The sequence below is a fragment of the Athene cunicularia genome, assembly GCF_003259725.1.
Source record: "Athene cunicularia isolate RWA chromosome 21 unlocalized genomic scaffold, athCun1 chr21_part1, whole genome shotgun sequence".
NCBI lineage: Eukaryota > Metazoa > Chordata > Aves > Strigiformes > Strigidae > Athene > Athene cunicularia.
In genome coordinates, this window is record NW_020799127.1 from 2,691,790 (window position 1) to 2,742,691 (window position 50,902).

Here is a 50,902-nt window from a genome sequence, read left to right on the forward strand (position 1 = left end):
GATGCCCGGCACTTGGCCCCCTTCCCGCCCCCGGGCCGCCGCGCCGCTGGAACCCCCCGGGGTATAAACCCCCGCCAGGGCTGCCTGCGGGGCAGAGGGGCCGGGAGCTAACTCCCAGCGAAGGCTGACACCGCCGATACATCTGTTTTGAAAACTCCCTCTGCCAAGGCAGAGGATGCTGACTCCAGGAGCTCTGGATCATTCGGGCCTCCATGAGTCAGCGGGGCTCTCTGTGGGAAGCGGGCTGGAAGAAAGGTTAGCGCCCGGCGAGGAAAACACACCGCGACCGAGATGGAAATACAGAACTGCCCGACGACAGCAACAGAAAACCCAGGGGGGAACATGTGAGTCACCGGCAGATAGCTCAAAACCCAGGTGGGGCCGGGTGCTGTTCCCAGCCCCCTTCTGCAGGCAGATGAGGGCAAAGTGACTTGCCCAGGGACACCTGGAGACATTTTAGCACCAGGGAATTACAGTCCCATCCCCTGGCCTATGCTGCAGGCAGCACAGCTCACCAGCAATACTGACCAGGGTGGGCACTCAGCCTGGGAGCAGTGTTGCCCCAAAATCCCAGCTTTATCCTTTTATTGTATCTACTCCCTCTCCTTGCTAGTCCTTGCTAGTCCCAAGAAACTGGTAGATTTAACACAGCTGCTAAACTGGTCCTGTACTGTGAAAGCTATCACCTCTCATGAGACCTTTCCTTCCTGTAAGGATTCCTGTAATGAATGTCTTCATCAGTGACATGGACAAGTTTGCAGGTGACACTGAGCTGGTGGTGCTGCCGACACGCTGGAGGGAAGGGATGTGCCATCCAGAGGGACCTGGACAGCCTGGAGAAGTGGGTCTGTGTGAACTTCATGAGGTTCAACAAGGCCAAGCGCAAGGTCCTGCCCATGGCTCAGGGCAACCCCCGATACCAATACAGGCTGGGGGAGGAAGGGACTGAGAGCAGCCCTGGGGAGAAGGACTTGAGGTGTTGGTGGATGAAAAGCTGGACATGAGCCACGTGTGCTCGCAGCCAGAAAGCCAACCTTGTCCTGGGCTGCACCCAGAGCAGGGTGGGCAGCAGGGTGAGGGGGGGATTCTCCCCCTCTGCTCCACTCTCGGGAGACCCCCCTTCAGGGCTGGGTCCAGCTCTGGGGGCACCAACAGCAGAAGGACACGGACCTGCTGGAGCGGGGCCAGAGGAGGCCACGAAGAAGCTCGGGGGACTGGAGCACCCCCTGTGAGGACAGGCTGAGAGAGTTGGGGGGTTCAACTGAAGAGAAGGCTGCGGGGAGACCTTAGAGCGGCGTCCCAGGGCTGAAAGGGGCTGCAGGAAAGGGGGGAAGGACACTTGATCAGGGGGTTTAGGGATAGGATGAGGGGTAATGGTTTTAAACTGAAAGAGGGGAGATTTAGACTAGATACAAGGAAGAGATTTTTCACAGTGATGGTGGTAAGACACTGGAGCAGGTTGCCCAGAGAGGTGATAGATGCCCCATCCTGTACCACCTTGTGCAACATGTATTTCTGATCATGTACCAGGAAACCCTCATGGAATTTCTCTGCAAAATCCACCACATGGCTGCATCTAGCTCTGAAATATTAAAGCATAATTTAAGAAAGAAAAAAAAAAAAAAAAAAAAAAGAGGCTACCTGAAAATCACTTTCCCCTATTTCCTTAAAACTTTTCTAGCTCTTCAAGATTTCAGGGGTTTTAGTGCTGCAGAGAAATTCACAACATATTTTTCCTTCTCTCCAGTTCCATTATGGATTAGGAAAGCGCCATTGAAGGTTCCTGAAAAGCAAAAAATAGCCCCACCCTAAAGTCTTGGAAAATCTGTATTCCGCAGTTGTAAAGGGCTCTCTCATTAGTAGGGTGGGTACCCTGGGTATAAGAAAGCTTCCCAAAGAAGAACTAGAAAAAGTGGAAAAGTGTTAAAGCCTGTTTGCTATTTGATTTCTGGAGCGTGCCTTGTAGCTACAGTGCTGGGGAGATGGGCAGCCCCCGCCGCCTGCTCTCTGCAGGGTTTGGTGGGTCTATATGGGGCACTGTGCAGCGCCGCAGCGGTTACGCAACACGCTGAGCGGCCACGCTTCATTTAACACCATTGTTCACAGCTTGCAGCCGTTAGATCAAGTCAGTACATGTCCCTAAAAGACAGAAAGTGAGAAAGCAAGCCCTCTTGTTTGGGCTGGTTTGGGAGCTGGGTACCTGCTCAGCATCGATCAGCATCTCACCCAGGGCGATGCCGGGAGCAGGTCAGCAGTGCAGTTGCACACCCGTGCCTGGTCTCTGAACAGGAGGCCAAGGGGTGCTCCAGTTTAGCTCAGTACATTTTCCTCCTAAGAAATTACCCTCTATGAAGTACAATTTTCCTATGACATTTACTTTACTGCAGCTCACCTGAATTTTACTCACGCAGCTGACAACTGCTTTGCTGTGCCCTGTCCTGTGCATGATCCAGTGTCAGATTTCCTCCTCTGGGCTTCTGTGCTTACCACAACAATCTGAGGTTTATTTAACAATCTATTTAACAATTGCAAGGTTCCTTAAGGTCCCCCCCATTCTGCAGGTGTCCATCAGCTACAGCAATTGACCCCACATAGAAAATAACTAGTAATAAAACAGACAACCAGACTCAAAGCTTATCTTTTTAGGTGAAAAGGGAAAATATTAGGATTAGGAATAACGTGCTCCTTGTTAAGACACTGGAGCTCAATTTAAGAGGTGCTGTGCTTGCATGCAGTGAATGAAACCTGCGCATGCACTGCCCTGGCAGTGCGGGACGAAGGTGAAAGGGAGAGGGAAGTCGATCCTATCCATTAGTAAGTAGGAGCTCACTCCTAACACAAGCTGGGTGCTCAACCAGGAAGTTTCAGCTTCCTTTAAGATTAATGAGACATAAAAACAATGGCAGCATTCTCAAATATGTATGAAAAGACTTCTGTCGGCAAAAAAAAATACCCAGAGCAGGTAACTTGATTACCTCTGCCAAGCCTTTCTCAACACACCAGGCATTTACGGTGCATTCTGCCAGAGCCTCAGGGCTTGCCAGACCCGAGTCATCGGCCTGGCAGCCTGGCTGATGGGAAACCTCACCCCCGGCAAAGAGCATCCCTTGCAGGGGTACAGCGCTCCCATAGCTGCCCCGTGACCACCAAAAGGCAACACAAACGATGGCCAGTGACTGTGACAACCTCAGACTGAGGTCGCATGGGCAGTTTTGCTCTGATGGACCTTCACTTTCTCCATGGGAGTTCTGTGCAGGCTTTTGGATGATCATTAGCTCTGAAAACCTGTGTTTCTGACAGCCGTCTCTAGAAAGGAAAATTCACTCTCTTTATCCAAGTTTGCTTCCTGTGAGCTTTGTCACAGGTAAAGCCTTAGCCGGCTAAGGGGCAGATTTGGTCTTGTGTGCCTTTGACTGCCAAGAAGAGAGATGTGATCTCAGCTGGGTGCTTGCTTCTTTTTTCAAAGGAAAAATTCAAGCAAATAACACTTCAGGAGACTTAAGTGGTTTAATCCCTTCATCTCAGATCTAACAGATTGCTGTGTGACATCCTGACATCCCTTCTTTGAAGAGCCCAGGTTGATGTCAGCTTCCCGGCCACAGACGATGTGGTTACAGCATCTCTGCTTCGCAGAGGAGTTCACTGATGGAGCCAAACAAATTTGTTCATCAGGAAATTTCCTCTGATGCAGTAACACAAGCAGCTTAATTACACCACAGTTGAGTTACCATCAAATCACCACGTGCAATAAAAAGTCCATCTAACGAACGCACCTTTATTAGCACTCGGTCTGGAACGATGAATGTCTTTGCTGATAAGTCTCCCCATGTCATTTTATGAGGACGTAGCAATTCATTTTCTCCACACTGCTGATCAGTCGATCTGACAGGGAGCTCAGAAGTCCTGAAATGCAAAGGGGGTGGCTTTGTGCACCTCCAGCACCCAGTCCCCAGTTCACATCAGGACAGAAAGGCCTTGGTAAATGCCAGCTGAATGGTATCTGCTTCTCTTCCACATCTAATTATCTCACTGAACAGACAACATTGTGTCATGTGAATATGTATGAAAGGGAAAGAAACTTGGTTAAACTCATTACATCAACAGAATAGGTGCTTCATTACAGGGACATTTAACATCCCTAGAAATACCCTGTGCAAGAAATGGGGGTTATTCACAACCATGTTCTTAGTAGCAAAGGATTCTGGAATGGAGGAGAACTCGGGAGAGAACATAGAAAAGCTGGTATTATTGTCAGTGAGTTGTCATCAGCAATGAATGCTAACAAGTGAGAACTCATTTCTTGCGTGTCAGAAGTCACTGTTTCACTGTTACAAGGCAGAGACTCTGAAAAAAACCCCCACCACAGGTGAGAAATTGTGCATTTGCTTCCAGCACAGCACTGGCACAAGGAGGGCTGGCAAGATCACTGCCTGGATGCATGGGGAAGTATGGATGCAATTATTTCTCCACAGACAACACTACTGAGATCAGTTCTGGAACATCTATCCAGTTCTGATGTCTGTGTCATGCAAGGAAAATTGAGTATTTTGTAGAACTCATAATGAATTTGAAGCAATGCACTTAAGGTTTGGCATCAGAGACAGCAATCATCTGTCATATTTCTCCTTTCCTTCAGATAACATCTTCATCAATTCTTGTCAGAAAAATAATTTTATTTGGTTGGGTTTTATTCTTTAAAAAAAATAAGAGTTTGAATGTCACAGAAGAAAATTATGTAAGTGGTACACAGAGAAAAAGGCCTACTCTCCAAGACTTCGAGAATTCTCCAGGTAGTTTTTCAAAAGTATGGCTTAATTAATGTATAAATATCCTTGTACAAAAGAAACACCAGCTATGAAAGGGCTCTAATCAGTTGGTGCCAGGCACCAAGAGAAGCTGGGCTCAGATACAGACATTATCTACTAGAACAGAGAACTAAAGGAAATAGTCTGGATACTTCTCAAGGTTAAATTAAGATACATTCCTAAATTGATACACCCTAGGTAAACCCTAATCACTGCACGAGTCTGTCAGTTCAGCTCTCCAGCTGCAGGAAGACTGAATGTGTAAGAGAGTAAATATATTGTGGAGATGATGGGATGTGAGTATAATAATGAGCAATATGGTTTGGAGTACAAATTTTCTGAAGTAATGCTGGTCCCCAAACAGTCTGTTCCACAAAGCTTCAGCTGGAGGGATGAGGTGGAGATGAGCCTGGAGATAAGACCCTCTTGCCTAGTTCTCTGTGCAGCCATTGACACTGGCAAAGCAAGGGGGAAAAAAATTAAAATGAAAAGCAAAGCACCCCTGCTAAGCTCTGCTACAGTAAAGGTGACCCAAAACTTAGCAGAGCAGCAAAGGGGGAGAAGAGGGGGGGGGGGCGTATTTGCATTAGCATCTCATATCTAAGATAATATTTCCAGAGCAGTCTAATCTTTAACAACTGCCTCTTCTTTCAAGGCAGCTGCAAAGCAAGTCGTAAAACAAATGCAGCACAGCTCGAAATTCTCTCCTACCCCCAAGCACCTGTCTCCCTCCCTCCTCTTCTTCACTGGAAAATAAATGATGATTGTTCATGATCAGTAGGCCAGAACGTGCTTTTCTGTCAAGTTCCCAGGCTAGCTCATCCCCAAATGGAGAGAAATGTCTCTTGCATCAAAAGGCACAGCGCTATTTCTGTATGTCCTCCGGTGCCCTAGTGAGACCGGGCTGGGAGCATCCGCTGTTCACCCGGGCTGCTCGTCTGCAGCCACAACAATTTCTGAGCAATGACCTTGGCTTGGTGCAAGCCAACAGCCACCAAGGTGAAAGGCACCATTCCTCATAGTCCAGGAAAATGTTACTCGGCAGTGCTTGATGTGCATTTCTATTTCTGCTGTTCTTCCATGGCTGACCCGTCTCACCTCTGAGGTGACAAGCTGTTGGGGATCTCGGGTGTGATGTACTTGTGTCCTTCATGTCCACTGAGGGTTTTTTTTTTTGTCTTGAGCACAGGCAATACCCTGTATGTCCTATAGCCTTGAAACAATTTACAGTTAGCATCAAAGACTAAGCCTAACTGGTTTTCCTGAGATTGTGAGATTCTGCCACCGGCGTGTTGTCTGCATCCTTCAGCCTCCTGGCAGCTGCAAGCAGTGTGACACATACAGTGCTACACTGAACAGTATCAAGGCAGTAGCTTCATTATGAGAAGGTTTGCCTCCTTACCTGTTCCTGAAGGTAGTCTTCTCCCAAAAAAGCCACAGCTCTTATGAAAAGGAATAATTAATGCTGCTTCAGGTGACAGCTCAGGCAGATGAAGTATGCTGCTGTTTAGTTAGAGAATATTTCAGGATATTCTCATGCAGGGAGAGAATAATAGTTCAGCAAAATCTGATCACTCAAAACTTAACTGAAACTGAATGCCATTTAATAAAAATCAGGCAGGCTGCAACACTGCAAGAGGAGGTTGGCTCGCTGTTTAGGCTGCTGCAGGCAAGGCAGTGATGTGCAATGGTGACAACTGATTTTTTTACTAACAGGAATCTTCAGATTTTCTGGGGTGAAAGAGCCATTTATAGCCTACATGAAATGAATACCTACACTTCAGCTGTTCCCAAACCTGTTTGTTGTATCTGCTACTGTTTTTAAAGAATGTGGCTGAATAATGCGCTAGTGATGAGTGGCTGCCCACTGACCCTCAGCAATTCCCCTACAAAAGTGATAAGTCCCATGGCCCTTGGACAAGGTATAAAACTGCCCACTCAAGGTGTTGTGATGGAGCATATCCTCTAACAGAGATGAATGAAACGGGGACCATTTCTAGAAAGCAAAAAATCCTCCCACTTTATGCCCTGCTCAGGCTTTCACCTTCTGATAGAGGACAGCAACCCTTGAAGTTCATTGCATTGTGTTGCTTCCGCATGACAAGAGCTTTGGCTTTGAACGGAGAGTCCAGACTACACAGGGCTTGTGTGCTGCTTCTCCCAGCTTGTAGACCCTGAGCCTGAAGCTGCCAGGAGTCCTCAGGCTGCAGTAATTCCTGTTCACATGCATGAAGCTTGATAGTCTAAGGTGACATTTCTACCTCATGCCACCCGTGTGCTGGGCTGCACCCAGAGCAGGGTGGGCAGCAGGGCAAGGGTGGGGATTCTCCCCCTCTGCTCCACTCTCGGGAGACCCCCCTGCAGGGCTGGGTCCAGCTCTGGGGGCACCAACAGCAGAAGGACACGGACCTGCTGGAGCGGGGCCAGAGGAGGCCATGGAGATGCTCAGGGGGCTGGAGCACCCCCTGTGAGGACAGGCTGAGAGAGTTGGGGGGTTCAGCTGGAGAAGAGAAGGCTCTGGGGAGACCTTAGAGCGGCCTCCCAGGGCTGAAAGGGGCTGCAGGAAAGGAGGGAGGGACTCATCATCAGGGGTGTGGGGATAAGGGGTAATGGTTTTAAACTGAAAGAGGGGAGATTTAGAGTAGATGCAAGGAAGAAATTCTTCCCCATGAAGATGGGGAGACACTGGCACAGGGTGCCCAGAGCAGCTGTGGCTGCCCCCTCCCTGGAAGGGTTCAAGGCCAGGTTGGACGGGGCTTTGAGCAACCTGGGCTGTGGCAGGGGGGTGGGACTGGATGATCTTTAAGGTCCCTTCCAACCCAAACCATCCTGTGAGTCTCTGACCTCCTCCCTCCTCTCCTGCCACCGACCAGGCAAACCCCAAACACTTCAGCCTTTTCAGAGGTAGAATACGTTGGATCTCCACTTTGAAGACTTCTGCTGAAATAACAATATTTCCATGATGCGGTTTGTCACATTAATTTATTGTTGTTCTTTTTCTTTACATGGCAGACAGACAACAGAGCTTTCAGTCTTGCAGAGCAATTATCAGAACCCAAGCACCAACCAGGTAATACCACATCGCCACACAGTTTATTTTTAATAAACTTCTCAGTATCAGCACTGTCATGAGAGCACTGCAGAGCTACCAGTGTCAGCCTTGCAAATTCCTACATGCAAAACCTGAGCTTTTTCCCCACCCTCTCCTTGAATTTTCACAAGAACTTGTGATATTAGTCAAGGGCAAAATTTCACGTTTCATCAGCAGGCACGGGGGAGGTTAAAAATTTGCTGCAAAACTGTGAAATTCTGCCTTGGAAAAAAAAAATGGCATACTTTCCTGAATTTACTGTGAATAAAATATCCTCATCGTTCCAGAGAATGACACCATTTTGCTTCTTTTTTCTGCAAGAAAAATCAACTCCCCCACCCTCCCAAAAAACCTGTGTTTGTTTTCTGAGGGAAAATGATGAAAAGTCTGGTGTTCAACCACGGGTTATTTCTTGTTGGCGGTGTGGATATTTTTCTGCCGCAGCTTAGACTGTAATGGGTCCTTCAAACAGACCAGTACAATATAAAGCTGTGTGCTGTGGTCTCTTGGTTGAGTAACACATGTTATAAAACTTTAAAAACGGAGCATTTACATCCAGGGACATAAAGACGTGCTTTTAAAATTGTAAATACATATTTACAGGCTTGTGTGATAAACCAGAATTTCTCTGGGAAAAACGTTCATATATCACAATTTACACACTTCTCTCCTTGAGTTTGTCCGTTATAATAGTTAATACCACTCTTAAAAAAGCAGCAAAAAATAAATTGCACAAAAGTGACCTCTAATAGCCTCATTGGTATGCCTTAAAGGCACTAAATTCAGCAGCATCCGTGCCAGAAACTCTGTATTTAATTTAACTTACTGTTGCTGGAAGCTGAGTGGGTCTCAGAAGAACTGATTGTTTAAAGCAGGGTTTGGGCTGCAAACGGCAAGAAAGCTCTTCCTCAGCAACAATCCTCAAGTGACCAGTGAAAATTTATACAGTAAGTGTGATCTCCGACAAAATGCCTCAAAAAGCTGCACTGGGAAAATCAAGGGTATATCATACTGGTGCTTTAAGACAGAGTACATTGGAGCTGGGTTTTATTAGCACTGTATATTCATTTTTCAAATGATTTAGATGCTGTCCAGACACACAGGAAGACAATTCCTGTTTGAACGAACAGGGTTTACCATACTAATACTAGATGATGAGAGGAAGGAGAAAATGTGGAGAGAAAAATAAAAGAAAGATAACGTGCGAAACTAAAGTGAGCCAAACTGATTAGAGAGCTGCATGTGCACGCCAGCTTCTTTGAGATATACGTAAGGCCAGGAAACTTAATTTCTGTGCTTTGACCAAGATTTACCAAGCTGCCTAGCAGATTTGGATACTCACTTCCGACTAGTTTTAATGAATAATGAGAATCTCAGTCTTCCAAGGCTGCTGTGAAAAATTTCAGCCTTTGTTTGGAATACATCACATATTTCAAGAGGAAATTATTGCTAGCAAAAAGCTCAAGAGGGGACAAATCCTAGAGCCTCTCCACTCTAGGAAAGCGGCAGAGCAGCCAGCAATGGCAGAAGCTCTCCCCACAGAGCCTGCATCAGAATGGTCTCACAGTCTTGAACTGGAAGCATCACTTCCAACATGGGAGGGATGTAGCTTTTTATGGCTCATCTAGTTCTCAGCATCTCAGCCTTCCCCAAAACCACAATTGCACTTAGAAAGCCTCCACAGGGGTTCATCCAAAAAATCTGGAGCTAGATAACACAAGGTCTGAAGACCTTCTCTTTCCAACTCTAACAACATGTAGCTAACACATTTTTACGGTGAACAAAACCAATGTTTCTTATTTAAAGCTTTTGTATTCATTTTGAACAATCTGATTTTCATCAAAACTATAAAAGTTTTCAGCAATTTCATACATATATATTAATATATGTTATATATATATATGAAGATATATATAAAATTGATCCTTCTTTTGACTTTTTCAGGGTGGTGGGAAGGAGTATCAACTGGGCACTTGTTTCTTCTTAACGTGTGCATACACAGATCTGTGCTTATCCGTGTGGAGTGCAAAGACAATAAATGGACTGAAATAAGGGGGAAATAGGGCAATCAACGCCCTTGGCCTCCTTGAAAAAATCTCAAACCCAGACACTACATTAGCAGGGATCCTGTAAAAACTTGTCTTGACAGAAGGAACCCTTCATCTTGGAGGTGAACTCTGCAGGGCCCAGAGAAGCACCCCTGCCAGATGATGCACCTGCATGTGATTGTCACTGTTTTGGAGCAAGAGGTAAGAGACCTTTTTGCACTGTGTTTTACCAACTGACCTGTATCTTTCTGCAGCTTGTCTCTGCTGGCTGCCAGCTACCTTCATGGATGCCCTTCCTACAGGACCACCGAAACTGAACATCTTATATCGAGGGGCACAAACACAAGCTCCGTATTTAAGGAAAAATGTTGCTCGATACTGCACACCAACACGTGTGTTTGATACTCTCACTAAATCAATCAATCCCGACTATAACAAGAGTACCAGGCTGGCAACAAATGTAATGGCAGCTTTGGAGAAATGGATGCTTGTCCCTTTATGAAACTGGGCTACCGGTGGATTTCACAGCGATCACTCAGCAGGTGGCCTTCCAAATAAATGTGGGTCCTGATGCACCGCAAAGGCAATGGCATCGTGCCCGTTAAAGCTAATGGTACAAAGTCAAGAGACTGGGGTACCCACAGACTTCAGTTGTGGAAACCTCAGCAAAACCTACCGCTCCCTTCAGTGGATTTTTGCGGGATGCCCAGTTCTTTACCCGTTAGGATGTAAAGTAGGAACTAAAATGATGTAACAGTCTTTTCAGAATTTAATTGCATAGTATGTTAAACCCCTCTGTGTTCTACCAGAAAGAGGAGACTCATCCAGACCCATCAACCCTCTGAACACAGTTAATCTGCCTGAAAATGTCTGAACATTTCTCCATGCTATTCCACTGGCTGCTGATGCACGGACTCCGCGCGGCAGGGGACCCCGAGATCACCCTCTCACCAGCATCCACAGTTCATCCCTCTCTGGAGAAGGCAGGAGCCCTGCTCTGCGCTCTCTCCCTCTCCCTCTGGAAGGAAGGACAATATAACAGAGGTGCGCCACTGCTTCCGGCAGAAGAAACCGCTGTCCCTGTTACCTACTGAGGAACCGGTCTCACCTCATCTGAGAAAAAGCAGGAGAGGATAATGCTTGAGGATTACTTCACCTCACCTTTTCCAGTCAACAGTTCCTAGTACCTGAAAACACAGAGAGTTGCATTTAATCAGAATCAGCTTTAAAATTAAGTAGTCAGAGTAACTGCCCCGTTATGTCGAGCTGGAAGCAGGAAAAGTCATTCAGTGAGAGCTGTGCAGGAAAGAGATACCCACGACTTAACTTCTGCTTGGGTTTCCCACAACTAAATGGTCTGTGCCTCAGTGAGGGATGTTAATGTTTCATTAGCAACCACTTCCATTATTTAGGAGGTAGTAAACTTCAGAATTTTACAAAATCTTTTCACCATGTGATATTTTTTTAAACGTATTTAACAAAGAAAAAAAATTCAGGCTGCAGCACCTTGATTTTGCTGGCACTCCTTCTCACCTTTAGCTTCACACATGCAAGTATAATGTTCCTTAGCTGCTACATCAGTATAAAGGAGGCGTTTATGTCACAGGCGGGGAAATCAAGGAGCAGGAGACAGCGTCTTGTTTAAAGTCAACCAACAGGAAATCAGTTCAGCTTCACAAATAACACCGGGCCAAGCCATTAATTTCTCCAAGCCCATATAGCCTCACTACACTAGTTTCTCTCACCACAACCTCAACTAATGTTTTTGTATGTTATCATGGCACTGCAGTTTGCACTGTAATACAGTCTTTGAGCTTCTGGCATTCAACCAAAGCAGCCAGCCACAATACACATTCCCAGCTGTATTTCTTTTGGTCAGAGTTAATATTTGTTCAGCATTTACCCATTCAGCCTAAAAGATCTCAAAGCGCTTTGCCCACGACTCTGATCAGATACAAATAGCACTCCTTCCAAGATGGGGACAAACCCTACCCTTACAAAAGCTACAACCATTTTCAAGCTCCCCACAGGAGGCAGAAGAGCAACACTTCAGGTTTTAAAAGCTCATATATGAAAGAAAACTCTCCTTATATCTTCCAAGAGGCTAAAGAGCAGACTCTGGCTTAACAGATCCATTTGATCCAGAGTATGTAAGTACACATCACTAGGGAGGACCTTGTCCCTTGAGCTTGGTTTAACCGAGAGGCCCTATTCTGACAGAGTTCTCCCCCTCCACGCCGGCTCTCTTATCAGTGACCAGTTACAACAAGAGCAATGACTCTGGGGGTTTTCTGAGGCTCGGATAATATCTTTAAAAAGCTTTGTACTCCTTGCCCACAGAAACCCAAGACAGGCAAGCCCTGTGCACCCTGCATCGCTGTACCTGGTTTGGTCGGACACCAAGAAGAGTCTATTCCTTGAAGAAGTGGGACGCGGCACAGCTGGGTTTCTTGCACTGCCTGGTGCTGGCGTTATGCGAAGAGGCGGAGGGACATCTAGAGGCCATGCGGAGTCTGTAACTGTACAGAGAGGCAGAAGAAACTCATACACATGCATCAGGGTATCAGGGGAAATAAAGCAGAGAGATGCTTTAGGGCACTACAGGAGCTCTAGTAAGCGATGAGAAAAAAAACCTACACTCCACCCGCGCTGCAAGGAGCGAGCCGCTTCGGAAGGCAAGAGGGGGTTTTGCCTTGTGCTGAACTTATCCTCTTAGTTTATTTAAATGGGAAACAATGTCACTGGAAGCAGCATCCAGCCTCCCACCTAATGACCCAGCCCCTCCAGCTGGGACAGACAGACAAATCCACAGTCATGTCAAGAACGGCTAAAAGAGTCACGGTCTATTTTCTCAGGACAGTCCATATCAGGTTTTAAAATACCTATTTATGGAAAAGGAATTTTACTTTACATAATAGCCACATCTAGTCGTTTTTCGAAGGTCAAAGCCTGCAGTACACTTCCACTGCTACAGCACTGACAGACTTCAAGATGACACATACAGGATGCTACCGTGAGCACTGCCACAGTGCCTTTATTGTAGGTGACACACTATTTCACTTTAAATTTTAAACTAATTCCAAAAATCCCCACATGAAAGTGAAAATCAGAGATTTTAACTCGCATCTCTGTATGTACGGTGATTTCAGGAAGAAAGCCTGAAAACATGATTCAGAACAAGGGAAGCAGAAAGGCTCATGCCCCATTCTAAATCTACAGTCTCAGTTCAAATGTTACCCCAAGCTAAACTTCCTGACACTAAAAGATAAAAAAAAAAATATCCCACTTTTTTTTAAAATTCAGCATCTTTTGCTATCTTGCACATACTTGGTGCATGCAGATGCACGTCTGCCCCCCCTCACACCTGTGCACCCCCCATACCTGCAGTAATTAGATACCTACCTTGTACGTACAAATTCTTCAAAAGTCTAACCAAAACCAACTACTTATGTTCTTCCAAGGGAACATCTTTTGAAATATTATTTTATTACACAACAACATCCCTAAGAAAAGTTAAAAATTAGGTTTTTCTCCAGGTTATATTCAGAGTCCAACATACAACCTTCAAAGGAGATTTCAGCTTGTTCTTACATACACATTTTGTAGTGCAAAACTATGTAACTGCACTGTAATGAAGCGCAAATTTTTCCATTACAACAGAAAAACAAAACCACAGAAATTTTGAAAAGCAAGCAATTCATTTCCAAATTAAAATTTGTGGTTAAAATCCCCTGCCAAAGTTTTGTTATTGTTAAATGTAAATCATACTCTCCAGCCTTTGTGACTTTAATACTGAAGGATTCATCTAGTGTGCAAGAATCAGAAAGTGGTAATGAAGTCAACAAAAGCCAGATTTTCTTGTCCCATATAAGGACTGTTACCAAGGGAAACAGCAGAATATCCAAAATCAGTTGAGTTTGTTTGGCTTCAGTTCTTTACTATAACTAGAAGAGAGAAATTTTAGTTTGATTTAGAACATTTCCATTTAAGTAATGCTTAATGTCAAAAAATTAGTTATGACTCGTAAAAGTCCTATAAACAATAACATCTGTGTGTGGTTGCATGCAACAAGCCAATGCCTAGATTCTGTGGGAAACCTGGGGAAAAAAAAAAAAAAAAGCCTCAAATCCGAAGAGACAGTATTTGAGAAAACCTGACCTGTGTTTTCAAACACCCCTCATCCTCCCCCAGAAACAATACGCTGAAGGATCTTTCAGCCCGTAATTTCATCTAGTTTTAAAGCTAATAGATCACTGGCTTATTATTCGGAAGTTGAGGATTAGAGGCACAAGATAAAAAGGGATTGTTTTTCTAGATAGAAACTGAAATTGAGTTCTTAATGGAGCTCTTGCTGCTGGCTCTCCATTCTGCTCTCAATTAGCCGTGCACTGAAACCCCGCGATAAAGCCCCGACAGAGCCGTGTTCGCGCCACCAAAGCAGTCGGGAAGTGGGTGCCCTCCTCTGCACCATATTAAACTGATGTGGATTGATAACTCTTTGTTTTTTAAAGAACCTGATTAAAATAAGACAGGGAAGTCTGGATGCTTTAAGAGGAACTCCCTGGGTGTGCAAGGCGAACGAATCTCAGGAGGGGGAAGGGAGCTGAAATCCCCCCATCTCATGTAGGAACAGCTACTGAGATGGTTATTTTTAGCACTGTCACTTTGCACCTGCTTTCACCATCACCCGCGCTGGGGTAACTGGAGACAGGCAGAAGAAAAGCAATTCTCAGAGGCCCTGAGCTGATGCAGCCGAGCAGTAGGGGCTTTCTTGGGAAGGGGCTCGGGGGCTGTACCCCAGCTCCATCCCACCACTGCGCAGAGTCCACAGCCCCAACAGAACAGCAGTGGGCAGACAGCACACCCCTGCTACATCCACCTCTGACAAGTCCACTGTCTAGGAACAGCCCTAGCTGGAAAAAGGGGAAAGGAAAAAAAAAAAAAAAAGACAAAAATAGGGGAGAAAAAAACAGAAAAAAAAAAAAAGAAAAAAAAAAAAAGGAAAAAAGAAAAAAGGGGGGGAGGAATAAAAGTGAAAAAAGGGGGAGAAGAAAAGAAAAAAAAACAGGTGGAAAAAGGGGAAAGAAAAAGGAAAAAAGTAAAAAGGAGATAAAAGGAATAGCATCAGAAAAGGGCACAGAATTCAAATGTTAGGCAGTGGGAAGGACTCATCTACACATAAAGTTTTCTCTGTCAACTAGGATTTTTAAATCAGGATAAACAGTTTTGGCAAATGTACTAGCTCTAGCAAAAATTAAAGCTAAACCAAAAGTTAAATGATGCTACTTTTCCACACATAGACATGGCCTAGATCTCTCTCTTAACTGAATGCACACCATAAATAAGGAGAGAGACAAACCACTACATTTGGTGAGACTCACTGCAATAAAAATACACAAACTCCCAGGCCGTACAGTCTTCCATCCTTGGATCTGAAAGTGTTTTGCAGTATGAGTCAGTACCATAATCCCCATTTTTCAGATGCAGAACTGAGTCAGAAGGGAAGTGATTTGCCAAGGTTGCCCAGAAAATCTGCAGTCAAAGCAGAGGCAGGAACAAAGGCACAGGTTCCCCCATCACACTGATTACTACTCCCCAGGTTAAATTGTCTCCTGAATACTTCAGTGTCACCTTATTTGTCTAAACTAAATTCCAGCCTCCATTTACCTTCCTAGGCCACTGAGCCTTGAAATGAGCAGCACACACAAACCAGGCAGCTAGAAAAAAATGCCAGATCCTGGCACACACCCTTCCCTCAGACATTCTCAAAATACATTTGGTATTTTTAATGCAAATTACCTTGTCTTCTACCACACTTGTGCAATTAACATTCTTCCAAGTTGCTACTTTAGTTCACTAGAAACATCCCAGAAAAATAAGCCATGATCCTTGTGGGAATGAAGGCTGGAGTGACCCGATGTGGTTGCTGGTGACACCAGTGAAATACAGAGCATAGTCACTGCAGCATGTGAGAAAACACTCAGGTAATTTAGGTTTACATTTTTACCTCAAAGTGCGTTTTTCTTGCAGGGTTTATACTTCTACGCTCCTGATCTAAAAAAAAAAAAAAAAAAAAAAAAAACACACTCCAACACATCTCCTAACAATAGACATGTCAGGGACATAGTCTATCACAAATGTTTCCAACTCTTAAACAAAACAATGTCTAAGCTGACACAGACTGCCTTCTCAAATAATTGACTGCCTGGGGGGAAAAAAAAAAAAAAAGATAAAGAGGTGTGTATGTTTAAGCCTAAATTCTTGGCTTTGCAGAATTAGGCTAGGCAATTTTACAGGCCAGAAGACAAGCAAGAGGGGTTCAGGGCATGGATAAATGAGATTTCTGGGCTTTCTGCTCTCAGTGAGAACTAAACCACTGCTAACCTTCAAACTTACTAGTTGGAAGTACTAACAGTTACTTCCAACTGGCTTGTGCTCTCTTGCACTAGCATATCGCTTAATGGCAAAGTACACAAAGCAAGGACTTGGAAAAACACCAACCAGTTACATGAATGCTTTTTAATTTTTTTTATTTTTTTTTAAAGTGAAACAAAGTATTTAGTAGGACAAAAAGGTTTGTGTATAGAATGTTGTTGAGGAAGATGTCTCTCTTTTCTGTGGAAGAGTCCTGCCTCTGTGTACAAAAGATGAGGGAGCAGCAGAAAGCAAAAATTATCTTAATGTGCTGTACTGCAGCTATTTGGAGACTTACGCGCGTTTATGTATGAAAGCAGTGAAAAAGCTGGAACACATCAGGATTTTATCTTGCAATCATGTGATGTTAAAGGGCATAACATGAATATTATGATTTTATGGTCAGGCCTTTCATGAATCTAAACGGGAAAAACCTGTTTTTGAGATCCTTTGCATTCTCAACTTCCCAGAAGACACCTAGCAGCACTCTCTAACCACAGCGGTTCAAAGAACTTAATACCTTGAAAGCAGCATTGCTCCCCCACAGTAAGTCAAAAACTGTTTTCTTTCACGCATGTGCTTTAGAGTTCAAGTTTCTTCACTGCTGACTTGGTTCCACTCTCAGTGAAATCCTGCTCCAGACCACTATTAACTTCACCGATGAACACCAAACCAACATTGAGAACTGTTAAAAAAATCTCACACCACGCCTACAACTCACCTGGGGACTACCTAAAATTAATGTACTGATACCATTTTACTTAAACATAACTAGATCTTCAAAAGCAACCAGTGATCTAAAGTAGTCACTTTACAGGGATTCAGCACTGAGGGTGGCTACTGAGCTCTTCCAGAAAATCAGCCTCCTTGATGGCACTTCAAACTGAGCTCAAAGAAATTATTACTCACTTTAGGAAACCTTGGTCGAGGTTTATAATTTTAGATGAACAGTATCACGGCAGCAATTTATCTTCCTGCCCTTTTAAAGAGGCATAGAGCATTGTGTGAGCCAAAAGGTGAAGAATGTTGGATTAAAAATAGCAGTACCCAAATACATCTTTTACACTGTCAGGTAATCTACTCTGATAATTTGATAAAAAGTTTGTTTTTTACTGAATCACATTCATGACAGAGGAAAAGAATGAGAAAACTTTATCACACATCAGGAAGACTGTAGTTGATTTTTATTTAGCTTTATACAGAAACGGTTACTCCAAAGGAGTTCAAAAATATTACTGAAGGCTAGCAGAAGCAGTAAGACCCCTCAGTCCTGCACATCTCATTACCTAAAAAAGAAACCACAGAATGAAATGTGCTTTTGATTTAAAAAGACAGATGAGTGAAAGCATTTGCCATAATGAACAGGAAATGCAACTACAAACTCCAGCGACAGCAGAGTTTGAGTGTGCAACTCTTCAAAGCAGCTCAGTGATAGCAGAATTAATTATTTCTCATCTTGCTACCTCCTTCCACACTGCAATGTTTAGCAGAAATCACCATACCTAAATGAAGTGCTAAAGAAATCCTACCACCAAGGCATGGTTGGAACACGACTAACGGCCACACACACACCGTGTGCCCAAGAGTGAGTCTGCTCAGTCTGCCCGAGCGCTTCCGAAGCAAATTCCCTCCACCAGCAGCACCGGGGCAGCTCACGGGTCAACACCCGAGGGCAGTAAGAGGAACAGACTGAGCTCTTCTGCCTCCACCTGCTGCCGAGCCTTCGAATGCCCTTCGCAGGCAGCACATCCTCTGCGCTCTCGACAACATCACCTCCCTGAAAAAAGCCCTCGTGTTTACCTGACTGTAGGCATTCAACTTCAGTGAGCAGCATTTCCTAAACTGCAGGACTCAAGGCAGGGTCTGTGGAAACAGGCCCAGCTACAAGATTATTATTCATTTTTTGATGTAGGGCATTATGAGTAATGCAAGTCTCAATGTTGCTGCTCATCTGAAAGGCAGCACACCTCCAGCCTGTAACAGCACCTTGCACCACACAGCCCGACGGCTGAGCCTCTGCTTCTGAAACATGGAACATCACCCACTGAATAATCAAAAGCTGTTTCTCACAACCCTCTGGCAGTTTCTGGGAGTACTGTCATCCAAAACATGACTCAGACACCCTGTTTGGCTTGTGAAACATAAAAAGTTTTACAAAAAATAAGCAGAGAGATATATACAAACAAAGTGCATGTTGCCGGTTACTCTACTATGTTCCACAAACCACTCAAGTTTTGAAGAAATTAGGAAAATGAAGCAGCTACCTATCTCTTAAGAAAAATCCTCCCTCCAAACTTGATGCCTGCTCAAGCTTCCCTTTGAGTTTCAGTATTTTACTGCCTTGTATCTGGAAAAAAAAAAAAAAAAAGCGGCAGTATTTCAACGCTTTCAAAAGTACACTCTACCCAAAGCATTTTTAAAGACTTACTAAGAGAAGTAAACATGCAGGGTCAGCAAAATGAGACTGAAAAGCCATGAAGTATGCATGGGAAGCAGCAGTCTGAGGTGACTCGACAGCAGTGAGGCTTCCTCTTCTCTAAGGAAGAGGTTTAAAAGTAGTTAGTGGCTGAGGAGAATCTGGTCCAAGACAGATACTGGATGCTTCACACCAGCAGCTTTCTTTCCTACTCTTGGTCTAATAATCTATTTGCATTTTAAACATCTGGGTGGGGACCCTTAGCCTCAGCGTGATGAGCACAAAGTAGCACTGCCTTCAGGTACAGTCTGAGTATTACCTTGGGATTAATTTAACTCAAAAAAATACCTATAAGACATTACTTACATTGCAAAGCCAAGATGCCAAAGAAAGCTTAGAAAACGACATCAAGTCATTCATATGTATGAAATAAAGACCCGTCTTTAATAACATCGACATTTTTCACGCTCTCGCTTGGTGTGTAAAAGGGACCATTAACCATACACGGAATGCACCACACCTTTCTTACAGTGGTTTATCTGCATCTTGCCCTGAAACAGAACTTTTTTCCTCACCTTCCCACTCTTCCAAAAAATAAAGGTCCTACACATACCCTCTTCCATTAGAGCTGCCATTCACTTTTTGAGCAGCTCCACTCTATGAATTAAGTGACATGGTTGCTGCCAAAAACATAGAGTATGCAGCTATATTAATTAGAATGCATCACACAGCATACATAAACAGGAAACTATGGATTTTTACTGCAAATCTGAAGTTTATCTGAAATCTCTTAGCATTTGAATTTTTACTTTACTCCCAAGTGTTTTCTAAGACATCTGTTTTGAGTAGCCTTTAGTTCTTGGTTCACTGCATATTGGATAACTGTCCATCCACAAATTTTAGAAGCAATCCACTTCAAAAAATAATTCAGATTGTGTCTGTGTAGGCAAAGCTTTACAGGTTCCCACTAAACTTCTGTAAGATCTGTGCATCTAACTTTTGAGTGCTTTTCAAAACTTAAAAACACCAAACATGATATGGTATTAATTCTACAAGTGTTAATATTCTATTTTTAAATACTGTATAGGAGTGACCCCAAATCAGCTTTGCTCTGTATTGGTGTTATTACTATAAAATTTCATGCTAGTCCAAAGAATTTTTCTTCTAATTCTTTACCAGTTTAATTAAATAGATGTGGAAGTTTACCTTTTTCATAATGCACTTACCACAAAAGCTCAGATCCAAACCAGCATACACTTGTTGTTCACAATCTATTCTTTAGCTCATTTTCATCATGAATAGAAGCAGAGTATCATGTGACTCATGCAGATCACACACTCAGTAAATAAAAGCTAGAATTAGCATGCAAGGTCTTGTAAGTTCTCTTTTCAAGGTCCTTCACAAGCTATTTGTCTGTCACAGGTTATCACTTGCAACTCAGCTTCTTAGCTGAACTTGACTTGAGTAAAAGCTGAAACTGGCTCCATAATTTTGGAAATGAAGTCACAAACCTCAGAAAGTGAAGGGAGCATTAGGCATTTCTACATTGGAAATTGAAAATTGATATATCAAATTGACAAGATCTAGGTTTTCTATGACACCTCCCTAAAGAAAGTCACCAGGAACTAAAACTAGAATTTTCAATAGAAGACTTACAAAACGCCAACAAAACACGGTACCAGAAATACACCAGCCTAAATCAACTACAGGCAGCTTACACCAAGGGTCGGGAGCTTGCAGAGCAAGGCAGGAAAGACTGTATGCAGGGGCCTGGCTGCAGCACCTGCACCGTCTGGTCACGTCTAGGGTTGAACACATTCAAGATATTCCTGATACAAGCTGGCTTTAACTCCTACAGACCAGGTAATTGGGGGGAAAAAAAAAAAAAAAAAGTAATCACAATGTGTTACATCTCCAATCTCCATACAATCTTCAGCATTACTGTCTTTATTAAACTGACACTGCATCTGATCTCGCCCAGCACGTCAGTTAGTCTCTGTAAACAGGACAAGTTTAATTGTTTTCATTGCCTGTTTGGATGCGTTTCAAGAACTGTCAGCACTTTGTGGGCATTGCTACAGCTTTATTGTTGCATTCACATCATAAAGAGGCAGTTATAAAAGCCATAGAAATTCAATTATGCAGATGAGATGCAACAGGAACTATAAAAGCTGTACACTTCCTATCTGTGATCAGTCGCCTATTGAAGAATCAAACTTCTTCTTTGATACTTAGCTCTCAATTTGGAATACAGCTGCCCATCACACAGCACTTCACTCGAGAACTAGGGTGAACAAACGTGTGCAAGAACTGGTGTGGCAACATCCCTGGGACACGACAGCAGAGAAATGGTAAAGGCAACAGCAACAGGGTTTCTGCCATGATATTAAGGCATGAGAGGAGGCAGACGGTTTATTTATGATCGGCTCATTGCTAGGCATGACTAAAATCCTCAAAGGTGACCAAAATACCAAGACTGCAGTAAGACCAAACACCAACTGGTGTTTCATTTATCACTAACAGAAGGAAGATGTGAAATGACTAGTTAAGGGCAAGTTTGTCACAGACTCAGTAACTTCAAAACTACAGGAGAGTTTTTACCTTTTTTTCCTTATAATATACCCAAATACAACTATGGGTATGCAAAAGAAAGTGTTTTCACTTAAGGAAACATAGTAAAACCTCATCAATACTAAAAACCTTCACTGTGGCTGTCCCACCACCTGTTGCTGTAAGCTAGACTAAAAATTCACCTCTTTAATCGTGGCGCAACTATCAAACTGCAGTGTGTATTATCACCTTGCCGATGTGCCTGCAAAAACCCTCCATTGAACAATGACAGGACTTCTCCATCCCTGTACCAGATATTCCCCATCAGTTAAAATTCAAGGAGAATTTTGTTATGGAGAAGGTTCAAGGAATGACGTATCACAGGAGAAAATAAACAGGGAGCTCCTGCCAAAGAATCTTACTTAAACAGAAGTATTAATCTGAATAGATGACTACATAAACTATTAACTACTGCTGGATTAGCAGCTAATAAGCTAAGAAATTGGTTACTGTAATACTGTTAGTCTTATACAAGGTTACATTTTTCCATCCAACTGGCACACTAATATGGACACAGCTGCTTCCATCTCCCCTGCAGGAGGCAGAACGCGTATCTTGGTGGTGGAATACAACATTCCAAAACTCTGAGCCAAAACTCTTTTAAGTGTATTTTAAAAATTAAACTATTTCACAAGTTTGAAGCATATAAAACCAGAACATTATATTATCAGAAAAAGTTGAAACTGTGTGTGTAATGGAAAGTTTAAATTTATTAACTGTGTCCACGATTAAAAAAAACCAAAAATCTAAGACCAACTCTTAAGTGTCAAACTGGTATAAATTTGTTTCTGTGATCTGGGTGTAAACAACTACAGGATGCAAGCACACTTAATTCCTTCTAGATGTACATTGTTTCATTTTTTCCTGGTACATCTGGTTTCCATACAAAAGGCAAGTTTCCCACAAGCTTTTACAAACTTTACTTTATTGGTTGCAGTTATATAAAATGTGTCATGATTGTTCCATCTAGCTGGTCATTAAGTGCTTGCAACACCACAGAGACTCTAATACATCTGTGACTCACGGGAGGTATTGCATGCTGGAGGTGAAAAAGCCCTCTTCAGTTCTTACCTGCATTTACAGTATCTTCAGAGAGGCTACAATGTTCAAAAGCAATGACAACCCCACTTTTATGTCAAATTGTAATTTTTAATGTTTTCATTAGAATAGTCTTTATATCACTCTCCAATAGAAGAAACAATATAACTAACAGCAAACTTTAATACAGGAACATGCTCCAAGATTAACAACCCAAAATGAAAACAAAATGAAATTAATGTAAAATGTAAATCACATATAGTACAATTGAAGTGTCCAAAACAATTTAAATAATTTTAAATATTTTATTTTTTTAAACTTGCTACAAATGCTTTATACAATATTTCAACATAAAGTCCCCATAACAGAAATGTAACAAAATGGGAATGATAGTGAAAGTGAAAGTTAAAGTGGCACAAATTCACCAAACAAGTATTAAACTACAAATTTTAAGAGGTAGATTACTTTTTAAGTCAAGAACAAAAAATAAAAGGGGTGGCTGTATAAAGAAACTAGTCACTTTCCATCAATTCTGTCATTAATCTTGAAAGCTCTATGAACACGTGACAAACGGTATTTCCATAAAAAGCTGTTACGAACAACAGACCAATTTGCTGTCTTAAGTTATTAGATAGAGGTGTACGACCTTTTAGAGTAATTATATATTTAACTTTCAAAATATACAGGTATGTAGTCCTGGTCTAGCCTTCTTATCAATAAAAAGATACACTGCATTCATTATATATACGGTATTTAGAAATTGATAGCGGTATTTCATTGCTATATAAAGTTTCAATTGCATGTATAAATAGGAATTTGGAAAATCCACAAAACATCCAAATCAGGCTTTTTTCCCATCGTATGCTGGACATCTAAAAGACTCAAAGCGAGGAGGAAAGGGGGAAGAAAAGGAAAAATTCTTTTGTGCTAAGTTGGCCTCTACTAATTCATTTAGACAAAAGGCTGTAAGAGACTCAATACATGACAAAAATACTTTGAGTGCAGCAACATTTGTTGTCCCTGAATCTACACTGAATTATAAAATTAAGGAACCTGCTTTGCCAAGTACACAACTGACTGCCTGTGTGCCATTCATCAGAGTACAGACAAAACTGGGATCTAAGCAAACACGAGAGCAAGAGATTTGGTTTAGTCAATCCCACTATTTCTGTTGATGGTTTCATGTGGGGTTTGTTTTGTTTTTAATAGTACCCTTCTATCTGAATCATCCTGTAGCCCAGCACATGTGTCAGGCACAAAAGAAAATCTATGCCTGGCACTGAATATTAGCAAGAAGCCTGCAGGCAATTTTATGATTGTGAGTCAGCTTCAGCTGGTTTCGCAAGCTTGGTGGATTTCACATCCATTGTCGTAGTGCTTATCCTAAGTTGAGCATGCAACAGCTCTACCATGTCATTAAGGGATTTTTTTGTTTGTTTTGTTTTTACAGGAGATTCCTAGAAAATAAAAGACAAAAACTGAAGATAAATGACAAAACAAACAATTTGTGAACGGAGTATGTTTACACAGAAAAACTGAAAGGTGAAAAACAAATTTGGAGACAAATATTACATGAAGCAAGTCTTGGAAAAATATTAAAGATTTCCTGGGAAAAAAAACCCAAACCAACAGTGCCTACATAGAATAGAACCGAAGTTAGCCTGTGCTAACATTAGTGTATGAAGGCAAAAAAATTCTTCACACTATATACTTGATATAAAAAAAAAGTTGACTAGACAATCTAGATTTAGGAACATTATTTCAGAAACAGAAAGCAAAAATTCCTCTAGCATAACTATTCATTAAACCAGCAAAGAATGCAAGCTGCCAAAGTAAACTAACAGTATTTGAGACAGTCAAGGAAATCTTACCCCTAGGTAAATTGTTATGTACCCCAAATACTATATTAAACAACTCCCATATGCACAGATTTCCAAGTACTTGGTTATTTTTCTTAAGATCAAATGATTAATTTAGATCGAAAGACTTGTCATTCTGGCTTCAAATTCTACTGATCTGTTCTGGCATCATGTAAAACAGTTTCACACATAACGCTAAGAGAGCAGCTGATGAGAATTAAGTAACACCAAGATGTTTATGTCCCAGGAGAACAGGCCTGGTAGACATTTCTTGTTCTTTAAAGGCATTTTTTTACACCATTAGTCTCCAAATTCCAGTAACATTTTTCTTCAACACGTCCTAATTTGGGTATTGACTATTTTAAGCCAAATTCCCCTCTAGCACTTTGAAACAATTCTGTTATATTGAACCTTTATAAAGTATTTCCTCAAAATTTTCACCTAGGAGGTCTTCACTGAAAGACACACAAGCTGCAAACAGTTTGGATTTTGACACTTCTTGTCAAATTCTGTTATGGGACACGCATTCGGAAGGAGGCTGCCAGTTCCTCCCCCTTCTCCACTATCAATGACTTTGATAAAAAAAAACCAAAACACTACCTCCAGCCATAAACCTGGTGTTAATTACAGTCACACACTGCAATTACAAAAACCAAAAGAACTCTTGATTACCAGTGAGCTTTGTGAAAGTTACTCGGCAAATCAGACACCTGTTTCCAGGAGTAACAGGGCAGAAGCATGCTGGTGAAAGTTATAAACACTTTGCAAAATATCCTACTGATTTGAGAAACTACGTGGAGATGTAAGTCGGGACTCAGGCACATTGATTAAGGTTTTATTTTATTTATTGAAGTATTACCCTTTCTTGTGATTAAAATGCTTTTCAAAAAGAAACAGAACTTTAATTATAAAATTTGTTTATACTGAAACACAAGAGCACGATACTTCTAACAAATTTACATGTTCATGTAACTTTTCTTACATGTCTATTTCCCTTATATTAGGTATTTGATGATCTGACTCAGTATGCACATACATTTTTGAAGTATTTGGTCATGGTTTTTTTCTCATCTATGATACGCAGAGAATGCTTTTTATTCAAAAAACAACAATGCAAGTTATTTTAGTGAGTGAAAAATGCAGTCACTTTTAGCTCAGCAAACCTCCATAAACTAAATCTAGAATGATTTCGGGCCACCATATGTGTTAGATATCAAATACAAGGTCAGTGTCTCCAATAACATTAAGTTTAATGACGTTAAGTTTATTTGCACTCAGGTACTGACATTTTTTTTTTTCTCCAGAGTTTTCAATTCATAATTAAAGACATTCTCTATACAAACTATGTATTATTTCATGACAACATGACAAAATGCATCAAGTATGTACATCATACCTCAGCATGACTGAGCTATTTAACCATGTTTTAGGAAATGCAACCTCTTTTTATTTTTTGAGATTCTCATACTTAAATAAGACCAAGAAAACTGGCAAAACAGCAAGCAACGTGTTCCTGTGTTGTTTCAACTTCAAATTAAATGCTTACCTGAAATCTTTTAGTTCTTGCTTTGTACTGCTTTCATCTCTTTTGTTTTCTGCTGCCTCTGCATTTGCCGCCTGCTGTAGGCTTCGTGTAATAGGTCCTCCAATCCTCTCTCTACATTTTACAGTGAACCTGTCTGCCTTTTTCTTACTTGCCACAGCAGATTTACTTGGCAAAACAGCTTTATTATTCCTTTGTATTCTGACGTGCAACTTCCGGGAAGCTTTGCTCGAGATTCCAGAGGAACTGTTCTTAGCGACCACCTTAGTTTTTTTCCCATCAACATGGGACATTTTGGACACTCTTACAGGACTAGAGTTCCTCAGTGACGTAGATGAATTTGGCTTTTTAGATCGAATAGGAGGTACAAATTTAACGTTCTGTTTTGATTTGAAGGATGCAGAGGGAAGTTGGACTTGTGCAGGTCCTGAGGTCCGTGCCCTCGTCTTGCCCAAGTGAGGCTGCATGCTTTGCATTTTGATTTCTGCATCTGCTGTTCGCCTGCGCTGGTTGTTGCCTTTTTCACTGCTTGCAGGCGAAGGAGAACTCGCACTTTTTTTCGAAGAATTCTTTTTAGAGGAGGGAGAGATGGGTTTTTTGGGACAGCTGTATGACGCGTGTTTGTTCAAACTTCCAATATAAGTGAACTCTCTATTACAGTAGGGACAGATGTGAGGGTCGGACTCGGATGGATTATTTTTCAATTCTGCCTTCTGCTGGGCAGATTTCTTTTTTTGCAAGATAGCTTTCTGGACAAGTTGGTTTTTCTTTTTCAATGCACTTATTTTTAGTTTATTTGAGGACATTTTGCTAATCTCGACATTGAAATTAAGTCTTTTAGGCTGACCCATTCGTCTGAAGGCATTCTTTCCAGGGCCAGCTATAACCACCATACCATTCTTGGGCTGCACTGTCTGTTTCAGTGGAACTGGATTTTTTTTAGGTGTGTATCTCTTTTTATCACTGGCAGATGCACAGGCCAGTATGTGTTTGTGTAACTCAGGCATGTTATCAACACTCTTCCCACATTTTGTGCATCGAATGGCAGTAGTAAAAGTCTGTGGAATATTGTGGGTAGTGAAGTTTGTTGCAGTAACTCCGATACCCATAGGATTACGATGGTGATACTGAAATGGTGGTGGTTTAAAGCTTGGGTAGTGTTGATTGAGGCCCATACGAACATCTGGATCTTTAGATTTTACTCCAGAAGCCATTATTTTTATAGTAGTATAAAGCTCTTCAGAGGAATCATTTAGATCTTCATCTTCCTCCTCTTTAGAAAGTTCCAAAGAATCTTCTGGCAGGCTCTGCATGTGCTCCACGTTTGCCTTACTGGGGTCAGTAAAATTCTGGGGTCTCAAAGTCCCACTTTCAAACTCATGATGTGTGCACTCTTTGTCTGGATGAAGATCCCGCTGATGCTGTTGCAAATTGCACAAAAAAGCAAATTCCTTTTTACAGACCGAGCAAACAAAGATATTTCCTACTCCATGAAGCAGAAAGCGATGTTCTGACAAGTCTGTTTTATCCCTAAAAAGCTGTACACAGAATTCACATTTGAAGGGCCATTCTTCAGCATGAATGGATAAATGCTTCGTTAGGTCTTTAATGGAAAGAAAAGGTGATTCACAGACATTGCACACAAAGCTTTTATTGAATGTTTCCTGCACTACTCCCGATTCACTTGAAGTATGAGGATCTTCTCTTGCTTTCTGTTGTTCATTTTCAGCTTCCTCCTGTTTTATTATTGGGAGAGTATTTTCAAGATTATCAGCAGAGGAAACAACAGACGAAACTACCGAAAGAGGGGGTGGAGATGGAGATGATGAAGATGATGAAGAGGAGAAAGAGGAGGAAGAGGAGGAAGATGATGAGGAAGACAGTGTCGGAGGACCAGGTGAAGCAGCAGAAATAAGAGGCTCAACAGAAGGAACAGGAGATGGAGAAGGAGAAACTGTAGGTGAAAGAACTGGCAGTGGGGACTGGGTAGTAGTGTTAGAAAGGGGCGATGGACAAGAAGAAGTGTTAGTGGCACTGGCAGAGACATCGGGAATTGGTAACGGCACCGTTGGAAGAAGGGGAGGAGGGGACGTAGCAACTGTTAACACAGGCGGGCAGGGCGGGGGGGAAGGAGGATTGGTTGGTGTCAGCAAAGGAGGCAGCTGGCACATGGAAGGTACAGCAGATGCCTGTGGCACAGGCGAAACGGAGGAACTGAGGGGCTGAGTGTCAACAGAGGACGATGCAGACAGACTGAGATCCGTGTCAGGCTCTGCCTGAGGCTCCAGGGATTTGCTTGGGCTCGTGCTCCTGTTCACACTGAGCGTGCTGTCTGCGGCCGCATCCGTCCCATTATACTCATTCAGCAGAACCTTCTGTAACATGCAAGTGGTTGGTTTCTTCTTTTTAATACCACTACAGGTTGGCTGTATAGAATTTTCTTTACATTCCCTCATTTCAGCATCGCTGCAAGGCTTCTTATGCACACTTAAATCTAAAACAGACTCCCAGGGAACCTGATTCTTGTTTTTGACATCAGACCTTTGTTTCACACCACTAGATAAATCCAGTGGCTGCTGGTTGCACACGTTGCCAAAAGTCGGAGCTGCTGTCCAGTCTTTTGATATTTTATAGTCTTCAAAGCAAAGAGGGCTCAAAGTCTCTTTTTCCTCCCTTCCAGTCAAGCTCCAAGCAGGTGAGTTGCTGTGGCTTTCTAACTTTGGCATTTTTGAGCATCGAATATTATCATTCCACACAGTTTTTCCCTCACCTGATTTGACAAAGTCTCGAAGTACTGGACTGTGCTGTGGAGAACTGGGAGGTGAGCTGGTCCTTCTTTTAAATCTACTGGATACTGGAGGCAAAATAGGCGAGGATGTAACAGAAGGTCCTAGTTTAGGGATTTCACTTGACGGAGTTATCTTCTTGCTGTCCTGGGTCTGAAGAAGCTGTTTTAATTTTGATGATAAATAAACACCTTTTTCTTTATGAAAAGGTAAGCTTTCTGTTGAAATGGTAAGAGGGATATTTAAAGAACTAGTAGGAGTTATAGGTTCTGGGTCTACTTCAGTTTTTATTTTTGGTACAAGAGGAGGGCTGGCAGTTCTCCTCTTTTTGGATTCATTGCTCCCACTGCTAGAGGGCTCCTTAGGAGGTTCATTCACATGTGTCTGTGTAACCTTTAAATTTGGGGAAATTTCCACCGTGACTGGACTGATTATACAATTTAGTCCATACAAGTCTGCAGAGTTGGACTCCATCTGAATCACATCACAATTGCTAGTGCTGCTGTTGGACTGAATTTTACCATCAATGTAATAATTTAAATTTTCAGAGATATTGCTGGAAATATCCATAATATAGACATCATCTACTTCACCCTCTTCTTCTATTTCTGTACTTGCTATATATACACTCTGGACCGGTGGGGCCTGCTCTGTCTGAAGCGGTGGCTCTTCAGTGAAGAATCCTTTTCTTCTGACACCTTTGGGAATAAGATGACGCTCGTGAACCCTACGCTGATGCCTCCGCATGTTGGTGTGAGTTCCAAAAACCTTTTTGCAGTATTTACATGGATGCAATTCTTTGGGCTCCTTATTTTCCTCAGCAAAAGCAGAGTTTGACATTTCCTGAGGAACTTTCTCAGAATCCAAGACAACAGAGTCTTGCACAAGACTGGAAACATTCAGGTCATCTTTAAGACCATCATCCACAATTACTTGGTTATCAGCAACATTATCCAAGTGTTGTGATGACGTTAGTGTTAAGAACGGTTTCCTTTTTGGCCCTGCCTCATGGCGTCGCTCATGTCTTCGCCTGTTAATTTGAGTACCAAAGGCTTTCCCACAATACCGACACTTGAAAGCGTGGTTAACAGTAGATATATGGATGTGCATGTGGCGTTCGAGTCCTTGCTTTGTTGTAAACTTCCTCTCACAATGCTGACAGGGAAACATAAATGTTTCCGGAACATCACCATTTGATTCACCTCTCACTTTCGGAATTTTCACCACAAGTTTTTTCTTTGGAGAGCTTTCTGGAGATTCTTCTGATGTACTCTTTTGCTCTTCCATAGAGTCTAACTTTTCTTCACATATCAAAGGCATTTCAGCATTTTCTTTAGGCATATTGATATCTTCTATCTCCTCTTCATCTTCCTCTTCCTCATCATCCTCCTCCTCCTCATCATCATCATCTAAATCATCTGATGTACAGTTTATTGCTTCTCCTTGTTTGTCTTCAGTCACCATTTGTGGTTCACTGGCAGGGCTGGGGATCATCAGCTTTGGAAGTACATCTTGATTTACCATTTCCTGAATCACAGCTGTTTGTTCCAGGGACAGCACAGCAGAAACAGAAGGCGTTTCATCTTCCTCTTTATGACCTGATACACAAGTATGAAAAGAAAAGCATGAGAGATTTTTACTAAACGCTTCAAAGTACGCTACACCTTTCTTCTGCCTCTTCCTCTAACGCAACATATCCAACATTTATGACCCAACAACACCACTACTGCTCGCTCTTGTGATTCAGCGTAAAACTGTATTCAGAAATTTCCTTTCCGGAACTTCAGCAAAATGTAGTCAAGTGCCTGTACTTAACAAAGAATCTCTGAATTGAACACTGCGGAAAAGAAACCAAAAACAGCCTAAAGAGTACAAGAACATTTCAAGGTAGACTTCAGAATATTTCAAGAAACCTCCAAGAAACTTTCACTGACATTTCTTACAGCAAGTGTCAGGAAAGTACTGCAATACATAAAGTATATAGGAAACCTGTCACGAAAATTTCGGATTTTGAGCATCTTCTCCAAATTATTAACAACAAAACAGTCTAGATTTGTAGTATCATGCATAGCTAGCATGGTACTTTCCATACTTTATATCAGATTTTCTATTAGCCATTGCTGAATGGCTATTTCCCATACTTCTGGATCAGAGCCTGCATGCATCTTATTTATTGTTGTGGTTGGATTCTTTACTCACACCTCTGCATGCTGGTCTGGCCTATCTGCAGGCAGATAGATTCATTGCTGAAGAAAATAACTTTGCTGCCAATTCACACAGTGTTGCATAAGTGGTTACATGTAGAGAGCAAGAAGCTCCTCTCCGTTCCCCAGCTGGGGCATAAGACACCTGGAACAGTGGTGCACGTGTTGTACAAGCAGAAGGGACAAGGGAGTGAAAGAATGGGAAAGTTATGGGTCAAAGGAAGGTCAAGAAAAGAAGCTTGAAAGAAATCAGTACCCACACTGAGCTTTAAACATTGGTCACATGGCACTGGCAAGTTTTACATTCTTGTAGAACAGACAAAAAACTATACATTTAAAATATCTCTCAGGCATTTTTACAGATATACTATGGGAAAAAGCCGAGCCAATTCATAAACAACCTTTGTGGATAATCTTTAGAACAAACAGCATGCTTAGCGAGTTGGTACATTAATACTGGGGTTTTTTTCCACTTGACACTGACTTCTGTTAAAGAGCAATAAATAATGACTGTACAACTAAGCTTCAAAGACATTATTTTAGAACAAGGACTTTGCTCTGCTCTTCTCTTCTAAGAAGCTTAGATTTATGTTTAAATTTTACAGTACATTAGCTCTTCCTGTTGTCAGAGTTGCATATTTAATGACATAGTTCTGATATCCTAGTTCCTTACTAATAAGAAAGTTTGGGCAAACAATATTAACACATTCATTTCGCTGCACTAACATACTAAATGTGACCAAAAGCGACCCTTGATTCAAAAAGAGTTAGAAGGAAAAAAAATAAGATACTTGAGAACTTACCCTCTTTAGAATCCCTCATATCTGCAGAAGTAGAATCCAAATCAGGCTTTTTCTGTTTTGTATCCGCTGCCTTCTTTCCCTTGTTTTTACCTTCCTGAGTCTTTTTCTTTCCTGGGGAGAAAAAACCCCAACATTATTATTCCTGTCCAACAATTTTTATTTTTCATATTTGAGTGGCAGAATTAAAACACCCAGTTTTGGAATATAACACTTCTATACAAACCCTATTTTTCCAAGGAAAACAAATGACAGATCATTAAACAGGACAGCATTCAGATAAAGCAGTAAGTCTCTAGAGCCAGGAAGAAATCAAAAGTAAAGATGCTCCAAGCCCCAGTGAGCGCAGTGACGAGTGTCGTTCCTCAGAGACTGGTGCTGGGACCAGCTCTATTTAACATCTTTGTTGGTGACATGGACAGTGAGACTGAGCACACCCACAGCAAGTTTGCAGGTGACACTGAGCTGGTGGTGCTGCCGACACGCTGGAGGGAAGGGATGTGCCATCCAGAGGGACCTGGACAGCCTGGAGAAGTGGGTCCGTGTGAACCTCATGAGGTTCAACAAGGCCAAGCGCAAGGTCCTGCCCATGGCTCAGGGCAACCCCCGATACCAATACAGGCTGGGGGAGGAAGGGACTGAGAGCAGCCCTGGGGAGAAGGACTTGAGGTGTTGGTGGATGAAAAGCTGGACATGAGCCACGTGTGCTCGCAGCCAGAAAGCCAACCTTGTCCTGGGCTGCACCAAGAGCAGGGTGGGCAGCAGGGCGAGGGGGGGATTCTCCCCCTCTGCTCTCCTCTCAGGAGACCCCCCTGCAGGGCTGGGTCCAGCTCTGGGGGCACCAACAGCAGAAGGACACGGACCTGCTCGAGCGGGGCCAGAGGAGGCCACGAAGAAGCTCGGGGGACTGGAGCACCCCCTGTGAGGACAGGCTGAGAGAGTTGGGGGGTTCAACTGGAGAAGAGAAGGCTCCAGGGAGACCTTAGAGCGGCCTCCCAGGGCTGAAAGGAAAGCTGGGGAGGGACTCTGCATCAGAGAGTGTAGGGATAGGACGAAGGGTAACGGTTTTAAACTGAAAGAGGGGAGATTCAGAGTAGATGTAAGGAAGAAATGCTTCCCTGTCAGGGTGGCAAGACTCTGGCACAGGTTGTCCAGAGAAGCTGTGGCTGCCCCCTCCATGGAAGGGGTCAAGGCCAGGTTGGACGGGGATTTGGGCAACCTGGGCTAGTGGCATGTGTTGGGCATGGGTATTGGTCCAGATGATCTTTAAGGTCCTTTCCAACCCAAACCGTTCTAGGATTCTGTGATAAGAGAGTTTCTAAAAACCCAAGACTCCATAATACTTTACACACTTTCAAAGCCAGAAGAGAGTATCATGGAAAGATAGTGTTGAGCGTTAACTAGCCCGCATCATACAGCTACCCAATGCCTTCATATGGCTGTTAAATTACTGTACCTCATACAAGTATATAGCAAATATGAAATTTCTTCATGTATTATTAATACTCAATATTAATTGGAAGCCCTTATGAAGTAGAAACCCACAGAGGTTTCTCTACTTGTATGAACATTCTGAATAATGACTTAAAAAGAGTTATAATAAAAGCAATGAAGTAATAACCATATTATGAGAATACTAAAACCAGCACGATCTTGACCAACAAGGCAAAAACAGTAAAACCAAATTAGATGGAACTGGGTAACAGTAAAATACAAAGGTATTTCATTGCATCCACTGACACAAGTTTGCTAATGCTTTCAAATGTTAGCAAAACTAAGAAGCATGTGTTAGTTGCACAGATGATGAACACAATGGAGACTAGGGCAAAATGTCATTATGCAAAGACCCAATGAGTGATGCAAGATGTAAAGACATTGAAAACTTAATTTACCAATGTACTACAAAGTTATACTGCTATTTTTTTCCATAATCCTCAAGATTCAGTCCTATAGTATATGGAAACTATGATAAGGACTGTGTAATAACAAACAAAACTTCAAGGTCTTCCAATTCAATCCATTGCAAAGATCGTTTTCTCCATACAGAAAGGTTATTGTACATACAACACTGTGTTTGAGACACCACTCTCTTCTGAAACTTCACACTTCTACACATCACCTCTCAGGAATGAGAATTGTCCAGAATCAGCAGTCCAAATTCCTGTTTTGCCCCCTCCAAAACACAAAATGCTACTTTTTAACACACTGATCCTTCCCTCTAATCAGAAGCGTGCGTCATAGCCCTAAATCCATTTCTTATTTAGAAGCACATTCTTCCAACTCACAATCCTGTCAACGAGTTCCTCCTTTTTTTTTTTTCCTCGAAAATATTTTTCACATCTTGAGCCAAGAAACTGAAATGCCTTTTAAAAAAATGTTCTTTTATTCAAACTGAAAATTTCCAAGTATGCACCCCCCCAGTAGAACAGACGAGAGACAGGTCAGCTTTAAAAGGAAATGCTTGGTTTTATTTGAACATTCTATTCTATCTAAATAATTATCTCTATTTCCTCTCAAGGAGCTCAGATATCACAGGCTCTCCCCTAATTCTGGTTTCAGTCTCATGTATGTAATTATCCTTCTTTTTTATTTTCTTACTCACATTTAACAGTTTTTAGTCTGAGAAACTGGTAACAGAATTCATTCTCAGAATGAATTTTTGTCACCTTTGGAAAATACACATGCACTCTTCCTAAAGTGAACCAGCAATTCTCTCATAACATCCTCAAATATTGTAGCAATACTCGTGCTAAACCTGTGTCTAAACCTGCCATAATGAACCAACACTGGTTTATTTGACAATACAAGATTCAGTTGTATTTTACACCAAACACCTACACATCGATCCAAGGTTTAGCATATATTTTAGCGTTCTCAGGCATAAGGGATTTAAGCACATCTTTACCTGACAGGCTACTGAATGTCCAGTTTGAACGGAATTTTTATTATCAGCACCTCTAGTGTTTGTAATTACAACTGGTAGTACCAACATCTGAGTACCAAGGATTTCAAATAAGTTTCCACAAATATTTGCCAATCTTCCTGAAATTGTTCTTGAAATGTACAGCCACACAATCAAACAGTTCTATTTCTAGGTAAACGTCTAAATGTATGTTCCTAGGGAATCAAACATGCATCACCATGCATCTTAGGAGCGACTTAACAAAACATGTTTAATTGCTAGTACCCTGCAAGAGCTATCAACTCTTCTGCAGACCACTACTGTTTAAAGTCCAACATCGGTATCTTGACTTAAATGACTGAATTCTAGATTCATCTCTCATCTCTACAGGTGAGACTGGAAACAAGCAGAAGACTGGGCCACAGGCCCCTCTCATCTAAGCCAGACTTGGCCACACTTAAGAGACAATCTTTTACTAGATGCTGCAGCGTATGAAGTCACTGGGCAATTCTACATCTAATTCTACAGCAGCACTGAATTTCAGCATAACGTCAAGTTACTGTAAAAGCCTCCAAAGACCCAAATAATTCTTTCTTGTAACAAGATTAGAAATATATTGAGCTCTCTAAAGTGTGAAGTATGTAAAAGCAACAACAAAAATCACTCAGAAATGCAAAAGCGTGTATAGGTGTTTCAATGTGTCATCTGAGAAATCACTAGAATAGCAGGATTTGTAGGCAAAAATGAGTTTCTGAAGTCAAATACTTCTTTATGCTATTGATGGAAAGAAGATAATTTGCAAGTTCTCCTTGGGGGGAAAAAAAAAAAAAAAAAGAGGCAACCTGCTCATGATGCAACCTGCTCACTGATATAGCTGGAAATGTTTCAAGTTCTTGGCCTTTAAGTATAAATGCCTTTGAAGAGAAGATTCACCTAGCACTTACTTGCCCTTACTCAGAATAGTGAGCAGAACTGCTTGCATACATACATCATTTTAGGTGTGTCAGATCAATTTCCAACACATATCAAGTAAGACACCAACCAATTTCTGATTATTTCCTTGTACCAGCTTTAGTCTGTTCATTTTCTAGGTTGCAGCTTTCTTCGTAAAGGTTAAAAGAATCCACTATACTGAAGCATGGCAATTTGACTGTCCCAGATGCATCTATTCCATGGCCCTGAATGTTCAACAGCAGATGCTCAGGAAGAGAATTTAAGAATAGAATAACAGTAAAGTGATACTTCATCGGTATGCTCTCCCAGCTTTCACATATCTAGAGTTCAGGAACTTCTGAAGATATTTAATAGCTTTTGATAGACTTTCCTCCATTAGTTCTCAAAGTGCTTTTAAAGCCTTGTAAACCTGAAAGATTTGCATCATTTTCTTCCTGCAGATTTTCAATGAAAAATGCAACCTACTATTCCAATAAAAGGAATATCAATGAGTAGTAGCTCAAGGTCTGTCCCTTAATTTTCTTACAGTGTAAGATTTCAAGAACTAACAGCAGCCTGCAGAAAGGGGAAAATGCCTCAGAAAACAGAACCTGGTGGAAGCCTGAGTATAAGTACACACGTGCACTTACCATCAGGTTCCTGAAGGGTCCTACATGGCTGCTACTGCCAGCTGGATCCTCCACTTCGTCTAAACAAGAAAGATACAGGAATGAAACACAGGGAAAGTGAAATGGAAACAATGACAAAAGAATAAATGAAGGGCAGAAGTTAATATATGTGTATGCACATTAAAAGAATTGCAAAAGAAAGATGCAAAGGATAATGAATGAAAGGAACAGATGGAAAGTAGCTACTTGTCTACAGTGACAAAGATCAAGAGAGGAATGCATCCATTGTCTTGCACCTTAATTTTTAAATAGGGTTCCTTTTTCTCCCCTTTCCTTCGCTTATATTGTAGACAGGTCAGCACAAGCCTTATCTGCCTCTACACCTTTACAAAACCTGTGCAACATTTAGCACAAACACTGAAACAGTCACAGGAGATCTCATGCTACTGCCAATGTCCAGATAATCAGCTGATACTTATGCTGTAGCCCCACTTATTTCAGAGCAGCTCAGATGACAACAGAGTAAGAATTTCAAAGACAGAAATAATCTTTATTTGCCCACACTTCATTTTATTGCTCAAAACAAGACACGTCTAAACAACCTACAGTTATCCGTGCTCTTATTTTTGCTATTAACAAAAATACTAATGGAACTGTAAAAACCACTGAGTTATTTCTGGTGGGATGGGATAAGCATACTCAGATGCCAGGAGGGAAGAAGTTAAACCAAGTCTTTCCTTACACTTGGAACTGAATTCTATAATTAAATATTGCTAAATTGTACAAGATGTTGTTAACTCTAATAACCTTTAAGTGCAACACCAAACATGTTCACAGTTAAGATCATAAAATAAGGACACTCACATCTGATCTCAAACACTGTTTTGATCACTTATAAGAAATATGACAGACATTTGCCTCCCCAAAAAATCTTTGGTTAGTAAGTGAAAAGAATTACTGGTATGAGTTTCCAGTGTTCCTTTGAAATTCCTTTGAAATTTGTAGATTGTAGACTTACAGTGACATATCTATCCATACCCCATCCCTGATGTTGCTGATGAGTACTGCAGATACCTGTCCAAATCTCAAGTTTTCCTGGAAAACAATGGAGCTTTGGAGACCCCATGAAAAGTATTCTTAGAGCACAGACAAGTATAGCCACCCTGAAAGGGTATGGCTGAAGAGAAAAGGACAAATTTTCATGTTACAGGCTGACAGACAGTCATCACCAGAGTTTCATGATGTGAAGTACAGTGTAATAATATCAACTCGCTAGTCAAACCCCTTTGGGACTGGTTCAGATCAACAGAAGTTTGCATCAATCCCATACAGTGGTTCCTGCTATTCTGTAAATCAACTTTTGATTTCTTTTTCTCCTACTGAAAAAAAAAAATAAATAAAAAAAAAATCAGTATTTTGATATTGGAAAGAATGATATAAAGATTAAATGTATATACAAGCTAAAAAAAATCCTTACAGAAAATTCAGCAGAGGACACTGACCACTTCCACATTATTCCGACTAATGAATTCTAAAATACTGATGCAGCTTGATTTTTAATTTGAGAAACAGTTTGCTGTGCCCCAGAATTCCTCTGTTCCTGTATCCAGAATACTGGTAGATGTCATACTTTTCAAAGTAAATTCCTTAAACCTTCAGGCATCTGTAAAAATCTGACTAGCTGTTTTTTCTGGAAGACATGTGAGAAAACATTAATGCCTTTCACACACAAGAAAGCCATATCCAAAATAACAGCATAAATTGCTCCAAACACTAAATCCAAGTTGTGTTAGCTGGAGGAGCATGAAAAAATGCAGAAACGTGTTGCAGTGACTTCTTAGAATCTTGTCCAACTGTGACTGTCACAGCATATAAATGTCAAAGACCTTACATATTTAATAAATGGAATTGATTAAACAGTAAACTAAGAGGAAAAAAAAAAGGTATTGAGTTCAAAATACCCATTATCAAGATGTGTTAAAGGAACAGCCTTAGTGTTCACATTTTCCTCTGTTAGCATTTGTGTCTTCATTTTGCTTTTTTTTTTAATTCTACCATTAGTCACAGTTCATTACATAGCAAAATCGCGTTTACAAAACCTTTCATTATTATCTGCCAGCACCTGCTCAGACAGCAAAGCCAAATCATAAACCACTTGGCTAAATAAACTGCAACATACCTGTGCGCTGAGCTGCTCACAGTCACTAAGAACCCCTAACATCTAGGGGAAGCTGGAAGGTATGACATGTCTCACATATAAAAGAACATGTATATGAGGACTATTTGTATAATATTTGGGATTACAGAAATTTGCTGAAAACATGACCTCAAACCCACAAGCTTCTGCAAATATTTTATTCAAAGATCTAAGCCAACAGCCACATTTAGAAGCATATACTACAGGTTCACTGCATAATTATTCATTCATTTTTGAAGAGGGGCTGCATGTTAAGCACGGCAGACTTAAACCTCCATCATATTACAGCATCAAAGAATATTTGATTCAGAGCACCATCTCATACCCAATGGCAATTAAACAATTTTTAATTGCTGTCCAAAATTTTAAGTGAACTAGGATAGGTGAGGTGCTTTCACTGCACTGTTCAAAACGACACAACTGCAAATTATTGGAGAAAGAGGAAGCGAGGGTAAAAATAGTAGGGATAAGTCACAAAGCTGGCAAATATTAGGCTAGGAATAGAAATGATTACAACCTTGAAAGAAAAAACCTCAGCCATTCCGCTTCATTAAAACAAAGTTACTTAAATATTATGACATCAACTTCCAATATTTCTTACATAATATTACTGTTAATACAACAACATACCAAAGTTGCTTTTAACTACTTGCATTTAAATGTTGCTTTGAAACTTGGTTATAGCAAGCTTAGCTGAAAAACTCTGAAGTGTACTTCTGAACACACACATACATTATTACCTGGGAGAGGGGAATGTCTTTTGAACTCAAAAGGTTACAACTTAAAACAAAACAAAGCATGAAACTGCTGCCTACTAAATGCTTTGGGGGAAAATACTCTTGTACTGGCAAGAAAAATTGCTACAGAACTGAAGGGGATGCTTCCCAGGACCCCAAGGCTCCGATATCCAAGTGCTGCCATAGAACAGCTTTGGTGGTAGATTTTTTTTTTTCCACAGACTCAATTGGCATGAGTCAAGCCAGAAAAGCTTTTATTTTTATTTTATTGTTAGTGTGAGATATGGTCTACCAAGAGCATTTTCCAGTTTGGCTATAAAGATGCATCCCATTTGTTGGTATGCATGCACACATAAAATCCTTTCTAACATCCTCTGACAAAATTCCTCCAGCAGGTAGGAAGGTGTCCATCTCTCTCTGACTCAAAAATACAGAATGAGTGTGACAACATTGACTGACTTTTCCATTTTCAAGACTAAATCTTTCTAAACCTGAATATTAAAGATGCCAAAAAGATGCAAAACCGGCACATTTTTATTCATATTCCAGCAATTCTAAGGGTGAAATTCAAGCCGTGCAAAGCACAGCTCAATTTCTGAAACAAACATTTAATTAAAGGGGATGTCAATTAAATCTGAATGCCTACATACACAGTATCATTAAGAGGCCTATTTCAACAATGCTGTCAAATACACAAGACTACGTGCAGAAAAAGACAACCTTTAGATGTCTTTATTACCCGGTTTTCCTCAATCCATCATAATTATAAATAATTGGTGGGGCATTTTTCTTGCAATACCATTCTGAAGTTATCGGATACAAACGGTTTATGCAGGTGCAGTTTTAGGTACTGTTAAGCAAACAAAACACTAAGATTGACATGAGCTGTTTTGCAGTGCACAAAAAAGAACACAATGTAATTTTAACTTATTCACATGATTCTCAGGATTCAGAATCTAAAGCTACAGAAGATCTTAGTTCTGTATTGTCAATCTGCCCAAACCTAATATATCAAATAATTTTAAAGGTGGAGAGGGATAAGACATATGGGAAAAATCTTGCAAGTTATCTATAGCCAAAGTCCCATCCTTGTACTACAAAACTAGACATTCAGCCTCACCATTCCCTGCTGGATTGCTTCCTCCCACAGCTGGAGGCTCGTGTTATCTGTCAGGCCCTGTGCTTAGCACAGCCCCACCGCTGTTCTTAGGACAAAGGCTCTGCAGGGCACTGCACCTGAACCGCCTGCATCCCGCTGGAATTGCAATGCCAGGGGCTGACCACCCTGCTCTGTGCTCAGCTCTCCCACCCCTTCACGACAGGCTGGCAGGAGAGGCAGAAGTCACACACGAACAGTGTCTGTCCTGCAACAGGTTCACAGGCGTCAAGTGATACCGAAAGTCTCCAGGAGAGATCTTGCAAAAGCTACAGAAGCAAGGTCTCTGCAGAGAAACTGCATGCCTCGTTGTTTCAGATAATGTATTTTCCCTCACTGTAATTCAAAACTCAATGACCAGCACTACTACTGCTGTCTGAAGACCACAAACAGAAACAGCAGAGATAAATGGCTGCTTGACATCAAGAATAAAAGCAAATGCAGCGAGCAAAGGTTCTTCTGTATTTTTTTCCAGTAGAACTTGCATCTCCTCTTCCTTAAAAAGACTCTTTCAAGCTTACATGGTAGAAGCAGGAGAAAGAGGAACAAGACAAACTTCACAGTAATTCTATTAATATCAAACCGCCTGTTGTATAAACATATTGCTACACATTAACCATCACTTCACATACAAATAGTGGCATTTTAATCACAGCATTTTCCACCCAGATTATAAATATTGCAATAGTCTCACCTTGAGAACATATTTCAATACACCTGAAGACTGATGCACGTGCACCTAACTGTATTTGTTTATTAAAATATGTTTGTACCAAGCACTAAATATCGATTTTGCAAAAAAGAAATAGAGCAATACATTTCCAGAGACTGTTAACATGACATTTGCATAACAGATGAACTTGTTGCCATGGAAAGTGTAAGAAAATTCTGAGCTGGGTTATTTAAAACACCAATTTCTGCAAATGTTTGGCAAAGTCTCCACTTTAATGATAGCACTGAAGATCATGTTACTATATCTCACCACAAAACTCTTTTAAATTATATAATAATCAGTACAAGAAATGTTAGCATGGCATCACAGGGTATGCCAACATAAAGAAGTGATGCAACAGTTTGCAGGAAGCAAGAGGGACTATATTGCCATTATATTGAGCTCTTCATGAGCCCAGAAAAGCTAAGCCAAAGCTATTCACAAAATAGAAAAAAAAAAAAAAAAATTAGGCTGAAAAATCCTATGAGTTAGGCAAGCTATTTACATTTGTGGTATTGCACTGGTCCACAAAAATTGAAATAGGAATTGTCTCCAGTTTTCTTCATACACTTCATGTTTTATAAATTAAATTATATACCATCACCTTCTGTAACAGAAGAGGGGGCAAAAAGTAGCTTACATTATCTGTTCGCAATAGTATGCCATCCACATTTGCAGCATCTCGTTCAAATCCTTAATATGTTATGCCTTCTGACTAACCTGAGTAGAAATCATAGGAAGTCTTTAAGTTTATAGACTGGAAGACTTACTCATCCATGACTTAAGCAGTACAGAATGTCACCTAACAATTACAAAGTATGGCAAGCAAACATCCACAGGGTTTAATTCCATGCAATTTTAACCCACACAAGAGCTGCGATGAAACATTTAAGTGTAAATAATTAAACCTAGCGCTTTTGTCTTAGCAAGATTTAAAAATGTTATTTCTGTCCCATGCCGGTATTTCTAAAACTAAAGTAGCAGATATAGAGTACACAAATATGCTATCAGACTTGCTCTAGAACTTCTCAATTGCTCAACATGGTCATGTATTTCTCCCTCCTACCCTCCCTAATAACACAGCCTCCCACCATTCACTACAAGTTCCTAGCAAGTTACTTAATAGTTAACCACAGCTACCATTGACACAGCCGACCCATTACAGAAAACATGATAAACACTCTTCTCTCTACTTGTATTTCATCAGCTTTTATTTTGCTAAGTATTAAAACAAAAGAAGCAGCAAAAGAAATGACAGCTGGCATACAGATTTTCCAGAAATAACATGTTCTCTATATTTAGCCAGTTTTTATGTACAATTCAGTTAAAAATAGAGCATCCAAACTGTGTATTTAAATAGTTAGTCAAAATTTAAATCTTCACTTTAATGAGTCTAAGCTTTTACTTGAATTCCAGAAAATGTTCCTTCTACATTCATTATAACTCTCCCTGAGATGCTTTTCTGACCCTGAAATGATACTCAGACACTCAGATAATTAAGAAATAATGTTTTGACAGCTTCATTTGCAAGACAATGCAAATGAAAGATCTCACATGACTACTTACACCATCAAGTTTAAAGCGATCACTACTGGATCGCTCTTGTCTTCATCTGTAATAAATAACCCAAGTAATCGTCATGAACCTATTTGGATCATTAAACATTTCAGAGGGTTAGATCAAAACTATCTAGGTTTTTTAGCTAAGTTATCTTTAAAGGTAGCTACTTAGGACTTTACCTGCCATTTTATTCTGCTGTTTGACAAACTGGATATATTCAAAATTTAGTAGTGGTCATACCAATAAGTGACATAAAAAAAAAAAAAAAAAAAAAGTTCACATGCAGACCCAAAAGCTAATGCCCTTCATACACTCCTAATAAAGGTGGTGTACTGCCATCAAGAGCAATTTTGCTCCACCATGCCAAACAGAACTCTCTAAAGGTTGATGAAAAGCTGCAGTTGCATGGAAGACCAAAAACGCATGGTTTATCCAAACGTTTGTCCAGACATGGGCTCCGGCTTTGCTTGGAGAATGCAGCTGTACAAGAGCTACAATTCCCAAGAAACAGGACTGCCTTTGTCTCCCTGGGATTACTGTAACTGGAGTCTCTAACGCTGAGGAAACAAGAGCAAAGCCTCTCACAGATGTAGGATCCAGACAGTGCTGCTGCCACCAGATTAAATCTCCCATGTATAAAATTAAACCCGTCAGAACTGCTACAAGGTCACACTCAACATTTTTTATTTACATTCACTCAAATTTGTCCTGTTATTAATTTTTAACCAACTGAATCCTTTTGTTTACCGTACCTATATCATGTCATTTGCCAGAAATTTTTCTCCAACAAAACAAAAAAAGTACTCACCCCCTTCTGTTTCACAATGTATTTCATACCCATCCTTGACATACATATACAGTTTTCTTACCTTTAACTATCTTATTTTTCTTCAGTACAACTTGCAGAGGTAAACTTTACTTTGGAGGACTCAATAGGAAAAAATGCATACAGCATTTAGGACTTTATCTGCCATTTTATTCTGCTGTTTGACAAACTGAATATATTCAAAATTCAGTAGTGGTCATAGCAGTAAGTGACAAAGAAAAAAAAAACCCCAGACTGCTGAGTTCAAATGCATACAGCACAGCTTTTTGTTGATTAAACTATTTTTTTAATGTTATCAGCAGCAATACAAGAGATTCGCAATAAATGCACATCTTGCATTTCAAAAAGGGAAAATTACTTTGGAAAACATATTCACTGGTATTTCTCATTAATTTACTCCCTTATTGCCCTCCTTTCAGCAAGGCACTCCAAAGTGCCAAGGTATCAGTTTTGGCATTCAATGCAAGCTTGCCTTAAAAAATATTTGTTTTTTCTGTATAGTTTTAAAGGCTATTATTTACTGCAAGCATACTATTATTAATCTCCATGAGCTTTTTGATCAGGCACTAAGAGCAGAGATGTAAAACAATATATGTCAAATGACATGCACTGATATTTGTACAAGGCAAGGAAAACAATATGATGAACAACTTAAGCAGAGATGACCAAAACAGAATTACCAACTACCTACTATAGTAAATACACAGCGTGTTTCTATTAGTCCCCGTTAAAAATATTACAGCATTGTATAAACAAGGAACATCTTTAATTGTTAATAAGCAGCTACTGTCATGACACATTTGCAGGCATGAAAACTTTGCTTCTCTGTATCTGTTAAATTTGGAAAGACTCCTCTCCTTCCACATACAGAGTGACAATTCAAGACTATCACTGCAGGTCCTTTCTAATATATAAAAGTAGATAAAGGAGGAAGGTAAACATTATGTAAACTCATTATTAATGTACAGTATAGTCCCTGAATCATAATCTACTGAGAAATTGTGAAAGGTTTGCTTAGCTTTCTCTGTGAAATCAAGTACTTCATTCATTGCAGTTGCAGCTCACTGATATTTTCTAGAGAAATGTTTTTCAGTCTTCTCTGATAACAGAAGATACACTGAATTATATATCTGAAGGAACGTTAACTGCAATGCTCCAGTTGCCCGATCAGTGCACTTCTTGAGATGTAGAAGAGAGTACTGCAGGACAAGAGCAACAGTTGGTACTCATGTTAAAAAAGCCAACAACAGAAGTTACTAAATTTATAGTTTGCCCCAAATCAGATGACAGCAAACTGCTATCTGCTTTATTTATGAAATCAAGAAAGGTCATCAGGCTCATAAAGTCACTCAAAGGAACAGAAACTTCCTCCATTTTTCAAATAAAGTGAAAACAAACCCAACAGCACAAATGTATTTATTTGTCTTCTGCTCAGTTAACTGCTACATTCAAGATTAACCTGTTTAGATCAGATGAGACTTCAAAGTTGTGGAAGTTTCTTGCACACATCTTTTCATAAGCATAAAATGTCAACTAAAATAGATTACAAAACCAAAACGTCACTTAAGTCACTTGGACGTTGCCATACGCAGGCAAGGAACGAGAAAAATCATAGCTTCGGTATAGAAGAGTGAAGAGACTGGAGGCTGACACTTAACAGTTAAGGATTTGGTAGCTATGAGAGAAGTTTCAGCACAAAGTCCACTTTGCTTTTGCAATCCCTCACAAGGGTCCATAAGATCTGAAACACTGGACTTTTTGCTCTCTACCTGCAACCTGAAATAGAACACTTAGCAGGAATTTTTTTACTCAATTCACTGAAACTTAGTATGACTTGCTCCTTGGTAAAAGCCCAAGTCAACTCTAATTTGGCAGCACTATCACACGTTTCCTTTTAGAGTAGGACTCTACGGCAAAGGTGTGTATTTTAACATTCTGATACAAACTCAGTGCTACAGAGAGGTCAACTATCATTGCATCTGAGCTGCTTTACACAAGGACTTACTATCTAGACAGTTTACAGTTTTACTGGCAGAAACTTAAGTAGTTTGCATTGGACTTGGCTCTGAATAATGGTGATGTATGAGAAAATTTACCAAAATGTATATGAATTGAGTCACTTTCAGAAACACTGTGTCCTTCCCTTTCAACAATCAAATTGCTTCTAATGGACTGCCAAATAAAACAAGATTCATATTTGACTAGACTCAAGTGAGGCATCTGGCTCTCAATGCAGGTTAGATTAGATGTATAGCTGACTACCCATTTCCATGCCATTATGCAGTAATAATAATCAAGATGATAGATTTTCAGCTATTATAATACTCTCGCTAGAGTAACTTCATGTCAATCATCGCATTAATAATATTGCCTCTTTGAAGTTCTAAAGCATTAATCATAGTCTACCAAGTGCTCTTGCAGAACTCCAATAGAAAGTGTGACAACAAAATTAACTCTTAACAGCAACCCCGGTAAGCTCCTAAGTGCTGCTGAAAAGTTTCATCCGAAGTAACTTACATGCACAGGTGATCCAAATAAATATTGTGCTTGCTTAGTCCAGGGAAAAAAGCATATAAAAAGTAAGTAAATATTTGCTAGTGAATATCTGATAGTCAGACATTATTTAATTTCTTAGCTACAGATGTTGAAATACCAGTGCGTCTTATTTCAAAAACCCAAGTAAAAACTTAGACTCTTACAAGGCTTGACAAACTTGACATAGCAAGTGTAGGCCAGTGAGAATTCTTCCAAACAAAGTCATTCCAGTCAATCTGTGTAAGGCTCTTGGCAGGAATAACAAAATAAATTTGAAGGTTTGACAGTTTAAAAAAAAATTACACACACTCTGGTCTGACAACTGTTTTTCCTTCCTGTTCATTTGGAAAATGTACTAAATAGTTAATAAGTGGCCTATAAAATCACTTTGCAGTTTTGTAATCCAGTGACATGAGACTCTTCAGAAAGACTTTGCAAACACAAATTACCTTACAAAGGAGATCTCAATTACAGCCACACACACATACACCAAATACCAAAACTTTGTATGCCCACACCTGAAGTTAACTTAATGTGCCTGTTTATCACTGAATAATAAATTACAGGGGGCATCTGTAGATAGGCCCCCAGTGTAAGATGTTCCCTATACACAATTCAAGTAAAATAAATGATTGATGCAAAATTAGTGATTTGTAATAAAAACAAGCACTAAAAAGATTAGTAATGTTGGTGGTACAGAATCAATATGAATAATATTGTTCAAATGGTTTTGAAAAGATGAAACAAAAAGAAAACATCTAGAGAAAGGCAGTAAAAATGATTAAGAGGTACAGAAGATGCTCATTACAAGAACTAAGAGCCTTCACTAAATTAAGAAGTGACTCAAGACAGAGGTAAATAAAATAAGAATACTGAAAGTCAATCACTGACTTTACCTTCTACCCACCATAAAAGCCAGTCTCCAATTATAAAACAAAAAATAAAGTAGGAGAGCACAGGAGAGTAAGGAAACCATAGCAAGAGCAACAGTGTCTGGTAAACCCTTGATTTGACATGAAGTAATGCAAAGGAATTCAAGAAAGGATTATTCATGTGAATAAGAGTCATCCCGATTTAAGTGAGAACCCAAACATTTTAGTATAGGTCAGGCAGTCAGTAACACATTGAGCTTACTGTCTTGTATGCTGTAAGTAACAGGACAATTCTAAATCACAAAACAGGTCACTTACAGGAATAAAAAAAGAAAAGCACTTGTTTCATTCTGGCAAACAGTCTCTATTCTCCTGTTCTGCAGGAATTCATCCCCTTCCTGTTTTGGAACATAACCTCCAAATCTATTTATCTCAAAGCTCTTCCCTAAAACAGCAATCATCAAATGTTTTCTGCATCTTCTACGCAGAAGCCTTTAAACAGTTCTGTGATTCAGAAGATAATTTGGAAAATCCTAATACAATATTTCTGCAAGGAAATGTAGTATCTCAATAGAAACTTAGGAACTGTTAACTTACTTCCAGGAAAATTAGAAAAGTATTTTCCTAAGAAAAATTAAACCAGTGTGGTCTGAATTTTTTTTTTTTTAAAGCAATGGAACACCAAGCTTGTTTTCTTCCAGGTGACTCATTTTTTTCAAAGCTAACCCTGATCAATAGAAAAAAATTGATTTATACTGGAAAGCTGTCTGGTGTCTTATTTCAGTTCCTATTGTAGGTTATGTAACTGAAGACAGCATTAGCAAATTTGCTAGGAAATGCTGCAACTGTGGTCTAGATGTATTTTATTTTTTTAACTCGGAAAAAACACTATAAGGAAATGTGGCTGAAAAAGCAAAAGTATAAAGTAAAATACGGAACAGATCAGAACCTGAATAACCAAATAACCCAAGAAAAATATTTTATGTTAGATAAATATATACATTTGCTCTAACCAGAAATAAGTTAGTAGCTAGAAACATGCCACCTTGTTACAATCATGAAAGGTGTTTTGTGATTTTAAGCACATAAGCCCACAAAGTAACAGAGTTTTAAAACAAGAACTACAAGCACCTTGCAAAGACCCGGTAATCAGCACCCAGCCCTTACGCTGTGTTCCTGACCGCCTTCAAGCTCTTTGCTAAATTCTCCCTGGAAGAAGTTCTGCTTTCCTAGTGGCATCACCACGACAAAACAGTAGACACCAAGACGCCTGCTCCCCCCTCGAGCACAAACCCCTACCCGAGACCCCGACAGTGCCGGGAGCGCACGGCGGCGGCACCTGCGGGTCTCCATCGCCAGCTGCGCCTGTGGAGACCTTCAGAGTGAGTGTGTACACAACAGGACATCTGAGGCTTCTGAAGAACAAACCGACCATGCAGCCTTCCCGAACCTTATAATTACAGCATGTAAGTAAACAAGTTTCCCAATGTTCACATAAATAGGATACAACCTGACTAAAGCAAAACCACTGTTTTTTTAATAACTTAGGAAAGAGCTGAATAACACCTCATATTTCCAAAAGTTTATTCTCAGAAATATGGATTTTAACAGGTCAAAGACATGCAATTTAATGCTGAAATTTTATTTCTTTTTTAATACAGATAATTTATTTTTTTACCTCTGAAATGAAGGCTTATCTTCTATTCTTAAACTCGTAGGCAGGAGCAAGGCTGGAATGAATCATACCAATTTCACTCTGCTGTTCAGGAAAGCTCAGAGCAGCAGCTATCAGAGGAACTGGGGGCGTTGCTGCAGAAGTGAAGATGGGAATTTAAAGTAACACAAGTCTCCTATTCAAAGGGGCCCGTGTATGAGGGATAAAAGAAAATTTCTGCTGGTTAGACCACCTCAAATATATCAGATATTCACTAGACAGGGCCTGCCGTAGAGATATGGTTCCCTTGGTATTTCAAATGCAGCTTGTTAACTGGAGTTGTATAATTCTTCTCATAAATCAGTGTGATTTTGAGAAATCAAAGTGAGTTTCATTTGAACGTTTTGTTCCAGATAATTTTGTTGACCTTCTTCCTCACTTGTCTTTTCCCAGTCATTGGCTAGGAAATTTTGAAGCCCTGAGTTGTTAAGTTTTTATTAAATCTAAGTGGAAATAGAGCTTAGATAAAAATATAATTTGATGTTATTCTTACTACAAATGTACAGCTTACAGAACTTTAACATCCTTCTATAAGCTACATTCCCATTAATAAGCTCTTTTTTTCCTCACAAGCTCTTTTCCATTTGGAAATAAATTTTAAACTTTTTCCAAGTACAATTAATAAATTCATGCAACTTAAAACAGACAATCAGGGCATCACTTGGCCATGATTTCCATTTGTGATGGCATCCAGATGGCAATCCAAGGCCTACCTTTTGTAAACAGGATGCATATTTATGTGACTCTCGAGCACAGCTAATTATTATTTGCCTATGAAATTATTAACAAAAAAAAAAAAGGAAGGATTTCTACTGTCACAGAATTTAGCCTGTGTTTCATCTTTACATTTCCCTTTTCTGCAGCAGCAATTGGACACTGTTCAGCAATAGCCACACTTACAGACAGAAGAAAATCCATTCTAACTTTTATTATGACAGCGTTTATTTAGAATCTGTGAAGCAGAAGCCTAAAGTTGCACTTTGCATTCAGACTGATATAAAACAAGGCATAATAATTATTTATAACAGATGATAATTGATTCATAACTCACCTTAATCTCACACTATCTCTGGGACAGTATTATTTACTAAGAGTTACTCTATAGTTCATGCTCCCCCTGAAATCTGATAAGAACCATGGGAAACAGAAACATTATGACAGCACTAGAGCCATTTAAGGTAAAGTTTTAAAAGATTTTTTAGCAACGGTTTTAGACTTTAAAACTGCACTACAATAAATAATCACCAGGGGCTGTCCAAGACATAGGTGAACCTGATTCAGGTGTTTTGCCTGCACTACAATCAAGGACTATTTTAAGAAGTGACACAACCGGGGTTTTTAAGAGGTCACTCGGTTTCATGACAGGCTCCCACTCAAGTTGCCTTATGCAGCACGTGCTTTTGGTAAAACGAAATTACAGACTTTTCCCCCCCCCCTTGACAGTCTGACTTTGTACATATAGAAGATATGAGAAAGGCACACGCAGTGTTCATTTCAGACAACAGGATGAATTATGCCACTGGGGTTTGTTGCCTAGATAAAGTGCTAACGGAACACAGGTAAGAGACAAATACAGCTGAACAGCACAGCACGGAGCCACTACCATACAGATAAAAATAAGTACAGAAGTAAAACATTGTCCTCTTCTTCCCCTTCCCCCCCCCCTTGCCCTCCCCAAAAAAGTTGTTTTTAAAAGGTATTATTCACAGGCATGTAGCAGAGCAAACTTATCCTGTGTAACATCAGTATCTTTCTTCCTCTGAGAACACACTTGTGATCTGCCACATAATTCATAACAGAAACTGCCTAGACCATTTTAGCATTGTTTGACTACACTTTGGAGCTTACTTAGCACCTTAAAGCAGATTATAGCTGATAAAACCACTGGGTATTTTTATGTATGACCATCCTTTTTTTTTTTTTTTATTAATACTTTAGTTAGTGAAAAGTTACTTCTGGAAAGAAGACTGAATCTGAAGCCAGAGACTCCAAATGTTTTTCTTGAAAGAAACACTCATCTTCGATATTACTGCTTACTACTACTACAGATTACTAGTGTGATATATAAAGAAAGAAATACCCTGATGAGAGAAAAAAGTGTCCACACTACTCCTCTAATGGACACATGCATTCAACTGTAAAGTGAAAGCCAAGCTGTTCTCTTTTTTGCCTGAGAAAGGGAATTAATGAAAAATCTTGTGCTAATACATTTGATTTGAACAGATTTTCCTACAGGCGTGGCAGGCAGGACAGAAGCATATTAACCGTAGCCTGGGAGAAACAGATGATAAACATTTAACAAATGAAATCTCATAAAATGCAAAAACAATGAAAAATTTATTAGATCACTTTTCTGCTAGTTGTTGACCATACACCATCAGCTGCTGGCTCTCGACCATGTAGTAATCGTGTCAAAGACAACAGGGGTTAGCTCTAATAAAACTCTGTGATGCTACCCAAGTTCACCAAGTTGTTCTTTCTTGTGAGTTGTATTCGACTCCCCCCCCCCCCCCCC

General features: G+C 40.5%; 1 protein-coding gene across 3 annotated transcripts; it reads right to left on the reverse strand.

Annotated features, from left to right (window-relative positions):
- Positions 1-7,775: 7,775 nt before the first annotated feature.
- On the reverse strand, positions 7,776-36,160 carry PRDM2 (PR/SET domain 2). Of its 3 annotated transcripts, XR_003399867.1 has the most exons (6): positions 36,100-36,160; positions 31,618-31,728; positions 25,828-30,208; positions 12,328-12,463; positions 11,053-11,131; positions 7,776-10,962 (listed from the first exon to the last, which is right to left on the reverse strand). XR_003399867.1 is itself a non-coding variant. In XM_026862803.1 (5 exons), the coding sequence occupies exons 2-4, from the start codon at positions 31,634-31,636 to the stop codon at positions 12,355-12,357; spliced, it is 4,509 nt and encodes a 1,502-aa protein (XP_026718604.1). In that variant the 5' UTR covers positions 31,637-31,728; positions 36,100-36,160; the 3' UTR covers positions 7,776-11,131; positions 12,328-12,354. The 3 variants fall into 3 exon arrangements, 2 of the variants coding, with proteins under 2 accessions (XP_026718604.1, XP_026718605.1); XM_026862803.1 differs by having other exon boundaries at positions 7,776-11,131; XM_026862804.1 differs by lacking the exons at positions 7,776-10,962; positions 11,053-11,131; positions 12,328-12,463 and adding an exon at positions 22,212-23,879.
- Between the last annotated feature and the right edge of the window lie 14,742 nt (positions 36,161-50,902).

What these genes read in the sequence shown, in the direction of transcription:
- PRDM2 (XM_026862803.1), bottom strand. An exon ending in CAAGAACTAAAAGATTTCAG is followed by an intron (nt 12,464 to 25,827) that starts GTAAGCATTTAA and finishes CTCTCTGTACAG; the next exon opens with TTACAGACTCCGCATGGCCT.